Source organism: Glycine soja, chromosome 2, assembly GCF_004193775.1.
Source record: "Glycine soja cultivar W05 chromosome 2, ASM419377v2, whole genome shotgun sequence".
Classification (NCBI taxonomy): Eukaryota; Viridiplantae; Streptophyta; class Magnoliopsida; order Fabales; family Fabaceae; genus Glycine; species Glycine soja.
Window position 1 is genome coordinate 35,077,679 of NC_041003.1, and position 72,089 is coordinate 35,149,767.

The 72,089-nt window shown below is 37.8% G+C and overlaps 2 protein-coding genes across 2 annotated transcripts; both read left to right on the plus strand.

Moving 5' to 3' along the window:
• Positions 1–7,885: 7,885 nt before the first annotated feature.
• LOC114393046 (transcription initiation factor IIB-like) lies at positions 7,886–12,163 on the plus strand. The gene is made up of 7 exons (XM_028354307.1): positions 7,886–8,338; positions 8,629–8,653; positions 10,272–10,401; positions 10,494–10,624; positions 10,752–10,840; positions 11,494–11,570; positions 11,795–12,163. Exons 1-7 carry the CDS (start codon positions 7,980–7,982, stop codon positions 11,926–11,928), a joined length of 945 nt encoding a protein of 314 aa, XP_028210108.1. The 5' UTR covers positions 7,886–7,979; the 3' UTR covers positions 11,929–12,163.
• A 19,052-nt stretch (positions 12,164–31,215) lies between these two features.
• LOC114375550 (uncharacterized mitochondrial protein AtMg00300-like) lies at positions 31,216–31,828 on the plus strand. The gene is made up of 2 exons (XM_028333356.1): positions 31,216–31,219; positions 31,488–31,828. The coding sequence occupies exons 1-2, from the start codon at positions 31,216–31,218 to the stop codon at positions 31,826–31,828; spliced, it is 345 nt and encodes a 114-aa protein (XP_028189157.1).
• The last annotated feature ends 40,261 nt before the right edge of the window (positions 31,829–72,089 follow it).

Sequence of the window (72,089 nt, forward strand, 5' to 3'; positions counted from 1 at the left end):
AGTCTACTTGAAGTTGTTGATGAATTCCTCTTGTATGCATAATGTGTCTTGTTTGCAAGTATGTAGCAATGTTAGGAGGAGCGGTGAATCATGTAGGTTTTGATGATGCCAAAAAGAATTTACTTGATAATGGTTATCATCATCAAAAAGGGGGGGGGAATGTGAATGTATGTATACAGGTTTTTTATGATACCAAAGTATAAGCAAACAAGATTGCTTAAAGAAATATTCAAGGTTAAGCAAACAGAGATTTGCAACAGCTAGTTTTATAATGGCTAGTTTCATAACAACTAGCTTTATACCAGTCAAGTTTCACAAATAAAAAAAATTGAACAAATTAATACTAGATTCCTAGTTTGCGCCTAATTATTTTACAAAAGGCTTGATGGTCTTCAAGTTGAGTTTCAGACATTGTAGATGTGTCCTTCATTAGAATGTCGTAATACTCATTTTCCAATTCATTCTTCCTTAAGGCTGCTAGTTTAGTGTCGAGAACATTTATTTCCCTCGTTGCTTCCTCCACACCAATCAAGTTCACATGATTGGTAGATGTTCCTACTCTTTTCCACATGATTGGACAGACAATTGGAGACGGTGTGTCAGCCTTAGCATCTTCGACCGATGTTCCTGGATTAGATGACAATGAATATGCCCCAAATGCGAAATTTTTTGTCCTTTTAGAGCAATTTTTAGTAAACTGCCCTAACCATTTCAATTGATCTTTCAAAAGTCGCCAAGCATGTTCCAAACCAAAATCGCTTCCTTCGTCTTCCTTCCAAATGACATATGGATTAAGCATGATATCATTATCCATGCAACCACTTTTCTTCAATGATACTGCTTGCTTGTAATGACCCTTGAATTTTTGCACGCCTAGATTAATTTTTTGTCATCATGATTTCATTTGATTCACTTCGCGGAGTTCACCTCGAAATTTGTTGTGATTTTCCTTAACTCTCAACCAAAATGCTTCTTTTCCTTGACCAACACCAATAATTCGATTGGTTGAGATGTTGAGTCATGAACTAATGAGGTGCGTATCTTCTTCTATTGCAAAGACAACTCGAGATTTCCTTTTTGTAGAAGACCCTCCTATTTCCTCAATGATAATCTCTTCTAGCCCAATTTGGGTAGAAAATTGTGAAAATTGTGAACCAACTTCACCATTTGAAACCATGGTAAGATTGTTTGGTGGGATTGAAGGAAATATTTGAGAACTTTGAAAATTTACGGTGGAAGGGTTTGAGTGTTTGACATAAAATAATTTGGTGGTGGTGATGGTAAAAAGGGAGGGGGGAAAAGGATGACGATTTAGTGAATTTTGGCTTGGAGGCATGTGATAATTTTGTAACAAATTTATATAACTTTTCCAATTAAATCCATTTGGATCCATTTCGCACAAATAAAATAACTCAAATTGAGTTTGGAGAATAGAGATTGACAAATGAAAAATGAGAATGAAAATTGGGTGTACAAATTTTATGTGTATTGAACCAATTTATAGAATGTTTATGTGTGTAACAACAAAAAGATTTCCACCCGTTCTTGTGCATGCTTCTTCCTTCCAAACTTTTTTCTCGTTTTGGTACAACAACAATCATTGTGTATACAATAACATTCATTGTGTACACACTGCCTTTTGTGGCTTGCCTACTCCTTTTTTTCCTCCATTTTCATTTCCTCCCTTTAGTCTCTCTCCTCTTCTTTATTTCTTCTCCTCCGTCTCTCCTGTTCAAGGCACGCCTTTTCCTCTTCTTCTTCCTCCACCGCAACCTCCTCCTACGCCTCTTCTTCTTCCTTTTCTTCTTCTTTCTTTTTTCTTCTTCCTCAGTCGTGGCCTCCTTCTTCCTTCTCCTCCACTGCGGACGTGGCCTCCCTCCCCCTCCCCCTTTGCCACGGCCTCCCCCCCCCCTTCCCCTCCGCCGCAAGTCCCCTTCCCCCCTTTCGAAACTCTGCCATGACCTTCTTCCCCCTACGTTGGTATATGTATTTCCTATTTGTTTTTATGGTCTGTTGGTCTCTCCCCCTACTGGTTTCTTCTTCTTTATCATTCCATCTCATATTGTGTTGGTCTCTCTCATGTTTTGCTGTTATGGAGAGAGTAAAAAAATTGTTTTTTTAACAATGTGCAGATCTAAGGGTTCTTGTACAAAAACTCATTCTCCATGTTGAAGATTTGTCTAACTCCTTTATTGGGAGATCTTGAGCTCAAGATCCTTGCTCAAGATCAGATACTAAAGTTGCTCTAACCCTTACATTCACATGGACATAGAAATCAATGACCTTGAATCAATGTATTCCAACATTTCCTCACTACAGTTATAAAGTGGAAGGAGAAAACATGAAGCACTATTTGAAGATAGTGAAAAAATGAAAGAGTGAAGAAAAGTTAGGGGGTGGTTATGATTACCAAGTTTTAGTTTTAGTTGAGGGGTAAAACAATAAAAAGAATGGTTAACCCAAATTTTGTATTCCACATTTATATATGGTTATTGTTATTTTTGGTTAAATAGTAAGACTGTAGGTGTTTATTAGAGATAAATGGTCTAGTAAAGGTGGAGATAAAAAAGTTGTTGAGATAGGTATTCCTTTATTTATTGTTATAGACATCTAACATTATTTCTTAAAAAAATATTTTTTTATTTAAAAGAAAAGTTCAAACATAATAAAAGTATTAATTTGTGGTGCATGCATGCGCTTGCTTGTTTTTTTCTTCTTGCAAAAGTGTATTAAAACTAAGTTATACACTTTGGATTTAATTAAAATCACGAGGCATGCAAAGCACATGCAAGCCTAGAGGTTGTCTATTTCTTGTCCAATTTTCTTCTTCTTGCAAAAGTGTATTAAAACTAAGTTATACACTTTGGATTTAATTAAAATCACGAGGCATGCAAAGCACATGCAAGCCTAGAGGTGGTCTATTTCTTGTCCAAACCCAACTCCAATTGCATTAAAAAATAAAAAAATAAAAACCCAATTGAATGGGAAAAGATAAGAAAAATCCCAATATTAGAAGGCTCTAATTCGTCCAACTTAGCCAACGAAGATAACATGACTTTCCTAACAAGTCAAATGCATAAACCCAACCATCTTTCGTCTTGCTTCTTCTTCCTGTTGTTGTTATTATTATTGTTATAAAAAATAATGTGCTTACGCATACACAAACAAAAAGATAAGAATAAAATGTTTATTATAAAATATGTGTTGTATATATTAAAAACTAAAAAAGTAAAAAACTAATTATTTATGTATTTAACAATTTAATATCTATGTATACTAATAATAAAAAGGAATATCCACAGTTTATTAGACTATTTTATCTTTAAATCATTTCTTTTTTTTTTTTAATTACAGTAACTACTACTCTTGTATTGTCAATTACTTCTTTGCTTGTCATCTTTACTTTTTGGTTTCAATATGTTTTCAATCTTTTTAACTTGAGTAATTATTTTTTTAATCCTTAAAAAAATTCAAATTTTTTAAAAATAAATTTTATTTTCTCTTTATTTATTGTGTTCATGATTTCATAATTTATGATTGTTTAACTGCTAAAATTTATTTTGTAAACAAGTTTTTGGATGATTAAAACTGTCAGAATATGTAGAAGAAAAAACATGATATGAAATTATGATTGTTTTTTATTTATTTTTTATATATACTACGGATTTTAAACTATCAAAATTCAAATTTAAAGAAATTAAATTTAAAAAATTATAACGGTGAAAAATCATCACATGTGACACTATTAACATAATGAAATAGAGAGACTAAAATTAGTTTTTTAAAAATATAAGGAACTAATAAAATAATTTTTTGAAGGACTAAAAATTAATTATCTAAATTTAAAAGATTTAAAATATATTTAAGTTCTTCTTTTAAAAAAATTAATTTAACCTAATAACTTTTTTGTTTTCTCTTCTTTTATTTTATTTTAAAAATATAGAATCTCTTCCCTCGGGTATTTAATAAAGTATATTTTACGTCTGCATATTTTTGAAATAAATAACTGTTATATTTGTTATTGTCTTATTAATAAGCGTTTTTAAAATATCAACTTAAATGATTTAATGATTCTACGTTTCATTGAATATTTTTAATTAATAGAAAAGATATGAATAGGCTAAATTGATTTTAGTAGGCTTTTAAAAGAAAACTTCAATTCTTTTTTGTATTAATTTAATATATTTAATAAAATATATTGAATGCTTTTACATAGAGTGTTTGTGGCTCGGATTAATTTATGTTTTTTTATCAAATTATTATTTGAACCAAACTTATAAAACATATATGATTTAGTTTGGTTTGATTTTTATTTAAAATAAAATTCAAATGAAACCAAATAAATATTTTGTTATTTGATTCGGTTTTATTTTTATGATCTTTACTAAAATATTATTTCATTAAAATTTATATATTTTTTCATCTTTTAAATTAAATTAAATTTAAAAAATTGTTAATAACAATCTACCAAACCTACTAATATATTAAACTTTCTACAATAAAAATTTATTAAATTTTTATCCATTTTAAATCAAACATATATTTAAAAGTCATTTGAAAAATAAAGTGATATATATTGTATATATTTCATATACATAACACTATAAAAATATTATGAAACTCAATTGATATACATATAAAATACATAATATTAAGGTAATATAAGTGTTATGATTTGATTTCATTTTATTAAGCACAAAAATGCAAACTGAATTAAACTGATTAACTTGAGAAAAAAGTCATTCAAATAAATCCAAAAAAATCGATTTAATTTGATTTTCAATTTTTGGAGTGAATTTTGGTTTTTTATTTTTGACCGGTTTAAATTTGAACATTTCTATTTTTACATTATATATCTATAAAATGATTTTTCTAAGTGTATAATATTGTACACGATAAGAGTAATTAATTACTCAAATAAAAATGCTAATAGGATCACATTCTTTTGAACATATCATTTTTGATTGATTAAAATTTATTAAAAATTACAAAATTCAATCGTCTCACATAGTATTTAAAGAATCTCTCTCTTATTTTTACACTTTTCACATAAGAAAGAGTGTGTAAAGAGGAATGTGTTGCTAGCACTTCACATTACTCAATTTTACCTACCTTAGATTAAGACTTATTTATAATGTGAATTTAATTACTATCTTTTTCTTATTTAAATTAATTGTTTCAATCAAAATAATAAATATATCTCATTTATTAAATAGATTCATTTCCTATAATACTTTCCCTAAAAAAATCATTTCTTTTCTAACAAAACAAAGAAAATTTTAATTAATATATATCTAATTTATCAATATCAGTAAAAGTAGTTAATTTTAATAAATATTATCATAAATTTAGATTTTATTTTAAAAATATTCATAAAATTAATTGGTTTAAGTAAAGATTAGATATCATCAACTCGTAATCCAATGAATATATTTTCAACTAATGAAAATGAGTTATATAGTTAATGGCTCATTAAACGTGTACACTTTCATGGAAGATAAATGATACTATCTCATTAATATACTATACAAAACAATAAACCTTGAACAACTTGTTTTTTCTTAATTTGTATGAAAATTTTATGCGTCAGTCATTCTGAAATGATGTAAGTATTATTTATTATTTCAAAAGATATCATCAACTATTAATAATTTTAAAATTTTTAATATTTTAAGTAGTTTTAATAAAATATTTTATTTTATTAAAAAAATTAATGCTTTCTGTTTTTATTAATTTAAGATATTTAATATACTATATTTAATACTTTCACACCGTGTCTTTATAAGCATACAATAAAAAGCTTCATTAGCATTATAATTTTATTAATTAATAAGCATTTTAAAGTATGAATTAAATAACATCTCGTTAAATAATTAAATGAGAGTCTGTTGCTAGTATTTAACTTTTATTATTTTACAAGACACGTATCAAAGTATCAACTATACCAAATATTTGTTAATATTTTCAATGTAATATTTTTTCTAATAAATTACATCTCTCAAAAAATACTTTCTAGTGAGTTATTGTTATTTAAAATTTTTTAACAATAAAAATTATTTTTATATAAATTTTAAAATAATTATTATAAAAGTTAACAAACTTATTATATATAATAAAATTTTTTATTTAATGACAAATGAAAAAAATTACACTGTGAAATATACACGATGGATTTGTTTCTTATGTTAATAAGATAAAATATACATTATGGTAATTTCTTTTAAAAGAAATTTTAATGTTTTTTTATTAATTTAAAGCAATTAATAACAAATGTTAATGTTTATACTAACATATATTATTTTTAATTATTTTCAATATATTATTATTTTTATCAAAACAAATTTTTAATCCTTTCCTTTTTTCTTTTTATTAATTTAAAGTATTTAAGAATTAATGCATTTAATTCTTTGATACTATATATATAAATACACGATGAAAAATTAGTTAATATCATTATACTCTTATTAATAAGCATTCAAAATATTACAGTAATTAAAAATATACTGCATATCTCATTAAATTTTTTTAATGAGTTTATATGCAATGGACTACTAAGGTAAAAAGTTTTATAATATAATTAAGATTTTGTTCGATCCATGATTTTGGTCCCTCTAGAAGTATTTGATCTATGTGTTTTAAACAATTTACTATTTTAATCCTTATTTCAAAATAGAAATAATTTTTAATTTTGTTTATGCTTTATTTCTTTTTTTTTATCTAGTTAAATTTTAGACATAACATATTCATTTAAGGTATCATAAAAAATGATTTAATTAATTATAATATAAGAAATAAAAAGAAATAAAATATAGATAAAATTAAAGATTGGATCAAAATTTATGATATTTTTTAAATAAGAGGATCAAAATTATGAATTTTCTAAAATAGAAGGAGCAAACTCTATTTTGAAATTTGAGGATTAAAATTGCAAATTTTTTAAAAAAGAGTCACTAAATGTTTCTATTTTAAAATAAAATGACTAAAATTACATAATGAGTAAAATATGAGACTAAAATTATATTTAAGCCTACAATTAATTATACAGAAATATACTGCAGGTCTCATTAAATATTTTAATTATATGCAATGGACTAGTAAGGTAAAATGCTTTACAATACAATTAAAACTTAAATATAATTTTGGTTTCTCCAAGAGGTATTTGATCTCTTTGTTTTAAAAAATTCACTATTTTAGTCCTTATTTTAAAATACAAACATTTAGTCTTCATATTTTACAAAATTTTAAATTTTAGTCAATCTTTAATTTTGCTTATCTTTTATTTCTTTTATTTTGATAAAGTTGAATCCTAGACATAACATATTCATTTAGGAAATTATAAAAAATTTTAATTAATTATAATGTAAGAAATAAAACAAATAAAACATAGATAAAATTGAAGATTGAACTAAATTTTTTGATATTTTTAAAATACGAGGATTAAAATTATAAATTTTATAAAATAGAAGGACCAAATTCTATTTTAAAGTATGAAAATTAAAATTGTGATTTTTTTAAAGAGAGAGATTAAATGTTTATTTTAAAATAAAATGAGTAAAATAGCAGACTTAAATTACATTTAAGCCTACAATTAATTATACATTATCTAGAAACCAAATTTTAACATATTATAATAAATGTGAACAATTATACTAATATAAGAGTATATGTTCAATATATTCTAATTAAATTATATTTGTAATTATTATTTTTTAAATAACCATATAGTACAATTTCTTAATACTATTTGTCTGATTTGGATTACATAATCAAATTAAATTAATTAAAAAAATAAAAGTACCAAATTAAATATAAAAAATCAAAAGACTAAATTGAAAAATAAATAAATTAGAGGTCAATAAATTAATTTAACCTATCGGTAGTTTGCTCTCTCTCTCTCTTTCTCTTCTCATTAACACACTACGCGTGCAAAGAACCTCTGCTCTCCTCTTGCTTTTGATAGAGAAGAAAGAAGCGAGAAGATGTCAGACGCGTTCTGCAGCGACTGCAAGAGGCAGACGGAGGTGGTGTTTGACCACTCTGCCGGCGACACGGTGTGCTCGGAGTGCGGCCTCGTACTGGAGTCCCACTCTATCGACGAGACCTCTGAGTGGCGTACCTTCGCCAACGAGTCCGGTGACAACGATCCCAATCGTGTCGGCGGGCCCTCCAACCCCCTCCTCACCGACGGCGGCCTCTCCACCGTCATCGCCAAGCCCAACGGCGGCGGAGGTGGCGGCGAGTTCCTCTCCTCCTCCCTCGGTCGCTGGCAGAACCGCGGCTCCAACCCTGATCGCGCCCTCATCATCGCCTTCAAGACCATCGCCACCATGTCCGACAGGTCCGTTTCTCACCTAGGGTTGCAATCCAGATCGGATTGAGAAAAAGAATTGAAAAGAAAAATTGTGATTAGTGTTTTTGGGGACTGATGTGATGGGTGTGATGACGATGATCGCGTCGGCTTTGCTATGATGTGGACTAACTAATGTGGCTTTGTGAGATAAAATAATAAAAATTGTTGTTTTCAGGTTGATGGTTGAGGGATTAAGTTTTTTTATTTTTTTTGTGAAATGTGATTGTTTGTAATGTTTATGATTGAGGGATTGACTTATGTGGTTGATTGTTTTTCAGGTTGGGACTCGTTGCGACCATCAAGGTATGTCTTGTTCTTGCTCTTATGTCCTGTTCCTGTTTAGGACAGTTTTGTTTTCTTTAGCTTCTCCTTTTGTTTTTGGGTTATTATTACTACTACTACTGGACAAGGTTCTTAAAACTGCGTATATGTTTGTGTCTAATGTGTATAACGATTGTTGAGTGACGTTTGAACCTTGCGTGCAAGGCTTGCTGAAGTTGTGTTATGAGCCATTTGGGTGTGCAGATTGATTACTTAGCGTATTCAATGGGGGTTTAATTTATGGGAGCTTGTGTCTTGTAAGTGTTTGTTGAACTAAAGGTTGTTTTCATAAGATTTGCTGTGAAGTTTAGTGAAATAAGCAGGAAAGAGATAATGGGAGAGTCGTGAAACTGCTTGTATTAGTATCCGCTGCATATGATTGTTGTGATTAGCATTAAGGTTTGGATCTTAAATGGAAAGTTTACTGAAATTGTATTTTATCCAAATGAATCACATGCTGCATTAGTGTGGAGGTTAGAGAGGTCATTTCACAAGTGAGGAACTGTGGCATAAGCTGTGTGGCTGTAAGTTTGAAGGCTATTCTGGTGAAACAATAATTGTTTATAAGAAGACATTTTATGTGTCTGATAACTTGCATGTATCTGTATGCAATGCATATATGATCATTGTTATTGGCTTAGGCCTTAGGATTGCAAGTGTTGAATGCAATGTTTATTGAAACTTTGAAATTGTACCATCTACCTAATTGTATAGATTTTTGTTGAGTTACTTGGTATTGGATTACATTGTTGTTTGGTAAGACATTGTAATGGTACTTATTTTGGTTTGTTTTATTTGGCCTTCTGTAATTCCCTGGAGAAATTCTGATCAGTGTAGTAGAAGGCTATTAGGAAGCATCAAAAGGGTCAGTACCTCTAGCTGGTTTAGTTACTTCCCGTTTTAATGAGGCCGATGCCTTTGGCACTTTGGAAAGACTTTCTTGTCAGACAAAGCATACTTTAATTAGTAGAAAATAAAATACAACTACCTGGGGGAATATAGGGATCAATACCTCCCAAATAAAGTAGTAACTAAAACCCAAATGCATGGTAACTGTAGGGTGTAAGGTCTAATTCTATATTTGAACCTAAATTTTATTTTTCTCTGAATGTTAATCCTGTGTAGTTAAAATACATGGCAAACTGCTTTCTTCTTTGTAGTGCTAACACTTTTTTCCTTAATGAGGTGTGTGCTTTTTGGCACCTCTTGCCTCAAGGCATTAAAACCTTATAGGCCAGGAGCATTTCATGTGCACCTAGTTCATGATGCTTGATCCATGGTTCAACTTGGAGCCCAATATAAGTTTACTTTTGGAAAAATGAGTGGCTTAAAAACTCAAGGTTTTTCCTGAATTTGTGGGCTTGCTGTTTGAAATAAGGATATCTGTAAATCAATTAGTATGGATTTGCAAATTCATGTGGAGAAAGGATTTGATCAGGTTTTGGCAGCCCTCATGTCATGTCAAGCTTCTCAGTTTATAATCCTTCCGTTGTCTCGATTCTTGAGACCTTCATTTTAATTTTTCTTTCTTTATCTTCTACTTTAGTTTTCCTGTAAAAAGAGTATATTCACTTATGTTATTTTTACAATTGCTTTGAAGGATCGGGCAAATGAGATATATAAGAGGGTTGAAGATCAAAAGTCTAGTAGAGGAAGAAATCAAGATGCTTTATTGGCTGCTTGTCTCTACATCGCTTGCCGACAAGAAGACAAACCTCGTACTGTAAAGGGTACTGCTTATGATTCTTTTAACATCTGGATGTTTCCCAATTTATCTTTCTGTATATAAATGAGCTTCCCTGAACCTATGGATTTCAACTAGAAATTTGCTCTGTTGCCAATGGGGCCACAAAGAAGGAAATTGGCCGAGCTAAAGAATACATAGTAAAACAACTGGGTTTGGAGAACGGTAATGCTGTGGAGATGGGTACAATACATGCAGGGGACTTCATGGTGAGTTTTCTTTGTCAACTTCAAGCGTATCTTGTTATTTTGGTCTGCATATTTGTGAAGCCAATTCTTTTAAAGTTTGACTAGATTTCATTAATGTTACTGACAATATTTTGATCTCAAACTTCAGAGGCGATTCTGTTCTAATCTTTGTATGAATAATCAAGCTGTTAAAGCTGCTCAGGAAGCTGTGCATAAATCAGAAGAATTTGATATAAGGTAATAATAAATTGTTCAATGCTGAAGTCTGGTTTGTCATATTGATTACACTTTGATACTAATATAAAGTCTACTTAGTACTTACTGCCAAACTCTTATTAGTTTTGCTGTGAGAAACTTGGTGCCATCAGTTGACACACTAGAGTGTGTTAGTGATACTATGAAATTAGGATATTAGCTTAAACTTAGGGTATCATATATTATCTAAATTACTGATTAGCTATGGAATAAAACTTCCCTGTTTTCCTTGGATAACAAGGTGAAAGGTTAGATTATGGATTAGAAAGCTGCAGGTTTTACATGATGACTGCACTGGGTGAGAACTGAGAAGTGGAAACTGAGGAATAGGTGGCATGTGTGTAAGAAGTGGGAACTCTTAGGATTGCTATGAAAAAATAGCATATGTTTTTGAATCTAGTGGAAACTGAGGAGGATTAGCATTCACCTAAGAAGTCAAGACCGAGGGTTGTATTGTATATACCATGTAGGGCGTGCCAACTTGATTTGAATTTTAATGGCAAAAATAATTGCATTGCCCTCTGCATGTGTAATCCACTCCAAGTTGTTTTAGCTTTCATCATTTTCAGAGAAATATGATATTATGATGATTTTCTGATGATTGATACTAATAACATCTTTCTTTAATTTGTCAGGAGGAGTCCCATTTCAATTGCTGCAGCAGTTATATACATCATAACTCAGCTTTCTGATGATAAGAAACCTCTCAAAGGTTTGTTACACTCCATTCCATCGAGGGTAACCTGGGGTTTGCACAAACACATGTTAATGTTTTTTTTGTCTCTTCAATTTCACAGGTTTTTAAGGAAAAATTTAAAATTTAAAATAAAATTTGAAATAAGCATCTTAATCCAAATTCCCTTGGATACGTCGACTCCGCTAGTTGCTATGCTATTTCATTATTGTGTCTGATTCTGACATTTTGTCTTAATGCAGATATATCACTTGCCACAGGCGTTGCAGAAGGAACGATTAGGAACTCCTACAAGGATCTTTATCCCCATGTTTCCAAAATAATACCAAATTGGTATGCTAAGGAGGAGGATTTAAAGAATCTTTGCAGCCCTTGAATTGTAGAGCAAAATATTACCATCCACATTTAAATAGTTACAAGTTATAATGTCATTAGAGCATTGTGTTTCTAATGTAACTGAACTGCTTATTACAAAGTGCCTTTTTTTTAGTTGTCATTCATTGCCGTCAATCGCACCATTTTTTAAACTCTCCTAATTTGATTACTCGTTGGGAGCAAGGCAACAACATACAAAGTATGAATTTCTCGTTTCTGGTAAAACGTTAGAGTTATTTTTTGCTGTCATCGCTGTTTTTTCTATGGTTCATTGATTGGTTATAGTTCTGTACATTGCATTGCGTACTTAAAAAGTATACGTGGTGAGCCTAATGCAAAACCTTAGAACAGATAATAATAGCACAGAGAATTAAGGAAAACGAGAAATTGGAATTCTGTATTATACTGGAAATCAGAAAATTACAATGGAGAAGGTCTAAATAGAGAGCTAAGCTCCTAAATAGAGCACCCCGTAGGTTCTCTCTATCTCAAGAAAACAGAAAATACAGAATGAATCCCCAAAAGCTATCCATACGGATACTAAATAACAAAGAAGCAAATTGCCCCATTCTCTCCCTCTCTCTCCTCTAACAAACTGCCCATGATTTTCTCTCTCTCTTCTCTAACAAACTGCCCCCTAGCTTATTCCTTTTCTACCCTTCTTTTCTTTCTACGGAAATACACTAAGAATTCCCTTGAGCCTTTCTTCATCTCATAAGCTAGAGGCTCCAAAGGCCCATTGAGAGTTTGGTTCCTATCAACACCCTCTCCTTGAAGTAAAGTCTTGTCCTCAAGACTCAATTTTGGAAATTGGCTCCTCAATGTCAATTTGTCTTCTCAAGTCGCTTCCTCTACGCTTTTCCCCTTCCATTGGACTAGCCATTGGTTGACTTTTTCTCCTCTTTGCATTATACTACGAGTTGCCAACACCAATTCCGGTTCAATTTCTCCTTCACGGTCATCCTCCAATCCACTAGGAAGTGTGATTTCAACTTTGTAATCTCCATGTGCTTTTTTGAGCAATGAGACATGGAAAATCGGGTGTATCTTGGAACTTGTAGGCAATTTCAACTTGTAAGCTACTTCCTCAATCCTCTCAATCACCTCCAAAGGCCCATAGTATCTAGTACTTAATTTCAGACTGATTCTTGCAGCAACAGAATGCTGCCTATGTTGCTTCAATTTGAGGAACACCAAGTCAGCTATCTCAAAATTTCTCTCTTTTCTATACTTATCTGCTTGTGTCTTCATCCTTTCTTGTGCTCTTGCCAAGTGATTCTTCAATTGTCTCAGCTTCATCCCTATCTTGCAATTCCCTTTGAACTACTTCCACCTTCACTTCTCCTTGTATACTCTTTACCATCATTGAAGGCTTTCTTCCATAAACTATCTCAAATGGCAGAGTGCCTATTGAATCTTGATAGGTGGTATTGAACCAATATTCAGCCCACGGAAGCTAAATGACCCATCCTTTTGGTTGATCCGTGATAAAGCACCTCAAGTATGTTTCCAAACACCGATTAGTGACTTTCGGTTGACTGTCGGTTTGGAGATGATAGGTTGTACTCATCTTAAATGTTGTACCTTGTAGTTTGAAGAATTCTTTCCAAAACAAACTCATAAACAACGGATCACGATCACTCACAACAGAATTGGGTATCCCATGAAGCCTAATCACCTTTTTCACAAATATTTTAGCTATGGCACGTGCTCTATGAAGGTGTCTTAATGGAATAAAATGACTATATTTAGACACCCTGTCTACCACGACTAGAATGGTCTCAAACCCTTAGGATCTCGGGAGCCTCGTGATAAAATCTAAAGATATATTTTCCCATACTTGATCCGGTATTGGTAAAGGTTGCAATAAACCTTTAGGGGTTGTTGTTAAGTATTTCTGGTGTTGACAAACATCATAGTTCTGCACAAACCTCATAATATCTCCTTTCATTCCTTTCCAAAATAGATTCGAAGCAAGATGCCTATAAGTACCGAAAAACCCGGAGTGTCCTCCTTGGGGAGTGGCATGAAACTCTTCCATTAACTTAAGAATCCAGCTTGAGGTTTCAGCAACTACTAACCTGTCTTTGAAGAATAACACACCTTGTTTATACTCAAAACTGAGATGCTTCCCTTGACCTTGCTTCAAGTCTTCAATAACCTTCCTCCAAGTGGAACTTTCGTGAACTTCAGTTATTAAATTTTGGCAGTCTAACCACACCGGTATGTATGCTAAGGATTTAAGCTCCATCTCCCCCATGCTTCTTGATAATGCATCCACCTCCTTGTTTTATAAACCCGGTTTGTATACAATCTCGAAATTATACCCCAACAACTTAGCTAGCCAATTTTGTTGGCTTCCCGTGGTGATTCTTTGTTGGAGAAGTTGCTTCAAACTCTTTTGATCAGAATAGACAGTGAATTTCCTTCCTATTAAGTAGGGACACCAATGTTGTATAGCCAACGCCACTACCATTAACTCTTTTTCATAAGCAGATTTGGTGACATTTTTGCTACTTAAGGCCTTGCTAAAGTACGCCACTGGTTTCCTGTTTTGCATCAAAATGGCCCCAATTCCTACACTGGATGCATCACATTCAAGCTCAAATTCTTGTTCAAAATTGGGCATGGTTAGGACAGGGCTGAAGTGATCTTCTTCTTTAGTTCTTCAAAAGCCTTTTGAGCATGGTCATTCCATCCAAAGCCATCCTTTTTTGTCAACTCGGTCAAAGGTCTACCTATCTTTCCATAGTCTTTGATGAATTTTCTATAATAGCCCGTGATACCAAGGAACTCACGTACTCCCTTGACATTAGTGAGGACTGGCCAATCCAGCACGCTCTTCACTTTGTTTGGGCCCACCTTTACCCCTTGCTTTGAAATGACATGTCCTAAGCACTCTATGCTTCATTCCCCAAAATTACACTTCTCCTTGTTGGCATAAAGATGTTGTTTCCTCAAAACTTCCAAGACACCTTTAAATTGCTCCATATGCTCCTCTCATTGCTTGTTATACACCAATATGTCATCAAAGAAAACTAGCACTCCTTGTTAGTGCTTAGCTTTACTGAGCTTTAAAAGATTGGCTAAAATTTTGTTAAAACATAAGCACTTAGACAATGAAGGAAAGCTGGAGTTGCTGCACATGATGTCTAACATTATGTCAAGGAATCAGATCGGGCTGCACAATGCACAAGGCAAAATAAAATGTCAAATGAAGAATTGAAGCTGCAGGATCCACGATGTCGGATACAATGTCTAGGACATCCTGCCCGAAAATACTGGACACATAAATTTGTTATATCTTTAACAGATTGTGCAGGATCCACGATGTCGGATACAATGTCCAGGACATCCGTCCCGAAAATACTGGACACATAAATCTGTTATCTCTTTAACAGATTATTGTGCAGTTAGCAACAGATTAGACGATCTATCTCTAGGAACGAATTAAAAGATAATTAAAGTTCGAATTACAAACTTGAATAGTTCGTTCAGGGATTAAAGATTAAAGATAAAAACTAAAAGATCAAACTTGATCTTTTAGATCTTTAAGTGCAGATTTTTCAGGAGAATGATAGATCTCATCCAGCGCAAGCTGTTGCAGCCCAGATACGCACACTGCTATATAAACATGAAGGCTGCACGGGTTCTGTACCAAGTCCGAGATTGAAGAGTTATTTTGTGAGTTTTGGGACTTGAGTGTTTTGTGAGCCACCTTGATGTTACCTTAACATCAAGTGTTGGACCTGAGTGTGTAGAGTTGATCTCTATTGTTCAGAGAGCAATCTCTGGTGTGTATTTGATTTAATTGTAAACACGGGAGAGTGATTGAGAGGGAGTGAGAGGGGTTCTCATATCTAAGAGTGGCTCTTAGGTAGAGGTTGCACGGGTAGTGGTTAGGTGAGAAGGTTGTAAACAGTGGCTGTTAGATCTTCGAACTAACACTATTTTAGTGGATTTCCTCCCTGGCTTGGTAGCCCCCAGATGTAGGTGACGTTGCACCGAACTGGGTTAACAATTCTCTTGTGTTATTTACTTGTTTAATCTGTTCATACAGTCAAATATAATCTCCATGTTCTGAAGCGTGATGTCGTGACATCTGGTACGACATCTGACCTCTGTATCAGAATTTCAATTGGTATCAGAGCGGGCACTCTAAATCACTGAGTGAGATCTAGGGAGATAAATTCTGATGAACATGGAGAAAGAAGGAGGACCAGTGAACAGACCACCAATTCTGGATGGAACCAACTATGAATACTGGAAAGCAAGGATGGTGGCCTTCCTCAAATCACTGGATAGCAGAACCTGGAAAGCTGTCATCAAAGGCTGGGAACATCCCAAGATGCTGGACACAGAAGGAAAGCCCACTAATGAATTGAAGCCAGAAGAAGACTGGACAAAAGAAGAAGACGAATTGGCACTTGGAAACTCCAAAGCCTTGAATGCTCTATTCAATGGAGTTGACAAGAATATCTTCAGACTGATCAACACATGCACAGTGGCCAAGGATGCATGGGAGATCCTGAAAACCACTCATGAAGGAACCTCCAAAGTGAAGATGTCCAGATTGCAACTATTGGCTACAAAATTCGAAAATCTGAAGATGAAGGAGGAAGAGTATATTCATGACTTCCACATGAACATTCTTGAAATTGCCAATGCCTGCACTGCCTTGGGAGAAAGGATGACAGATGAAAAGCTGGTGAGAAAGATCCTCAGATCTTTGCCTAAGAGATTTGACATGAAAGTCACTGCAATAGAGGAGGCCCAAGACATTTGCAACATGAGAGTAGATGAACTCATTGGTTCCCTTCAAACCTTTGAGCTAGGACTCTCGGATAGGACTGAAAAGAAGAGCAAGAATCTGGCATTCGTGTCCAATGATGAATGAGAAGAAGATGAGTATGACCTGGATACTGATGAAGGTCTGACTAACGCAGTTGTACTCCTTGGAAAACAGTTCAACAAAGTGCTGAACAGAATGGACAGAGGCGGAAACCACATGTCCGGAACATCCCTTTCGACATCAGGAAAGGTAGTGAATACCAGAAAAGGTCAGAGGAAAAGCCCAGTCACAGCAAAGGAGTTCAATGCCATGGGTGTGAAGGCTATGGACACATCAAAACTGAATGTCCCACTCATCTCAAGAAGCAGAGGAAAGGACTTTCTGTATGTCGGTCTGATGATACAGGGAGTGAACAAGAAAGTGATTCTGACAGAGATGTGAATGCACTCACTGGGAGATTTGAATCTGCTGAAGATTCAAGTGATACAGATAGTGAAATCACTTTTGATGAGCTTGTTATATCCTATAGAGAACTATGCATCAAAAGTGAGAAGATTCTTCAGCAAGAAGCACAACTAAAGAAGGTCATTGCAAATCTGGAGACTGAGAAGGAGGCACATGAAGAGGAAATCTCTGAACTTAAAGGAGAAATTGGTTTTCTGAACTCTAAACTGGAAAACATGACAAAATCAATAAAGATGCTGAATAAAGGCTCAGATTTGCTTGATGAGGTGCTACAGCTTGGGAAGAATGTTGGAAACCAGAGAGGACTTGGATTTAATCATAAATCTGCTGGCAGAACAACCATGACAGAATTTGTTCCTGCCAAAAACAGCACTGGAGCCACGATGTCACAACATCGGTCTCGACATCATGGAACGCAGCAGAAAAGGAGCAAAAGAAAGAAGTGGAGGTGTCACTACTGTGGCAAGTATGGTCACATAAAGCCCTTTTGCTATCATTTACATGGCCATCCACATCATGGAACTCAAAGTAGCAGCAGTGGAAGGAAGATGATGTGGGTTCCAAAACACAAGACTGTTAGTCTTGTTGTTCATACTTCACTTAGAGCATCAGCTAAGGAAGATTGGTACCTAGATAGCGGCTGTTCCAGACACATGACAGGAGTTAAAGAATTCCTGGTGAACATTGAACCTTGCTCCACTAGCTATGTGACATTTGGAGATGGCTCTAAAGGAAAGATCACTGGAATGGGAAAGCTAGCCCATGATGGACTTCCTAGTCTGGACAAAGTACTGCTGGTGAAGGGACTGACTGCAAACTTGATCAGCATCAGTCAGTTGTGTGATGAAGGATTCAATGTAAACTTCACAAAGTCAGAATGCTTGGTGACAAATGAGAAGAGTGAAGTTCTAATGAAGGGCAGCAGATCAAAGGACAACTGTTACCTATGGACACCTCAAGAAACCAGTTACTCCTCCACATGTCTATCCTCCAAAGAAGATGAAGTCAAAATATGGCATCAAAGATTTGGACATCTGCACTTAAGAGGCATGAAGAAAATCATTGACAAAGGTGCTGTTAGAGGCATTCCCAATCTGAAAATAGAAGAAGGCAGAATCTGTGGTGAATGTCAGATTGGAAAGCAAGTCAAGATGTCCCACCAGAAGCTTCAACATCAGACCACTTCCAGGGTACTGGAACTACTTCACATGGACTTGATGGGGCCTATGCAAGTTGAAAGCCTTGGAGGAAAGAGGTATGCCTATGTTGTTGTGGATGATTTCTCCAGATTTACCTGGGTCAACTTTATCAGAGAAAAATCAGACACCTTTGAAGTATTCAAAGAGTTGAGTCTAAGACTTCAAAGAGAAAAAGACTGTGTCATCAAGAGAATTAGGAGTGATCATGGCAGAGAGATTGAAAACAACAAGTTTACTGAATTCTGCACATCTGAAGGCATCACTCATGAGTTCTCTGCAGCCATTACACCACAACAAAATGGCATAGTTGAAAGGAAAAACAGGACTTTGCAAGAGGCTGCTAGGGTCATGCTTCATGCCAAAGAACTTCCCTATAATCTCTGGGCTGAAGCCATGAACACAACATGCTACATCCACAACAGAGTCACACTTAGAAGAGGGACTCCAACCACACTGTATGAAATCTGGAAAGGGAGGAAGCCAACTGTCAAGCACTTCCACATCTTTGGAAGTCCATGTTACATTTTGGCAGATAGAGAGCAAAGGAGAAAGATGGATCCCAAGAGTGATGCAGGAATATTCTTGGGATACTCTACAAACAGCAGAGCATATAGAGTATTCAATTCCAGAACCAGAACTGTGATGGAATCCATCAATGTGGTTGTTGATGATCTAACTCCAGCAAGAAAGAAGGATGTCGAAGAAGATGTCAGAACATCGGGAGACGATGTAGCAGATACAGCTAAAAGTGCAGAAAATGCAGAAAACTCTGATTCTGCTACAGATGAACCAAACATCAATAAACCTGACAAGAGTCCCTCCATTAGAATCCAGAAGATGCACCCCAAGGAGCTGATTATAGGAGATCCAAACAGAGGAGTCACTACAAGATCAAGGGAGATTGAGATTGTCTCCAATTCATGTTTTGTCTCCAAAATTGAGCCCAAGAATGTGAAAGAGGCACTGACTGATGAGTTCTGGATCAATGCTATGCAAGAAGAATTGGAGCAATTCAAAAGGAATGAAGTTTGGGAGCTAGTTCCTAGACCCGAGGGAACTAATGTGATTGGCACCAAGTGGATCTTCAAGAACAAAACCAATGAAGAAGGTGTTATAACCAGAAACAAGGCCAGACTTGTTGCTCAAGGCTACACTCAGATTGAAGGTGTAGACTTTGATGAAACTTTCGCTCCTGTTGCTAGACTTGAATCCATCAGATTGTTACTTGGTGTAGCTTGCATCCTCAAATTCAAGCTGTACCAGATGGATGTGAAGAGCGCGTTTCTGAATGGATACCTGAATGAAGAAGCCTATGTGGAGCAGCCAAAGGGATTTGTAGATCCAACTCATCCAGATCATGTATACAGGCTCAAGAAGGCTCTCTATGGATTGAAGCAAGCTCCAAGAGCTTGGTATGAAAGGCTAACAGAGTTCCTTACTCAGCAAGGGTATAGGAAGGGAGGAATTGACAAGACTCTCTTTGTCAAACAAGATGCTGAAAACTTGATGATAGCACAGATATATGTTGATGACATTGTGTTTGGAGGGATGTCGAATGAGATGCTTCGACATTTTGTCCAACAGATGCAATCTGAATTTGAGATGAGTCTTGTTGGAGAGCTGACTTATTTTCTGGGACTCCAAGTGAAGCAGATGGAAGACACCATATTCCTCTCACAAAGCAAGTATGCAAAGAACATTGTCAAGAAGTTTGGAATGGAAAATGCCAGCCACAAAAGAACACCTGCACCTACTCACTTGAAGCTATCAAAGGATGAAGCTGGCACCAGTGTTGATCAAAGTCTGTACAGAAGCATGATTGGGAGCTTACTATATTTAACAGCAAGCAGACCTGACATCACCTATGCAGTAGGTGTTTGTGCAAGATATCAAGCCAATCCTAAGATAAGTCACTTGAATCAAGTAAAGAGAATTCTGAAATATGTAAATGGCACCAGTGACTATGGGATTATGTACTGTCATTGTTCAGATTCAATGCTGGTTGGGTATTGTGATGCTGATTGGGCTGGAAGTGCAGATGACAGAAAAAGCACTTCTGGTGGATGCTTCTATTTGGGCAACAATCTTATTTCATGGTTCAGCAAGAAGCAGAACTGTGTGTCCCTATCTACTGCAGAAGCAGAGTATATTGCAGCAGGAAGCAGCTGTTCACAACTAGTTTGGATGAAGCAGATGCTTAAGGAGTACAATGTCGAACAAGATGTCATGACATTGTACTGTGACAACTTGAGTGCTATTAATATTTCTAAAAATCCTGTTCAACACAGCAGAACCAAGCACATTGACATTAGACATCACTATATTAGAGATCTTGTTGATGATAAAGTGATCACACTGAAGCATGTTGACACTGAGGAACAAATAGCAGATATTTTCACAAAGGCATTGGATGCAAATCAGTTTGAAAAACTGAGGGGCAAGCTGGGCATTTGTCTGCTAGAGGATTTATAGCAATTACTGTTATCTGAACGTGCTCAAACGTTAATAGCGCGTTCTCTACTGGGCCAAAACAAATTCGACCGTTGCTTCACACGTCCCTCTACATTCCTCATTCAAACTCATATTTACGTGGTAATCTCGGTTTCATCAGCATTCCCCAACAGCTCTCAAAAATTCACGAAACCATTCCAAAGACTCTGCTTCTCCATGGCTACCGCACCAAAAGAAACTTCAGCTCCTGGTTCACCCTCTGTACCATCATCTCCATCATCCACCAAAGCACCATCACACCAGGAACGACCTGAATTCACTATCCAACCCATACAAATGATTCCTGGTTCAGCCCCTGTTCCTGAGAAACTGGTCCCTAAAAGACAACAGGGAATGAAGATTTCTGAAAACCCTAGCCTTGCAACAAGTCCTAGGGAAGTAGACACGGAGATGGACAAGAAGATCCGCAGTATTGTGAGTAGCATTCTGAAAAATGCTTCTGTCCCTGATGCTGATACAGATGTTCCAACATCTTCCACCCCAAATGTTTCTGTCCCTGATGCTGATAAAGATGTTCCAACATCTTCCACCCCAAATGATGAAGTCCTCTCTTCATCCAGCAAAGAGAGATCAACAAAGGAAGAGGATCAAGCCACAGAGGAGACCCCTGCACCAAGGGCACCAGAACCTGCTCCAGGTGACCTCATTGACCTAGAAGAAGTAGAATCTGATGAGGAACCCATTGCCAACAAGTTGGCACCTGGCATTGCAGAAAGATTACAAAGCAGAAAGGGAAAAACCCCCATTACTAGGTCTGGACGAATCAAAACTATGGCACAGAAGAAGAGCACACCAATCACTCCTACCACATCCAGATGGAGCAAAGTTGCAATCCCTTCCAAGAAAAGGAAAGAAATTTCCTCATCTGATTCTGATGATGATGTCGAACTAGATGTTCCCGACATCAAGAGGGCCAAGAAATCAGGGAAAAAGGTGCCTGGAAATGTCCCTGATGCACCATTGGACAACATCTCATTCCACTCCATTGGCAATGTTGAAAGGTGGAAATTTGTATATCAACGAAGGCTTGCTTTAGAAAGAGAACTGGGAAGAAATGCCTTGGATTGCAAGGAGATCATGGACCTCATCAAGGCTGCTGGACTGCTGAAAACTGTCACCAAGTTGGGAGATTGCTATGAAAGTCTAGTCAGGGAATTCATTGTCAACATTCCCTCTGACATAACAAACAGAAAGAGTGATGAGTATCAGAAAGTGTTTGTCAGAGGAAAATGTGTTAGATTCTCCCCTGCTGTAATCAACAAATACTTGGGCAGACCAACTGAAGGAGTGGTGGATATTGATGTTTCTGAGCATCAGATTGCCAAGGAAATCACTGCCAAACAAGTCCAGCATTGGCCAAAGAAAGGGAAGCTTTCTGCAGGGAAGCTAAGTGTGAAGTATGCAATCCTGCATAGGATTGGCGCTGCAAACTGGGTACCCACCAATCATACTTCCACTGTTGCCACAGGTTTGGGTAAATTTCTGTATGCTGTTGGAACCAAGTCCAAATTTAATTTTGGAAACTACATTTTTGATCAAACTGTTAAGCATTCAGAATCGTTTGCTGTCAAATTACCCATTGCCTTCCCAACTGTATTGTGTGGCATTATGTTGAGTCAACATCCCAATATTTTAAACAACATTGACTCTGTGATGAAGAGAGAATCGGCTCTGTCCCTGCATTACAAACTGTTTGAGGGGACACATGTCCCAGACATTGTCTCGACATCAGGGAAAGCTGCTGCTTCAGGTGCTGTGTCCAAGGATGCTTTGATTGCTGAACTCAAGGACACATGCAAGGTGCTGGAAGCAACCATCAAAGCCACCACAGAGAAGAAAATGGAGCTGGAACGCCTGATCAAAAGACTCTCAGAAAGTGGCATTGATGATGGTGAAGCAGCTGAGGAAGAAGAAGAAGCAGCTGAGGAAGAAGAAGAAGCAGCTGAGGAAGAGGAAGATGCAGCAGAGGATACAGAATCAGATGATGATGATTCTGAAGCCACCCCATGACCATCAGACCTTTATTTTTGCTTTTTACTCTTACTAGCTATAGGGGCATGTCCCTTTGAACAATTGATTGCTATTGGTCTGTAATATTTGCATGCATTCTACTTTTGTCAAATTCTGTCTAAAAAGGGGGAGTAATAGTATTATGCATGATTTTGAGTAGTAGGATACTATGTATGCAATAGTAGTATTATGCATGATTCATGATTTTGTGTAGTAGGATACGATGTATGCATGATTCATGATTTTGAGGGGGAGTTGTATGTATATGATTTTGAGGGGGAGACTGCTGCTGCTGATGATGACTGATGTAAGCTACTGTAACTACTAGTAGCTGATAGAAGATGCTGCAGTAAGAGCATGGAGACAGGGGGAGCAGAAAGCTGATGTCACGTGAGATGTTTTGACATCCTGGAAACGACTTGCAACTTGCAGAATTTTGTTGTCGCCACTACAGATACCGCTGTGCTTGATTACTCTGATAATGAAAGTTGCTGATCCCACTTGCATAACTGCTCGTACCTGCTCAGGAAGTGTCTAAGTATGTTTTAGACAAAATTTGCCAAAGGGGGAGATTGTTAGTGCTTAGCTTTACTGAGCTTTAAAAGATTGGCTAAAATTTTGTTAAAACATAAGCACTTAGACAATGAAGGAAAGCTGGAGTTGCTGCACATGATGTCTAACATTATGTCAAGGAATCAGATCGGGCTGCACAATGCACAAGGCAAAATAAAATGTCAAATGAAGAATTGAAGCTGCAGGATCCACGATGTCGGATACAATGTCTAGGACATCCTGCCCGAAAATACTGGACACATAAATCTGTTATATCTTTAACAGATTGTGCAGGATCCACGATGTCGGATACAATGTCCAGGACATCCGGCCCGAAAATACTGGACACATAAATCTGTTATCTCTTTAACAGATTATTGTGCAGTTAGCAACAGATTAGACGATCTATCTCTAGGAACGAATTAAAAGATAATTAAAGTTCGAATTACAAACTTGAATAGTTCGTTCAGGGATTAAAGATTAAAGATAAAAACTAAAAGATCAAACTTGATCTTTTAGATCTTTAAGTGCAGATTTTTCAGGAGAATGATAGATCTCATCCAGCGCAAGCTGTTGCAGCCCAGATACGCACACTGCTATATAAACATGAAGGCTGCACGGGTTCTGTACCAAGTCCGAGATTGAAGAGTTATTTTGTGAGTTTTGGGACTTGAGTGTTTTGTGAGCCACCTTGATGTTACCCTAACATCAAGTGTTGGACCTGAGTGTGTAGAGTTGATCTCTATTGTTCAGAGAGCAATCTCTGGTGTGTATTTGATTTAATTGTAAACACGGGAGAGTGATTGAGAGGGAGTGAGAGGGGTTCTCATATCTAAGAGTGGCTCTTAGGTAGAGGTTGCACGGGTAGTGGTTAGGTGAGAAGGTTGTAAACAGTGGCTGTTAGATCTTCGAACTAACACTATTTTAGTGGATTTCCTCCCTGGCTTGGTAGCCCCCAGATGTAGGTGACGTTGCACCGAACTGGGTTAACAATTCTCTTGTGTTATTTACTTGTTTAATCTGTTCATACAGTCAAATATAATCTCCATGTTCTGAAGCGTGATGTCGTGACATCTGGTACGACATCTGACCTCTGTATCAGAATTTCACTCCTCTTCTTAGAAACTTTCTAAAAACCTCATTCATGAGAGATTGGAAGGTAGGGGGAGCATTCATTAGCCAAAAGGGCATAACTAAATACTCATAATGTCCTTCATGTGTCCTAAAAGCAGTTTTGTGAATGTCATCCTTCTTCATTCAAACTTGATGGTATCTGGACCTCAAATCTAACTTGGAGAAATAGGTAGAACCATGTAACTCATCTAATAGTTCTTCAATCATCGGAATTGGGAATTTATCTAGAATTGTGGCCTTGCTTAGAGATCTATAATCCACACACATCTTCCACTTGTTGTTTTTCTTTTTAACTAGAATTATCGGACTTGAATATTCACTTTGACTTGGCCTTACATGACCAATCTCCAGCAACTCTTTCACTTGTCTTTCTATCTCATTCTTTTGATGGTAGGGATATCTATATGGCCTTACATTCATTGGATCATGTCCCGGTTTCAGGTTAATTGCATGCTCCTCACGAACAGGAGGTAATCCCTTCGGTTCCACAAAGACATCATCAAAACTGGTAAGAATATCTCCAAGAGCTCATTGTTGCTCACTGCTCAGCCCATTCTCCTTCTGTTCTTGTCTTTTATCAAGTACCCCACACAGAGTGGCAAACAAAGGCTCCTCTTGATTTACTCCTCTCAAGGTTCTCGTCCCCAGTTCTGTTTCAAACTTCATTATTTGACTATTCCAATCCACCGTCATTACCCCTAGAGTTTTCAGCCAAGACATACCCAGAATAACATCAATATCTTCCAAATTGAACAAAACAACATCGAGTGTGAACTTCCCTGACTTTGTCTTAATTTTAATTTCTTTACACATACCACTAGTTTCAGTTGTGTGACCATCCCCCATCAAAATATTCATTGATTTTGTCTCCTCCCATGTCCAACCTAAAGCTTCAACCAATTTCCTTGAAATGAAATTATGGGTCGCCCCACTGTCAACAAGAAGAAGAATGAGAATTCCACTTATCTTCCCTTGTAGCTTCATGGTGCTATGACTCCTTGTTTTTCCATCATCCATCCCTCGTAGAGATAAAAGGGCTACATTCTCCATCCAAAATCACGTAACCTTCCTCCTGGGCATCCTCGAATGCATCTTCTTCTTCGCATTCGACCCATAACTCATCATCAGCTAAGATGAGACGAAGTTGTTTCATGAGACACTGATGTAATGGACCATAAGGTCCACCACATTTGAAACACATGCCCTTTTTTCGCTTATAAACTAGATCCTGATATGCCAAATGCTTGGCTCCTCTGTCTTATTGTCTTTGTTTATTTTTTTCAACACCATCTCCCCTTGTGTTTGGGCCTAGCCCATCAGTTCCATTTCCTCCAGAATTTCTTGACCCGGTTCGACCCGTTGCCACCAGGTGGTTTCTCTGACCTGATCCGGTCCCAGATCTGGATTCAATAGGTGTGTCTCCACGTCCCACCCATGCTTTATTTTTGCTTGCCATCTCTATTTCAATGACCCTCGTTGTATTCATCAAATGGCTTCTCGTCAACAAATTGGCAGCGTGCAAGCTCTACAAACGAGCTCAAATTTCCTCCTTCAAACCATGTGTGAAGCAAGTGAAATATTGTTCGTCTTGCAATTTGGGAATCTGAGCAATTAAACATTCAAACCGTTGAATGTAGTCATCAACACTCCCAGTCTGCTGCAACGCCGACAATTGCTCATACATTGTTCCCTTCCCTGCATACCTCTGCATTAGTTCATACTTTAATTCTTCCCACATCAGATTCTCGTTCTCAAGCAATAACGAGTTGAAGAAATGAATGGTCCCATTCTCCATGCTAATCTGGGAGAGCCTCACCTTCACCTCGTCACTCGTTTCCTACACCTGGAAATAGATTTTGGCCCTTGAAATCCAGTCGGCGGGATCTTTGCTGGTGAAAGAAGGGAGCTCCACCTTCTTAATCGATTGTTGGAATTCGTCTAGTGCTTCTCCCTCTAAGCTCTTCCAAATCCAACCAGCACTAGTCAGATTTAGCCTTTTTCCATCATGCTCTCTATTTGTTTTGGCCTTGCGACCTCTGCCATGTGATCCTTCTCCCTCTTCTTCATTGTTGACATTCATCATCAAGCTCTTCGTCACCAATTCTAGGAACTTTGATTGGTTCTCCTTTGCTTCTTTTTCTTCTGCTTGTATCGCCTCCATCATCAATTTCATTATCTTCAAATCACCTTTCACATTTTCCACCCTCGCGTCCAAAGCTGATTCTGCCGCTGGTTTTCCTCCTCCTCTACATTTTGTCATTCACCGCCCTTAGAAATTCGGAAAGTCGGACCAATAATGCATGTTGGATCAAGTGGCCTCGGAATAATTAAGAAAGGGGAGTTGAATTAATTATTAATGTGCCTTGACTAATTAAAAAACTTATCCTTCTTAATGTTACTAGATTTAATTAGGCTTTACTACTGAGTTATGTAATTTAAACAAAAGTAAAGCGTAGAAGAAAAGTACACAATGAAAATTAAAGAGTGTAGGGAAGAAGAAGACAAACACAAGAATTTTATACTGGTTCGGCAACAACCCGTGCCTACATCCAGTCCCCAAGCAACCACCGGTTCTTGAGATTTCTTTCAACCTTGTAAAAACCTTTACAAGCAAAGATCCACAAGGGATGTACCCTCCCTTGTTCTCTTTGAACAACCAAGTGGATGTACCCTCCACTTGAACTGATCCACAAGAGATGTACCCTCTTTTGTTTTCAGTACAACAACCCAAGTAGATTTACCCTCTACTTGTACCACAAAGGATGTACCTTTCAATGTGTTAAGACAAATAATTCTCAGGCGGTTAGTCATTTGAATCTTTGTAAGGGGAAACAAAAGATATCTCAGACGATTAGTCCTTTGAAATCTTTTGTTTAAAGGGAAGGGAAGAATCAAAATAATTCTTAGGCGGTTAGTCCTTTGAATTCTCTTGGAAAGAGAGAAGGGAGACACAAAAGAATTCAGGTGGTTAGTCCTTCTATTCTTTTGGCCAAGGGAGAAGTGAATGAAGAAGAAGAGTAGCACAAGTTTTTGAACAATGAACTTTTCTTGAAAGAGAAAGTATTGAACAAAAACTCTTTAGAAAGATGAAGAAAAAATGAATTAGAAAGTTTTGTATTCTCGTGTTTGAAATTCAAGCCATAGTCATATATTTATAGTCATTTGATGACTCAAGTTAAAGTTTGTAAGTCTTGGCAATTTCTTTAAAACTAATCCTTTTAAAAGATTGTGACTCTTTTGAAAACTAGTCACTTTAAAAGTTGTGACTCTTTTGAAAAAATCTCCAGACAACTAGTCACTTTAAGAATTGTGACTTTTGGTAATTTATTTTTCGAAATCAGTCACTGGTAATCGATTATCATCAAGGTGTAATTGATTGCATATCAACAGATGTGACTCTTCATGTTTAAATTTGAAAATCAAAACTTTTAGAAACACTGGTAATCGATTACAAGTATTGTGTAATCGATTACACAAGTTTAAAATGATTTGAAAATGTTTTATCACTAGTTGTGACTCTTGAAATTTGAAATCTAACGTTTTAAAACATTGGTAATCGATTACATTCTCATGGTAATCGATTACAGCTTTGTAAATCAATTTTGAAAACAATGTTGGCTACTGGTAATCGATTACCAGAGAGTAAAACTCTTTGGTAAAAGATTTTGTGAAAAATTCTTGTGCTACTCAATGTTTTGAAAAAACTTTTTAGTACTTATCTTGATTGAGTCTTCTCTTGATTCTTGAATCTTGATCTTGATTGTTCTTGAAACTTGATTCTTGAATCTTGATTCTTGAAACTTGATTCTTGAATCTTTGGAATTTGCTTAACTCTTGATTCTTTGGCATCATCAAAATAATCTTGGAAGTCATTGCTTCCACAATGCAAAACCTCAAAACAGATAATAATAGCATAGAAAATTAAGGAAAAAGAGAAGTTGGAATTTTGTATTATACTGGAAATAAAAAATTTACAAAGAAGAAGGTCTCCCTTGTCCCAGAGCTAAGCTCCTAAATAGAGCACCCCGTAGGTTCTCTCTATCCCAAGAAAACAGAAAATACAAAATGAACCCCAAAAGCCATCCATACGGATACTAAATAATAAAAAAGGAAATTTCCCCTGATTCTCTCCCTCTCTCTCCTCTAACAAACTGCCCCTGATTCTCTCCCACTCTCTCCTCTAACAAACTGTCCCCTAGCTTATTCCTTTTCTACCCCTCTTTTCTTTCTACAGGAATACACTAACAATTCCCTTGAGCCTTTGTTCATCTCATGAGCTAGAGGCTCCAAAGGCCCATTGAGAGTTTGGTTCCTATCGGAGCCTGACTCGGCATCAAAGTCAATTAGGCTTGAAACTTTTTATCGTTTATTTTTGTACCATGCAGATGAACATATTGGAAGATATTACATCGGAATAGGGATGGCAATTCCTTTTGTTTGACACATCAAATTAGGTTGGGTTAAGTCAAGGTAAATTACTTTCAAAAATTTCTAGACATGTACATGTATGGACATTACATATTTCCACTCGATAGCAACACTCTTCTGTTTTCAAAATTGTCATAGTTTTAACTTAGGTGTTGAGCTTTCAATTATAGTTAAAAAATATACCACTGATTGATAATCGGGACTAAGTTAGACAAACTATAATTGAAAGTTCAACACCTTGTTGGGGAAATTTGAGGGGAGTAAACACCGGTGGACTACGAGCCACCACATAAAGGAACTTGACACCACACTTTAACCCAAAACCTTAAGGCTCAAGTTTATGGGTCTTCTCTGTGGAAGCAATGTCTTCCAAGATTATTTTTGATGATGCCAAAGAATCAAGAGTTAAGAAAATTCCAAAGATTCAAGAATCAAGTTTTAAGAATCAAGATTCAAGAATCAAGTTTCAAGAATCAAGAATCAAGAACAATCAAGATCAAGATTCAAGAATCAAGAGAAGACTCAATCAAGATAAGTACTAAAAAAGTTTTTCAAAATATTGAGTAGCACAAGAAGTTTTCACAAAATCATTACCAAAGAGTTTTACTTTCTGGTAATCGATTACCAGAAGGTAGTAATCGATTACCAATAGCCAACATTATTTTTCAAAATTGATTTACAAAGCTGTAATCGATTACCATGAGTATGTAATCAATTACCAATGTTTTAAAATGTTAGATTTCAAATTTTAAGAGTCACAACTTGTGGTTAAACATTTTTAAATCATTTTAAATTTGTGCAATCGATTACACAATACTTGTAATCGATTACCAGAGTTTCTAAATGTTTTGATTTTCAAAATTTAAACATGAAGAGTCACATCTGTTGATGTGTAATCAATTACACCTTAATGGTAATCGATTACTAGTGATTGATTTCGAAAAAGAATTTTTCAAAAGTCACAATTCTTAAAGTGACTTGTTTCTGAAGAATTTTTCAAAAGTCACAACTTTCTAAGTGACTAGTTTTCAAAAGAGTCACAATTTTTAAAAGGTGACTAGTTTTAAAGAAATTACCAAGAGTCACAAACTTTAACTTGAGACATCAAGAGATTATAAATATGTGACCATGACATGAATTTGATAACAATCTTTCAACAAGTTTCATAACAAGTTTTTTTTACAGAACTTTCTGATTCATTTCTCAACTTCTTTTTTAAGAGTTTTTGTTCAATACTTTGTTCAAAAACATGTGCTATTCTTTTTCTTCATTCACTTCTCCCTTTGTCAAAAGAATAGAAGGACTAACCACCTGAATTCTTTTGTGTCTCTTTTCTCCCTTTGCCAAAAGAATAGAAGGACTAACCACCTGAATTCTTTTGTGTCTCCCTTCTCTCTTCCCAAAGATTCAAAGGACTAACCGCCTGAGAATTCTTTTGATTCTTCCCTTCCCCTTAAACAAAAGATTTCAAAGGACTAACCGCCTGAGATATCTTTTGTTTCCCTTTTACAAAGATTCAAAGGACTAACCACCTGAGAATCCTTTGTCCCAACACATTGGAGGGTACATCCTTTGTGGTACAAGCAGAGGGTACATCTACTTGGGGATTGTTATATTGAGAACAAGAGAGGGTACATCTCTTGTGGATCAGTTCAAGTGGAGGGTACATCCACTTGGTTATTCAAAGAGAACAAGGGAGGGTACATCCCTTGTGGATCTTTGGCTTGTAATGGATTTTACAAGGTTGAAAGAAATCTCAAGAATCATTGGTTGCTTGGGGACTAGATGTAGGCACGGGTTGTTTCCGAACCAGTATAAATCCTGTGTTTTTCTTCTTCTTCCCTACACTCTTTAATTTTTGTTGTGTACTTTTAATTGCCGCTTTTAATTTTGGTTAAGTTTATGTTTCTGTTCTTTACCTTCTTAACTTAGTAGTAAAAGCCTAGTTGAATCTAGTAACATTAAGAAGGATAAATTTTTAATTAGTCAAGACATATTAATAATTAATTTAGCCCCCCTTCTTAATTATTCCGAGGCCACTTGATTCAACATTCTCCTCACTTATATGGTGCTTAACTTTTTCACTTCTACTCGATGTGGGACTTCACCTCACACTTGTACTCCAACAATCTCCCCCCTCAAGTGTGAGTCTCTTCAACATCGTAGCCTCCCCCTCGAGCGGATGTCATTATCATCCATGAGTATAGCCATTAGAGCCCACATGCTCTAGCTACTTGCAGTACTTGCACTGCTGCTCCATCTGCGGGACACGCTGTCGAGACTCACCGCTAAGAAGACTTTCGTTATAAGGGATCCCCAAGGTTAAGATCCATCGCCATCATCTTACTCGTCTGAGCCGGTTACCAAGTTGAACCATCGGCTCTAATACCAGTTGTTGGGGAAATTCGAGGGGGATAATCACCAATGTCAGACATATTCTTGCCTTAAAGAGAAATTTAATATCTATAGGGCAGTTGGATGATGAGGGGCATTACACCACTTTTGGAGATGGAGCTTGGAAGGTAAAAAAAGGCAATCTCGTTGTGGCTCGTGGAAAGAAGTCAGAATCTCTTTACATGATTGCAGATGAGGATATAGTAGTAGTTACTGAGGCTGTCAATAATTCAACCCTATGGCATCAAAGACTTGGACACATGAGTGAAAAAGGAATGAAGCTTATGGCAGCAAAGGGTAAGCTATCAAGCCTGAAGCATGTTGATGTTGGTGTTTGTGAAAACTATATCTTTGGAAAGCAGAAAAAGGTTAGCTTCTCAAGGGCAGGGAAGACGCCTAAAGTTGAAAAGCTATAATTGGTGCACACAGATGTTTGGGGGCCAGCCTCAGTGAAATCTGTTGGAAACTCACGCTATTATGTCACCTTTATCGACGAATCTACTAGAAAGGTATGGGTTTATTTTCTTAAAAATAAATCTGATGTGTTTTTTGTGTTTAAAAGGTGGAAAATAGAAGTTGAAAATCAGACAGTTCTAAAGGTTAAAAGTATGAAATCTGACAATGGCAGGGAGTATGATAGTCAAGAGTTTAAGGACTTCTATTCAGAACATGGGATCAGAATAATTAAGACAATACTAGGAACACTTGAGCAAAACGGTGTTGCAGAAAGGATGAATAGAACCTTGAACGAGAGAGCGAGGTGTATGCGGATCCAATCTGGCTTGCCTAAAGCATTTTGGGCAGAAGTAATAAACACAACAACATATCTCATCAATAGAGGACCATCAGTTCCTTTGAATTATCAGCTTCCCGAAGAAGTATGGTCTGGAAAGGAGGTAAAACTTTCATATTTGAGAATTTTTTGTTGTGTTTCATATATACTGCTAGACTCTAATAGTAGAGATAAATTGGATCCGAAGGCAAAAAAGTGTTATTTTATTGGTTATGGATCTGACATGTATGGCTACAGGTTTTGGGATGACCAAAACAAGAAAGTTATCAGAAGCAGGAATGTCACTTTTAATGAGAACTTATTTTATAAGGACAAATTTTATGCAGAATCTACATGTGCAGGTAAACTGTCAGAAATTTCTAAGAAAACAACACTTGAAGAAATTTCAGAAAGTGATGTAGCCAATAGAAACCAAAGTACAAGCGTAGAGGTTGAGTCAGAACCAAAACCATCAACTCCTCTAAGAAAATCTAGCAGAATTTTAGTACCATCAGATAGGTATTCCTCTTCATTGCATTATTTGTTGTTAACTGATGTTGGCGAGCTAGAATGTTTTAGTGAGGCTATGCAGGGGAATGACTCTATTGAGTGGGAGCTAGCAATGAAAGATGAGATGACATCCCTTTAGAAGAATAAGACGTGGTCTTTAATTAAATTGCAAGAAGGAAAGAAAGTTTTACAAAATAAGTGGGTCTATAGGCTAAAGGAAGAATCTGATGGTAAAAGAAGATACAAGATGAGACTTGTGGTGAAAGGGTTTTAGCAGAAACAAAGAATTGATTTCACAGAGATCTTCTCTCCAGTTGTAAAGATGACTACCATCGTGGTGAAAGGGTTTCAGCAGAAACAAGGAATTGATTTCACAGAGATCTTCTCTCCAGTTGTAAAGATGACTACCATTAGAGTTATTCTGAGTATTAGATGTTAAAACTGCATTCTTGCATGGGGATTTAGAGGAAGACATTTATATGACCCAACCAGAAGGTTTTGAAGTGCCAGGCAAGGAGAATCTTGTGTGCAAGTTTCATAAAAGTTTATATGGCTTGAAACAAGCACCGAGGTAGTGGTACAAGAAGTTTAATGAGTTGATGAACCACTCAGGAATCTAGTATGGCAGAAATTAATAGGTTGAAGCAGGAGTTGGATGTTACATGGGACAGCCGTGGACGTAGGTACACACATTGTGTGCCGAACCAAGTTAAAACTTTGTGTCTTCTCTCTCTTCTCCTTATTGCTCTATACTAACATCTGATAGATTTACATTGGTGGATCATGAACCACCACATAAGAGAATTTGATAGCACTTTAAGCCTAAACCTTAAGGCTCAGGTTTATGAGTCTTCTCCTTACGATGTGTGACTTCATCTCATACTTGTACTCCAACACACCTAAATTAGTGTATCAAGTTGGACCAATTAGTTTAATGGGGAATTGGATAGGTTATTAATCCGAATAACTAAAAAAAATCATAGAAGTAAAATAAATTAAGAAATGACCATAATCGGTTCAAGTGTTGCGGTGAATTCCCCAAGTAACAAATGTGAGTAACATGGCGCCATCGCTAAACAAGTTTCACGAGTGATTGATCTTTCTTGGTCTCTTTTATAAACTTATTATCAAAATCAGACTGTTGTAAAATATATTACCGGTATAGGTCTATTTTGACTAAATACTAGGTTAAATTAAAAATTTGAGGAGGTAGCATGTCGGGTCAACTCCACGGACGAAACAACTATTTGTAATAGTTATTTCACCCTAAGCATGCATATTACTGGAGTTTCAGTAACCAAGGGATTTGTTTTAATCGTTAGTATAGAAATAACAAATGCTATTTGCTGGTTCAAGCATTTGCTATTTCTAGTACTTAAAAGAACCAACAATTCCAAATTACTGTTTGCTTTTTTTCCCGTCAAGTGAAATAGCAATTACAAATTGCTGGTTCATAATGCATACGACCAGCGTTGAGATTCATACTTTTAGGCGTAGGAAGTGTTGATGGATTAACTGAATTAACTTGTTTTGGATTTAAATAAACTTATAAAGAAAGTAATTTGAGGAAAGCTCTTGCATAAAGAATGATATATTTATATAAAAAACAAATAAGCTTTTTTGCCCATAAAATATATTGAATTAGTTTATTTTAAATATATTATTAACATAAGTATGACTTTAATTTTAATGGTATTTAACGTATTTCCTATATTAAAAAAATGTCTTATATTTGCCTTTGAAAAAACCCCTTATACTTAATATTAGGATGTACGTTTAAATAGGCTACTTGCCTTAAAACAAAAAGATATCTATATTTCAATAAAAAAAATTAAGGAGGTAGAACATATTTAAAATTGTAAAATTTAAAAATATTAACAATTTCATAAAAATCATGTTATAGGAGACTATTTAAAATTTGATAAAACTGAACTATAAAATAATTTTAGTTAAATCTTAAAAATATTTAGAAAATGAATTGACGTGCTTAATTCAACTTATTTTTTTTAAAAGAAATATCCTGTGTATCTTTATTAATTGCCGAATGTCTATTTGTTTTTATTATAATAGTCCTTGAGGGTAGAATAATCGGATTCCAAAATAATCACGTTTGATTAGAGCTTTGGATTCTTAAAATAAATTGTGGTAAATAAAATTAATTTGGAAAGAAGTAAAGATTTTAATCTTTTCTAACATAAAACGTTGATTCTAAGTTTGAATTCCAAGGCGAGATGATACAATAATTTCATTTTGCTGCTTCTGTCACATGCAACTACGTGTCAACATATATGGAACCAGCAACTACGTCTAGTTGTTCCCAACGCTGTTTCACGTGCAGGGTTCTGTTTATGCATGAACCAACAAATTTTGTCTGCTATATCTTTATACTACTCGACTAGCTACCTGTTTTTTATGTTTCATATTCGCATCAGTTTCTTATGTCATCATGGTGTCTAACAAATGCAACTTTATTGACGAAATTGGTACCGTTTTGAAAACGCGAAATGGAATAACTGGTTTACGTGGATGCCACATCATCTTCATTTTTCTAACAAAAAAATCACGTGTAAACAAAACAACTAATCAAAATTGGTGGTTCACCTGTTTCTTTATCAAAAACATACCTATACCCATAATATGAAACAAATTTATTTTGATAATAAGTTTATAAAAGAGACCCAAAAGGAAGAATGACTCCAAGTAGAGGAAACATATAAAATTTGAAACTTGGATTAAAGGAGAAATTGAAAAAAAAATTGAATTTTTATTTTTAAAAGTTAATTTTCTCTTTCTTAAATAAATCGTTTTTCATAATTTGTAATTTCTCTTTTCTCTCTTCTCTTTCTTCCATCCTAAACATTTCCAAGTAGAGGAAACATACAAAATTTGAAACTTGGATTAAAGGAGAAATTGAAAAAAAAATTGAATTTTTATTTTTAAAAGTTAATTTTCTCTTTCTTAAATAAATCGTTTTTCATAATTTGTAATTTCTCTTTTCTCTTTCTTCCATCCTAAACATTCCATAAATATAAGTACAAAAAAATTTCATGAATCCTCTTTGGTATTGATATATTGCTAATATAGGTGAAAAAGCTCAAATAGAACCACTGATTCCAACTTGTCCAAGCAAGCCACAAAAACGGATCATGGTAAAAACGTGGTGGGAAATGCTATTGCCATTACCAACTTAAGTAAGTTTCCTCTTTTTTCCACTCACCATATCCTTGCACCCTTCAAACTTCCCTTCATCAAAATCCCATGCCACCCCATCTCTATCCTCCAACACTGCCACGCGACCCCCAACCCAACCCCCCCCAAACCAGATCCAAAACCATCATACCCACCTTCCCCTACGACTTCGCAACCCGCACCTAGTCTAGATCCAAAGTAGATCTAAGTCGCACCCGCACCCCGTTGCATCACGCCACCAGCATAGATCCAGAAATGTTGTGCCACACCAACATTGTCCTCCCTGTCGAGATCCGTGCCACCCCTTCAAGATCTTAATGTTTGTGTTGTTGTCCATTGTTGTGTTGTCATCTGCAGGTGTAAGGGAAAAGGAATGGGAAGGGAAGAGTCTAGGATTTTTGGCCAAAACAGAATTACATATCCGTTTTGTAAAAAAATAAAAAAAAACAATAGAAATATGATTCCATTTGTTACATAGTATAACAACATAATAGTATTTCCATTGTGCGCACGGGGTAAAAAAATTAATGCTACGGAAAGGATTCTCTTGTACACTATCACACCCTAATTTCGTTCAGGGACTATCATTCATGGATTTGTGAATCATGAAGGTTTTGATGATGCTAGAAAGAATTTACTTGATAATGGTTGTTATCATCAAAAAGGGGGAGAATGTAAATGTATGAATACAAGTTTTGATGATGCCAAAGTATAATCAAACAAGATTGCTTCAAGAAACATTCAAGGTTAAGCAAATAGAGGTTGCTTCAAGATTAATTCAAGGTCAAGCAAACAAGATTAAGAAAAAGATAAGGCCTCAGTTTATTTGTTAAAAGAATCTCACTGGTTGATCAATTTTGGCCTCAAGAAAATTATTTTCATCAACTCAAGGCACTGGTAATCGATTACCAGGCGTTGTAATCGATTACCAGAAACAGATTGCAAATGGACTTTTCAGAAAGGGTTTTGAAATTTGAATTTTGAATCTTGTAATCGATTACCGGGTGTTTGTAATTCATTACTAGTAACGAACCTTCAGAAAACACTTTGAAAAGTCATGACCCTTCAAAATATTATTGTGTAATCGATTACCAGAATCCTATAATCAATTACTAGTGAGAAAATTTCAGAAAAACTTTTTGAAAAGACACATCTCTTCAAACCATTTTGAAAAGGCACAATGGGTGATGTAAGCTCCATTGGAGCTTGTAGGCCTAGGATCTTCTTCATCAATGGATTCCTTTGCTTCTTGGAAGATGAATGGCAGCGGAATGGAGAAGGAAGAGAGAGATGAGACACCACTTCAAGGAGAAGATGAGTCTAGAAGAAGCTCATCACCATAGGAGGCCATGGATAAGAGCTTGGAGGAAGAAGGAGATGAATGAAGGGAGAGGAAGAGAGGAGCACGAAATTTCGTGCTCTAAAAGAGCTCTGAAATTTGAAGTTTAATATTCAAATGATCAAAGTTTAAAAAAATGCACACACATGACCCCTATTTATAGCCTAAGTGTCACACACAATTGGAGGGAAATTTGAATTTCAATTCAAATTTCACTTGAATTTGAAATTGAATTTGTGGAGCCAAAATTTCACAAATTATGATTAGTGAATTTTAGTTATGGTTCAGCCCACTAATCCAATATCAATTCCAAGATTTTCCACTAAGTGTGCTTAGGTGTCATGAGGCATGTAAAGCATGAAGGACATGCACAAAGTGTGACTATATGATGTGACAATGGGGTGTAGTAAGCAAATGCTCACCTCCCCCTCTAAAATTTAATTGGATTGGGCTTCTCCCAATTCAATTAAATTTATTTCTAACCACGCACATCAAATATTCACTTAATGCATGTGAAATTACAAAACTACCCCCAATACAAAAAACTAGTCTAGGTGCCCTAAAATACAAGGGCTGAAAAATCCTACATTTCTAGGGTACCTTACCTATATTATGGAGCCCTAAATACAAGGCCCAAAAATAATGAAACCTTAATCTAATATGTACAAAGATAAGCGGGCTCATACTTAGCCCATGGGCCCGAAATCTACCCTAAGGCTCATGAGAACCCTAGGGCCTTCTCTTGCATCTTTGGCCCAATTTTCTTGGGAGTCTTCTATCCAATGCCCTTGGGGGGGGGTAGGATTGCATCAATGGGCCTATATATATGTGTGTTTGACTTCAAAAAGAAAAAAAAAGAGAGAGAGATGTTCTAAGAGAACTTAATTGTCAAATCTTCTCTAAACAACTATTGGCCAAACACTTGCAAATCTATTGAAAGTTCTTCTAAGAACTTCAACTTGTATCATCTACTCTAAAGGAAAGAAATCTTTCTGTTCAGCTCATAAACTTAGTTGTAATCAAGAGACTGGTTGTCTCTTGGATTGTGAGAATATTGAACACAAGGGTGAGGGATCTCAAGGTGTGTTCAAAGTTTGTAAAGGATTTACAGAGATAGTGGAAAATCTCAAGTGGGTTGTTTGAGGACTGGATGTAGGCACGGGAAGTGGCCGAACCAGCATAAAACGAGTTTGCAATTCTCTCTTCTCTTATCTCAGTTATTTTATTGCAATTTAGTGTGTCTTGCTTAGTTAAAAGAACATTATTAAATTGATTGCTTCTTCTTCTACATTTTGAGCCTATCATATATTATTTAAAAGAGGGGATTAAAAAACTTGTTAGTCATAAATTTGTAAGACTTAATTTTCCCCCTCTTAAGTTATTGAGGCCACATGAGACCTTCAGTGTTAAGAGAAATTGGAGAGAAATCAAAGAGAAGAAGAAGAAAAAAGAGAAAAATGAGGCTGAGGCACTACCGAATTGCAATCATAATCGACTTCTACATCGTTCTTCATTCGGTGTTCTTCGTTCGTCATCCTGTTAGTATTTATTTTAAGGATTTGGATACGGTCTATACACTCTTAGGAATCCTCTTTGTTGCTTTGTGCATCTTCATCTCATTCTTCTATCATCAGTAATCTCATTTTCTTCTTGTAAAATAAATTTCAATCGATCATTTGCGCTGTAAATCATCTTTTTAAAGAGATTGAAAGTTAATGAACAAAACCAAGATAAAATCAACATATAACTGATTTTTTTTCTCCATCAAAGTAAATTGAGATCGTTCAAGGTCCAACACCTTAACGACCTTTTTGTTCTTGTTAGTTAAAATGAATCTTTCAAAAGCCTAAAATCAACTCAACACATAAAGAACTACGTAGGTCTGAATTTCTCATCGCACCTGAGGATACGTAGGAGCAAGGGCAACACCCTTGTCGACCCCAAAAAATAAAGAAACATAAAAAGGGAAAATAAATAATATTGAAGTCACATTTTTCACACTCGATTAAAGACTGTCGTCCCTTGTGATGGACGCGTGGGGTGCTAATACCTTCCCCGCGCGTAAACAACTCCCAAACCCTTTTCTTTGAAATCCGCAAACCTCTTTTTGATTTTTCTAATGTTTTCCTCAAATAAATGTTGGTGGTGACTCCCGCACGTTCTCCTTTTTGGAAGACACACTTTTTTATCTTGCCTCACCCTCTCGCCGAAGGGTAGTTGCGACAATTGACGACTCCACTGGGGACTTTTTGTTAGAGATTTAAGCCATTTAATCATTGTGCAATGTTTATCGTCACCTTTTCTTTATTTAGTTTCCCTTTTCTCTTTTATGTTCTTGTTTTGTCCATACTTATATAACTCTTTTTCTATGCTTTTGTGTTTGGTGTGTGGCTGTCTGTGGAAGCAATGACTTCCAAGATTATTTTGATGATGCCAAAGAATCAAGAGTTAAGCAATTTCCAAAGAATCAAGCTTCAAGAATCAAGTCTCAAAGAATCAAGATTCAAGAACAATTAAGTTTCAAGATTCAAGAACAATCAAGATCAAGATTCAAGACTCAAGAATCAAGATTCAAGAGAAGTTGATTTCAAGATTCAAGACTCAAGAATCAAGAGAAGTTGATTTCAAGATTCAAGAGAAGAAATCGAGAAGCAACACTCAAGACTTCACAAGGGAAGTATTTTTCAAAAATCCAAAAATATCAAAATTTTGTTTTACAAAAGAATTTTCTAAAAAATTTTCTAAGTTACCAGAGTATTTACTCTCTGGTAATCGATTACCAGTTTCATGTAATCGATTACCAGTGACCAAATTTGATTTCAAAATGTTTTTAACTGATTTGTAACATTCCAAAATATTTTTCAAATGGTGTAATCGATTACACTATATTGGTAATCGATTACCAGTGTATCTGAACATTGGAATTCAAATCCGATTGTGAAGAGTCACAACTTATCATAAAATGCATTATGCAATAGATTACATGATTATGGTAATCGATTACCAGTGATAAATTTTGAATAAAAGGTCAAAAGTTGTAACTCTTGACATGATTTTCTCAAGGTTATAACTCTTCCAATGGTTTTCTTGACCAGACATGAAGAGTTTATAAAAGTAAGACCTTGACTTGCATTCAAAAGAACTTTTACAACTCTTTAACAATTTTTGAGAACTTCTAAGAATTCCTTTCTACCCATCTCTCTTCTTGTTCTTCCTTTACCAAAAATATTTATAAGTTTTGTTTTTCCAAACCTTGTTTTTCTACAAGTGAAAATTCTACAGAAAACAAACGTGTGCTATCTTTTCTTCTCTTCTCCTTTTGCTAAAAGAATAGAAGGACTAACCGCCTGAATTCTTTTGTGTCTCCCTTCTCCCTTTCCAAGAGAATTCAAAGGACTAACCGCCTGAGAATTATTTTGATTCTTCCCTTCCCCTTTAACAAAAGATTTCAAAGGACTAACCGCCTGAGAATCCTTTGTCTTAACACATTGGAGGGTACATCCTTTATGGCACAAGTAGAGGGTACATCTACTTGAGTTGTTATACTGAGAACAAGAGAGGGTAAATCTCTTGTGGATCAATTCAAGTGGAGGGTACATCCACTTGGTTTTTCAAAGAGAACAAGGGAGGGTACATCCCTTGTGGATCTTTGGCTTGTAAAGGATTTTACAAGGTTGAAAGAAATCTCAAGAACCGTTGGTTGCTTGGGGACTAGATGTAGGCACGGGTTGTTGCCGAACCAGTATAAAATTCTTGTGTTTGTCTTCTTCTTCCCTACACTTTTTAATTTCCGCTGTGTACTTTTACTTGCTACTTTTACTTTTGGTTCAGTTTCTGTTTCTGTTCTTTACTTTCTTAACTTAGTAGTAAAAGCCTAGTTGAATCTAGTAACATTAAGAAGGATAAATTTTTAATTAGTCAAGACACGTTAATAATTAATTCAACCCCCCTTCTTAATTATTCCGAGGACAAGTGGTATCAGAGCAGGTTTCTTGAGAAAAGTTTCACAACTTCCAGATTCATGGCCTCCTCAAATTTTCTGTTTCCGGAAGGAAACTACATCCATAGGATACCTATCTTTAATTGTGAGGGTTACCACTATTGGAAAACCCGTATGCAAATTTTCATTCAAGCCATAGGCTACAACATTTGTGAAGCAATAGAGTTAGGACCTTTCATCCCTACCATAGTAAATGAAAGTACTAGTGAAACCAATGTGAGTGCTTTAGAAAAACCTAGAGATCAATGGTCTGAGGAAGATAGGAGAAAAATTCAATACAATCTTAAAGCAAAAAATATCATCACTTCTGCCCTAGGAATAGATGAATATTTTAGAGTGTAAAATTGTTCAAATGCCAAGGAGATGTGGGATACACTACAACTTACTCATGAAGGCACCACTGATGTGAAAAGATCTAGAGTCAACACCCTTACACATGAATATGAATTATTTAGGATGAACCCGAATGAGAACATCCAAAGTATGCATAAAAGATTCACACACATAGTCAATCATCTTGCCTCCTTAGGAAAAACCTTCCCTAATGAAGATTTAATTAATAAAGTTTTAAGATGCTTAAGTAGGGAATGGCAGCCCAAGGTAACTGCCATTTCTGAAAGTAAAGATCTTTGCTCTATGTCTCTTGCCACTTTGTTTAGCAAATTGCAGGAACATGAAATAGAACTTCAACGTCTCAACCAAAATAAAGAGACCGACAAAAGGAAAAGAAGCATAGCACTCAAAGCCTCCTCTTTAATGTAAGAAGAAGAAGAAGAATCTGATGAAGAAGAGGACTTCTCACTCTTTGTGAAGAAGTTTCATAAATTCGTCAAAAATAGAAGAATGGAGAGAAGCCATAACTTCAACAATGGGAAGAGATCTCAAGAAGTTTATCCTACACTTAAATGTTATAAGTGTAATCAACCCGGTCACATAAAGGCAAACTGCCCCTCAAATGAGTCATGGCACGAGAAGAATGAGAAGAAAAGCTATAAAGAAAGAAGATCCAAGAAGGCATATATTGCTTGGGATGATAATGACTCATCCGATGGTTCAGAGAAGGAGATCAACCTTCTATCCAAGGACTATGAAAGTGATGAGAACATCTCTCAAGAAGTTTAAGTAAGAAAAACAAAAGGCTAACTTCCATCTTTAAAGATCTAGGCACTTAAATCATGAAAAAGGTAACATCAAAACCATTAACTTTTAAATTAAGTTGATTGAAATTTTTTCTTTCATTTAACTTGTTTATATGATGACTAACAAAATTTTATTTGTTTGTCTTGTTTGATTGCTATAATGAGTTTGTGCTAATATGTTTGATTGAGTTATTTTTTCTTTTCTCAAAACATAAAGTCTATTCTTTTGAAAACATTAAGTGTCAATAGTATACTGAGATACTCAGAGTAGTTCAAGCATAAGCCCAGCTTGTTGAGCTAAGCGCCACTTAGGTTCTATTTCTTTTCCTTTGTAATAAGGCTAAGTGCGCCTATGCGCTAAGCCAGAGTGTCTTTTTGTTGAGGCTGAGCTAAGCGCCAACTCCAGTCCTCTACTGTTTCTAAAATTGTAGACTCAGGCTAAGCGCAATTGTGCGCTAAGCCTATTCTGCAGAAAAAAATATTTTTTGTGTCTTCGAGCTAAGCGCCAGCTTGCTGCGCTTAGCGCTTGAGTTAATTTCATAAGGCACACTAAGCTCAGCATGTTGCGCTAAGCGCCTAGCTCTATTTTCAGTTTTAATTTTTCTGTTTTCTTGAGAATAAACTTGTACTAATCTCTTGTGTTTTGTCTTATATTTTGCAGATGACTTCTAGGAAAAGAAAGGAACCCTCTACACCTACCCAAGCCAGATTTGATAGATCCATATTCACTTCTCAAGAGGCTTGGGAGAGATACACTGACATTGTGGTGCCTCGTAAGCTTTTATTAGAGAGGAATGTGGTAGATTACTATTTAGAGTTTGATAAGTTCAAGGAGGAACTCGAGAGACGCCATTGGGATGAGGAGTTGACTGACTTTGTGGACGACAATATTGATGTTTCCATTGTAAAATAATTCTATGCAAACCTCTATGACCCCGAGGGGATTTGAGCTTAACGCTGATGGGCAACCTTTGAAGATTCTGAGGAAGAACATGACCACTCTTGCTCAGATTTGGAGCGTTCTTTCCTTTTCTAACCTCATTCCCACTTCTCACACTTCTAATGTCACCCTAGACAGAGCCAAACTCATTTATGGCATCATCATGAAGATGGATATGAATATGGGTTACCTCATCTCCCACCAGATCTCCCTCATAGCACAGCATGACACATCCAGACTAGGATTCCCTGCCTTGATCACAACTTTATGTAAGGCTAGGGGAATCCAGTCAGATTCAAGATCCCTGGAGAGCCTGAGTCTTGCCATTAATTTGGCATATATTAAGAATAACTGTTGGAATCTTGATGATCCAACAGTAACTTTCAGAGGACCCAGCAAGGCTAGGGGTAAGAGATCTGAGGCCCCTTCCACTTTAGCACCAGAGACACCAACTCCTTCTTCTTTCATAGCTCCATTACCACCCACTCATATTCCAGTTATTCCTCCTACACCCACACAGATACCACTTCCAGCTCCTTTATCTGCAGGTCCATCAGATTTTATTTTTACACCACAGATGCTGCACTCCATGCTCCATAGCATCCACAGGGGACAATTCATTATCATGCAGAGCCTTCAGGGCTTAGGCTTGCCCTCCATTATGAGCATGGAAGAGTTTGATGCTCAAGTGGCCTGGCCAAGAGACCAACCCTCTTCTTCTAGAGGGGGTGGAGCATCTGCAGCCCAGTAGCCTGATATTGAGGAGCCACCAGCACCAGCACCAGCAGTAGCAGAGGAGGAGACTACTCCTGAGGAGACCCATCCATCTACACCAATTACGAAGCCAGAGCAGCCTATCTAGGATTCATCAGCAACTCCAACACTGGATTTGAATGAAGACCAGCCACAAGAGGAGTAGGACGTTTAAATTTTTGCACTCTAAACACTTTAGTTTATTTTCAATTATTTTATGATTTTTGTCATTTAAATTTCAGCTTTTATGTGTTAGTTCTTTAAATTTCAGCATTTAAATTCAGTAGTGTAGTTGTTTGTTTGCTTGTACAAAAAGTTGGATTGAATAGTGAATTGGTTGAACTTTGTATGCAGTGGCTTGTTTGGTATAAAATGAGTGTTTAAAAATTATTTAATTGAGAAAATGTATAAATTGAATGGATTGGGATGATTAGATGATTGTTTTGATCAAGTTTGCAGTCATTAGAAGAGAATGAGCATGTGATTGGAAGTATGTATGAAAATGTTAGTTGGTTGTCAGATTGATTGTGAAGGAATGCATTAACTGATGCAAGCTCCATTGGAGCTTGTAGGCCTAGGATCTTCTTCATCAATGGATTCCTTTGCTTCTTGGAAGATAAATGGCAGCGGAATGGAGAAGGAAGAGAGAGAGGAGACGCCACTTCAAGGAGAAGATGAGTCTAGAAGAAGCTCACCACCATAGGAGGCCATGGATAAGAGCTTGGAGGAAGAAGGAGATGAATGAAGGGAGAGGGAGAGAAGAGCACGAAATTTTGTGCTCAAAAGGAGCTCTGAAATCTGAAGTTAATATTCAAATGATCAAAGTTGAAAAAAATGCACACACATGACCTCTATTTATAGCCTAAGTGTCACACAAAATTGGAGGGAAATTCAAATTTCACTTGAATTTGAAATTGAATTTGTGGAGCCAAACTTTGGAGCCAAAATTTCACTAATTATGATTAGTGAATTTTAGTTATGGTTCAGCCCACTAATCCAAGATCAATTCCAAGATTCTCCACTAAGTGTGCTTAGGTGTCATGAGGCATGAAAAGCATGAAGGACATGCACAAAGTGTGACTATATGATGTGGCAATGGGGTGTAGTAAGCAAATGCTCACCTCGCCCTCTAAAATTTAATTGGATTGGGCTTCTACCAATTCAATTAAATTTATTTCCAACCACACACATCAAATATCCACTTAGTGCATGCGAAATTACAAAACTACCCCTAATACAAAAACTAGTCTAGGTGCCCTAAAATACAAGGGCTGAAAAATCCTATATTTCTAGGGTACCCTACCTACATTATGGAGCCCTAAATACAAGGCCCAAAAATAATGAAACCTTAATCTAATATTTACAAAGATAAGCGGGCTCATACTTAGCCCATGGGCCCGAAATCTACCCTGAAATTCTGATACTGGGGACAGATGTCGTACCGGATGTCACGACATCACGCTTCAGAACATGTAGATTATATTTGGGAGTATGAACAGATTAAACAAGTAAATAACACAAGAGAATTGTTAACCCAGTTCGGTGCAACCTCACCTACATCTGGGGGCTACCAAGCCAGGGAGGAAATCCACTAAAATAGTGTTAGTTCAAGGTCTAACAGCCACTGTTTACAACCTTCTCACCTAACCACTACCCGTGCGACCTCTACCTAAGAGCCACTCTTAGATATGAGAACCCCTCTCACTCCCTCTCAATCACACTCCCGTGTTTACAATCAAATCAAAAACACACCAGAGATTGCTCTCTGAACAAAAGAGATCAACTCTATACACTAGAGATCAACTCTACACACAAGAGATCAACTCTACACACTTAGGTCCAACACTTGATGTTAGGGTACCATCAAGGTGGCTCACAAAACACTCAAGTCCCAAAACTCACAAAATAACTCTTCAATCCCGGACTTGGTACAGAACTCGTGCAGCCTTCATGTTTATATAGCTGTGTGCGTATCTGGGCTGCAACTCCTTGTGCTGGATGAGATCTATCATTTTCCTGAAAATCTGCACTTAAAGATCTAAAAGATACAGTTTGATCTTTTAGTTTTTATCTTTAATCTTTAATCCCTGAACGAACTCTTCTAGTTTGAAATTCGAACTTTAATTATCTTTTAATTCGTTCCTAAAGATAGATCATCTAATCTCTTGCTAACTGCACAATAATCTGTTAAAGATATAACAGATTTATATGTCCAGTATTTTCGGGCCAGATGTCCTGGACATCGTATCCGACATCGTGGATCCTGCAGCTTCAATGCTTTTAGCAACTCCAGTATTTTCGGGCAGGATGTCCTGGACATTGTATCCGACATTGTGGATCCTGCAGCTTCAATGCTTTTAGCAATTCCAGTATTTTCAGGCAGGATGTCCTGGACATTGTATCCGACATCGTGAATCCTGCAGCTTCAATTCTTCATTTGACATTTCATCTTGCCTTGTGCATTGTGCAGCCCGATCTTATTCTTTGACATAACGTTGGACATCATGTGCAGCAACTCCAGCTTTCCTTCATTGTCTAAGTGCTTATGTTTTAACAAAATCTTAGCCAATCTTTTAAAACTCAGTAGAGCTAAGCACTAACAATCTCCCCCTTTGGCAAATTTTGTCTAAAACATACTTAGACACTTCCTGAGCAGGTACGAGCAGTTATGCAAGTGGGATCAGCAACTTTCATTATCAGAGTAATCAAGCACAGCGGAATCTGTAGTTTAGACAAGTTGCAAGTCGTTTCCAGGATGTCAAGACATCTCACGTGACATCAGCTTTCTGTTCCTGCTCCCCCTGTCTCCATGCTTACTGCAGCATCTTCTATCAGCTACTAGTCTTTTCCAGGATGTCGAGACATCTCATGTGACATCAGCTTTTTGCTCCCCCTGTCTTCATGCTCTTACTGCAGCATCTTCTATCAGCTACTAGTCTTTTCCAGGATGTCGAGACATCTCATGTGACATCAGCTTTTTGCTCCCCCTGTCTTCATGCTCTTACTGCAACATCTTCTATCAGCTACTAGTAGCTTACATCAATCATCATCAGCAGCAGTCTCCCCCTCAAAATCATGAATCATGCATACATCGAATCCTACTTCTCAAAATCATACATCATGCATAATACTACTATTGCATACATATTAATACCATTACTCCCAAATCATGCATAACTATTACTCCCCCTTTTTAGACAGAATTTGACAAAAGTAGAATGCATGAGCTTAAGGTGCAAATATTACAGACCAATAGTAACCATTGTTCAAAGGGACATGCCCCTTTAGCTAATAAAAGTAAAAGCAAAAAACATAAAGGTCTGATGATCATGGGGTGGCTTCAGAATCATCATCATCATCTGAATCTGTATCCTCTGCTGCATCTTCCTCTGCCTCAGCTGCTTCTTCTTCTTCCTCAGCTGCTTCACCATCATCAATGCCACTTTCTGAGAGTCTTCTGATCATCCGTTCCAGCTCCATTTTCTTCTCTGTGTTGGCTTTGATGGTTGCTTCCAGCACCTTGCATGTGTCCTTGAGTTCAGCAATCAAGGCATCCTTGGACACAGCACCTGAAGCAGCAGCTTTCCCTGATGTCGAGACAATGTCTGGGACATGTGTCCCCTCAAACAGTTTGTAATGCAGGGATAGAGGAGATTCTCTCTTCATCACAGAGTCAGTGTAGTTTAAAATATTGGGATGTTGACTCAACATAATGCCACATAATACAGTTGGGAAGGCAATGGGTAATTTGACAGCAAATGATTCTGAATGCTTAACAGTTTGATCAAAAATATAGTTTCCAAAATTAAATTTGGACTTGGTTCCAACAGCATACAGAAATTTACCCAAACCTGTGGCAACAGTGGAAGTATGATTGGTGGGTACCCAGTTTGCAGCTCCAATCCTGTGCAGGATTGCATATTTCACACTTAGCTTCCCTGCAGACAGCTTCCCTTTCTTTGGCCAATGCTGGACTTGTTTGGCAGTGATTTCCTTGGCAATTTGATGCTCAGAGACAGTAATATCCACCACTCCATCTGTTGGTCTGCCCAGGTATTTGTTGATTACAGCAGGGGAGAATCTAACACACTTTCCTCTGACAAATACCTTTTGATACTCATCACTCTTTCTGTTTGTTATGTCTGAGGGAATGTTGACAATGAATTCCCTTACTAGACTTTCATAGCAATCTCCCAACTTGGTGACAGTCTTCAGCAGTCCAGCAGCCGTGATGAGGTCCATGATCTCCTTGCAATCCAAGGCAGCTCTTCCTAGTTCTCTTTCCAAGGCAAGTCTGCGTTGATACACGAATTTCCACCTTTCAACATTGCCAATGGAGTGGAAAGAGATGTTGTCCAATGGTGCATCAGGAACATTTCCAGGCACCTTTCTCCCAGATTTCTTGGCCCTCTTTGATGTCGAGACATCTAGTTCGACATCATCATCAGAATCGGATGAGGAAATTTCTTTCCTCTTCTTGGAGGGGATTGCAACTTTGCTCCTTCTGGATTTGGTAGGAGTGATTGGAGTGCTCTTCTTCTGGGCCATAGTTTTGATTCGTCCAGACCTCTTAATGGGGGTTTTCCCTTTTCTGCTTTGTAATCGTTCTGCAATGCCAGGTGCCAATTTGTTGGCGATGGGTTCCTCATCAGATTCTACCTCTTCTAGGTCAATGAGGTCACCTGGAGCAGGTTCTGGTGCCCGTGGTGCAGGACTCTCCTCTGCGGCTTGATCATCTTTCTCTGTTGATCTCTCTTTGCTGGAGGAAGAGAGGACTTCAGCATTTGGGGCGGAAGATGTTGGAACATCTTTCTCAACATCAGGCACAGAAGCATTTGGGGTGGAAGATGTTGGAGCATCTTCATCAGCATTAGGAACAGAGGCATTTTTTAGAATGTTACTCACAATACTGCGGATCTTCTTATCCATCTCTGTGTCCACTTCCCTAGGACTTGTTGCAAGGCTAGGGTTTTCAGAAATCTTCACACCCTGTTGTCGTTTGGGAACCAGTTTTTCAGGAACAGGGGCTTGACCAGGAATCATCTGTATGGGTTGGATATGGAATTCAGGTTGTTCCTGGATTGATGGCGCTTTGGTGGATGATGGAGATGATGGTACAGCGGGTGAACCAGGAGCTGAAGTTTCTTTTGGTGAGGTAGCCATGGAAATGCAGAGCCTTTGGAATGATTTCGTAAATTTCTGAGAGCTGTTGGGGAATGATGAAAACGAGAGTTCCACGAAAATATAAGTTTGAATGAGGAATGTAGAGGGACGTGTGAAGCAACGGTCGAATTTGTTTTGGCTTAGTAGTGAACGTGCTATTAATGTTAAGTGAGACGTTTGAGCACGTTCAGATAGCAGTAGCTGCTATAATTCCTCTAGCAGACAAATGCCCAGCTTGCCCCTCAGTTTTTCAAACTGATTTGCATTCAATGCCTTTGTGAAAATATCTGCTATTTGTTCCTCAGTGTCAACATGCTCCAGTGTGATAACTTTATCATCAACAAGCTCTCTGATATAGTGATGTCTAATGTCAATGTGCTTGGTTCTGCTGTGTTGCACAGGATTTTTAGAAATATTAATAGCACTCAAGTTGTCACAGTATAATGTCATGACATCTTGTTCGACATTGTACTCCTTGAGCATCTGCTTCATCCAAACTAGTTGTGAACAGCTGCTTCCTGCTGCAATATACTCTGCTTCTGCGGTAGATAGGGACACACAGTTCTGCTTCTTGCTGAACCATGAAATAAGGTTGGTTCCCAAATAGAAACATCCACCAGAAGTGCTTTTTCTGTCATCTACACTTCCAGCCCAATCAGCATCACAATACCCAACCAGCATTGAATCTGAACAATGACAGTACATAATCCCATAGTCACTGGTGCCATTTACATATTTCAGAATTCTCTTTACTTGAGTCAAGTGACTTATCTTAGGATTGGCTTGATATCTTGCACAAACACCTACTGCATAGGTGATGTCGGGTCTGCTAGCTGTTAAATATAGTAAGCTCCCAATCATGCTTCTGTACAGACTTTGATCAACACTGGTGCCAGCTTCATCTTTTGACAGCTTCAAGTGAGTAGGTGCAGGTGTTCTTTTATGGCTGGCATTCTCCATCCCAAACTTCTTGACAATGTTCTTTGCATACTTGCTTTGTGAGAGGAATATGGAGTCTTCCATCTGCTTCACTTGAAGTCCCAGAAAATAAGTCAGCTCTCCAACAAGACTCATCTCAAATTCAGATTGCATCTGTTGAACAAAATGTCGAAGCATCTCATTCGACATCCCTCCAAACACAATGTCATCAACATATATCTGTGCTATCATCAAGTTTTCAGCATCTTGCTTGACAAAGAGAGTCTTGTCAATTCCTCCCTTCCTATACCCTTGCTGAGTAAGGAACTCTGTTAGCCTTTCATACCAAGCTCTTGGAGCTTGCTTCAATCCATAGAGAGCCTTCTTGAGCCTGTATACATGATCTGGATGAGTTGGATCTACAAATCCCTTTGGCTGCTCCACGTAGGCTTCTTCATTCAGGTATCCATTCAGAAACGCGCTCTTCACATCCATTTGGTACAGCTTGAATTTGAGGATGCAAGCTACACCAAGTAACAATCTGATGGACTCAAGTCTAGCAACTGGGGCAAACGTTTCATCAAAGTCTACACCTTCAATCTGAGTGTAGCCTTGAGCAACAAGTCTGGCCTTGTTTCTGGTTATAACACCTTCTTCATTGGTTTTGTTCTTGAAGATCCACTTGGTGCCAATCACATTAGTTCCCTCGGGTCTCGGAACTAGCTCCCAGACTTCATTCCTTTTGAATTGCTCCAATTCTTCTTGCATAGCATTGATCCAGAACTCATCAGTCAGTGCCTCTTTCACATTCTTGGGCTCAATTTTGGAGACAAAACATGAGTTGGAGACAATCTCAATCTCCCTTGATCTTGTAGTGACTCCTCTGTTTGGATCTCCTATAATCAGCTCCTTGGGGTGCATCTTCTGGATTCTAATGGAAGGTCTCTTGTCAGGTTGGTTGAAGTTTGATTCATCTGTAGCAGAATCAGAGTTTTCTGCATTTTCTGCACTTTTAGCTGTATCTGCTACATTGTCTCCCGATGTTCTGACATCTTCTTCGACATCCTTCTTTCTTGCTGGAGTTAGATCATCAACAACCACATTGATGGATTCCATCACAGTTCTGGTTCTGGAATTGAATACTCTATATGCTCTGCTGTTTGTAGAGTATCCCAGGAATATTCCTGCATCACTCTTGGGATCCATCTTTCTCCTTTGCTCTCTATCTGCCAAAATGTAACATGGACTTCCAAAGATGTGGAAGTGCTTGACAGTTGGCTTCCTCCCTTTCCAGATTTCATACAGTGTGGTTGGAGTCCCTCTTCTCAGTGTGACTCTGTTGTGGATGTAGCATGCTGTGTTCATGGCTTCAGCCCAGAGATTATAGGGAAGTTCTTTGGCATGAAGCATGACCCTAGCAGCCTCTTGCAAAGTCCTGTTTTTCCTCTCAACTATGCCATTCTGTTGTGGTGTAATGGCTGCAGAGAACTCATGAGTGATGCCTTCAGATGTGCAGAATTCAGTAAACCTGCTGTTTTCAAACTCTCTGCCATGGTCACTCCTGATTCTCTTGATGACACAGTCTTTTTCTCTTTGAAGCCTTAGACTCAACTCCTTGAATACTTCAAAGGTGTCTGATTTTTCTCTGATAAAGTTGACCCAGGTAAATCTGGAGAAATCATCCACAACAACATAGGCATACCTCTTTCCTCCAAGGCTTTCAACTTGCATAGGCCCCATCAAGTCCATGTGAAGTAGTTCCAGCACCCTGGAAGTGGTCTAATGTTGAAGCTTCTGGTGGGACATCTTGACTTGCTTTCCAATCTGACATTCACCACAAATTCTGCCTTCTTCTATTTTCAGATTGGGAATGCCTCTAACAGCACCTTTGTCAATGATTTTCTTCATGCCTCTTAAGTGCAGATGTCCAAATCTTTGATGCCATATTCTGACTTCATCTTCTTTGGAGGATAGACATGTGGAGGAGTAACTGGTTTCTTGAGGTGTCCATAGGTAACAGTTGTCCTTTGATCTACTGCCCTTCATTAGAACTTCACTCTTCTCATTTGTCACCAAGCATTCTGACTTTGTGAAGTTTACATTGAATCCTTCATCACACAACTGACTGATGCTGATCAGGTTTGCAGTCAGTCCCTTCACCAGCAGTACTTTGTTCAGACTAGGAAGTCCATCATGAACTAGCTTTCCCATTCCAATGATCTTTCCTTTAGAGCCATCTCCAAATGTCACATAGCTAGTGGAGTAGGGCTCAATGTTCACCAGGAATTCTTTAACTCCTGTCATGTGTCTGGAACAGCCGCTATCTAGGTACCAATCTTCCTTAGCTGATGCTCTAAGTGAAGTATGAACAACAAGACTGACAATCTTGTGTTTTGGAACCCACATCATCTTCTTTCTGCTGTTGCTACTTTGAGTTCCATGATGTGGATGGCCATGTAGATGATAGCAAAAGGGCTTTATGTGACCATACTTGCCACAGTAGTGACACCTCCACTTCTTTCTTTTACTTCTTTTACTCTTTTTCTGCTGCGTTCCATGATGTCGAGACCGATGTTGTGACATCGTGGCTCCAGTGCTGTTTTTGGCAGGAACAAATTCTGTCATGGTTATTCTGCCAGCAGATTTAAACCCAAGTCCTCTCTGGTTTCCAACATTCTTCCCAAGCTGTAGCACTTCATCAAGCATATCTGAGCCTTTATTCAGCATCTTTATTGATTTTGTCATGTTTTCCAGTTTAGAGTTCAGAAAACCAACTTCTCCTTTAAGCTCAGAGATCTCCTCTTCATGTGCCTCCTTCTCAGCCTCCAGATCTGCAATGACCTTCTTCAGTTGTGCTTCTTGCTGAAGGATCTTCTCACTTTTGATGCATAGTTTTCTATAGGATATAGCAAGCTCATCAAAAGTGATTTCACTATCTGTATCACTTGAATCTTCAGCAGATTCAAATCTCCCAGTGAGTGCATTTACATCTCTGTCAGAATCACTTTCTTGTTCACTCTCTGTATCATCAGACCGACATACAGAAAGTCCTTTCCTCTGCTTCTTGAGATGAGTGGGACATTCAGCTATGATGTGTCCATAGCCTTCACACCCATGGCATTGAATTCCTTTGCTGTGACTGGGCTTTTCATCTGATCTTTTCTGGTATTTACTACCTTTCCTGATGTCGAAAGGGATGTTCTGGACATGTGGTTTCTGCCTCCTGTCCATTCTGTTCAGCACTTTGTTGAACTGCTTTCCAAGGAGCACAACTGCCTTAGTCAGACCTTCATCAGTATCCAGGTCATACTCATCTTCTTCTCCTTCATCATTGGACACGAACGCCAAGTTCTTGCTCTTCTTTTCAGCCCTATCCGAGAGTCCTAGCTCAAAGGTTTGAAGGGAACCAATGAGTTCATCTACTCTCATGTTGCAAATGTCTTGGGCCTCCTCTATTGCAGTGACTTTCATGTCAAATCTCTTAGGCAAAGATCTGAGGATCTTTCTCACCAGCTTTTCGTCTGTCATCTTTTCTCCCAAGGCAGTGCAAGCATTGGCAATTTCAAGTATGTTCATGTGGAAGTCATGAATACACTCTTCCTCCTTCATCTTCAGATTTTCGAATTTTGTAGCCAATAGTTGCAATCTGGACATCTTCACTTTGGAGGTTCCTTCATGAGTGGTTTTCAGGATCTCCCATGCATCCTTGGCCACTGTGCATGTGTTGATCAGTCTGAAGATATTCTTGTCAACTCCATTGAATAGAGCATTCAAAGCTTTGGAGTTTCCAAGTGCCAATTCGTCTTCTTCTTTAGTCCAGTCTTCTTCTGGCTTCAATTCATCAGTGGGCTTTCCTTCTGTGTCCAGCATCTTGGGATGTTCCCAGCCTTTGATGACAGCTTTCCAGGTTCTGCTATCCAGTGATTTGAGGAAGGCCACCATCCTTGCTTTCCAGTATTCATAGTTGGTTCCATCCAGAATAGGTGGTCTGTTCACTGGTCCTCCTTCTTTCTCCATGTTCATCAGAATTTATCTCCCTAGATCTCACTCAGTGATTTCGAGTGCCTGCTCTGATACCAATTGAAATTCTGATACTGGGGACAGATGTCGTACCGGATGTCACGACATCACGCTTCAGAACATGTAGATTATATTTGGGAGTATGAACAGATTAAACAAGTAAATAACACAAGAGAATTGTTAACCCAGTTCGGTGCAACCTCACCTACATCTGGGGGCTACCAAGCCAGGGAGGAAATCCACTAAAATAGTGTTAGTTCAAGGTCTAACAGCCACTGTTTACAACCTTCTCACCTAACCACTACCCGTGCGACCTCTACCTAAGAGCCACTCTTAGATATGAGAACCCCTCTCACTCCCTCTCAATCACACTCCCGTGTTTACAATCAAATCAAAAACACACCAGAGATTGCTCTCTGAACAAAAGAGATCAACTCTATACACTAGAGATCAACTCTACACACAAGAGATCAACTCTACACACTTAGGTCCAACACTTGATGTTAGGGTACCATCAAGGTGGCTCACAAAACACTCAAGTCCCAAAACTCACAAAATAACTCTTCAATCCCGGACTTGGTACAGAACTCGTGCAGCCTTCATGTTTATATAGCTGTGTGCGTATCTGGGCTGCAACTCCTTGTGCTGGATGAGATCTATCATTTTCCTAAAAATCTGCACTTAAAGATCTAAAAGATACAGTTTGATCTTTTAGTTTTTATCTTTAATCTTTAATCCCTGAACGAACTCTTCTAGTTTGAAATTCGAACTTTAATTATCTTTTAATTCGTTCCTAAAGATAGATCATCTAATCTCTTGCTAACTGCACAATAATCTGTTAAAGATATAACAGATTTATATGTCCAGTATTTTCGGGCCAGATGTCCTGGACATCGTATCCGACATCGTGGATCCTGCAGCTTCAATGCTTTTAGCAACTCCAGTATTTTCGGGCAGGATGTCCTGGACATTGTATCCGACATCGTGGATCCTGCAGCTTCAATGCTTTTAGCAATTCCAGTATTTTCAGGCAGGATGTCCTGGACATTGTATCCGACATCGTGAATCCTGCAGCTTCAATTCTTCATTTGACATTTCATCTTGCCTTGTGCATTGTGCAGCCCGATCTTATTCTTTGACATAACGTTGGACATCATGTGCAGCAACTCCAGCTTTCCTTCATTGTCTAAGTGCTTATGTTTTAACAAAATCTTAGCCAATCTTTTAAAACTCAGTAGAGCTAAGCACTAACATACCCTAAGGCTCATAAGAACCCTAGGGCCTTCTCTTGCATCTCTGGCCCAATCTACTTGGAGTTTTTCTATCCAATGCCCTTGCGGAGTAGGATTGCATCATTCCCTCCCCCTTGAAAAGGATTTGACCTCAAATCCTGAGGTTCTTGATACTCTGGGCTCCTTCCCTTAACACCTGTAAAAAGAACAAAAACATATGTATTAGTGGTGTTTAGTATGTTGAAGTAAGGTAAGGTCTGAAAACTCATTTCCGGGGCATCTTCCCATGAAGGAACATGGTTCCTCACCAACTCAATGAGTGGTGCTACAAGTATAGAAAAATATGGGGCAAACCTTTTGTAAAAGTTTGTTAAGTCTTGGAAGCCCCAAATTTTTCTTACACTTGGTGGAGCGGGCCACTCAGGAATGACCTTTATTCTCTTAGGGTTCATGGGAACCCTTTGATCACAATTTAAAAAATTAAGAAAAGTAAAGCAATAGAACATACCTTTTTCTGTATTTTCATGTTGATTATTCCTACCAAAAAGTATGACAAACCTAAGGTGTCCCATATGTGTGCCTAAGTTTGTATTGAAACTAAAAATAAGAACAAACCTACCTAATGAGTCCCTATGTACACAAATCATGAAGATGTTGGATGCATGAGTAATTTTACAAAAGAGTGTTGCACCACCCAAAGCATTCATCACACCACCTATTTTAGGGATTTGGTGCCTAATAATACCTATTTTGGGCACCAACAAAGCACAAGGATTTAATCTCTTGCGAACCAAACCCTCATCCAACAACTCCTTTACTTGAGGAATAAACTCAAGCCTAAGAGATGTGGCAATGCTAACAAGTGTCTTTTTACAAAGGAGAAAATGTGGAGGTTGTCTAAGAAGGGAAATTTCTTTAATATTTGTCTTTATTTCAAAATGTCTTTCCTTCTTAGCTAACCTCTTGGAGGAGACACTTACCTCCTTACACTCCTCCTTAACCATTAAAGTTTGTCCTTCTTCTTGGGGGTAGATCTCTTCACTAGATTCTTCCCCTTTTGCTTCTTCACTTTTACTAGAGGAAGGTGAAGTAGTAGCCTCATCTTGGCTACTATAAATGTCTTGGCCCCTCATAATCATGGTTTTCTTGGTGGGGCATTGAGAAGTAATGTGTCCTCTTCCAAGACATTTAAAGCACTTCATGGAGCTAGTCTTCTCTTGCATACTAGCCTTAAGGGGTTGCTTTTCTATTGTCTTCCCCTTATCATCTTTGGGCTTAGAAGGTCTCACCCCTAAGATTCCTTGACCTTGGTCTTTCTTTGGATAAGAGTGAGAGCCATAAGATTTTGAAGTAGACTTCCTTTTAAGTTGTTGCTCTACCCTTATTTCCCAATCTAAATTGGCCTCTACATTGTCCTTCCCATGGAAGTATGGGAGTTTAATGTTAACCTCTTGAGGCTTTCTTTCATTTTCTCTCCTATGGGAGTGAGGTCTAAGATGTGACCTATGCCTTCCTTCATAATAGTCACGAAGTTCTTCACTTAGGCTCTTGCAAGAGTTATGACTACTATAGGAGACATGTTTTTCTCTTTTCATTTCTTTCATTATTTTTCTTCTTTCTTCCTCTCTTATTTTCTTTCTTTCATCTTGACTTATTTCTTCCACTCTTTTTTTACCTTTTTCTTTTCTCTCTTGTTTTTCTTTCCACAACTTAAGGGATCTCAACTCATCTAATATCTTATACAAGGGGTCCTTAGGAGTAGAACCCTCACCATTAACACTAGATGAAGAATGAAGACTCATGTTGGTTCCTAAGTTATGGTTCTTTCTTGTTGGGGGTTTGAAAACAAAAGGTAAAATAAACTATGGTTGAAACTAGCCAAAATAAACACTAAAAGAGGTGTGAAAGATAAGGTAAAAACTAATTAGTAAAAGGCAAGCTATCTAGGCAGTTTGACAATGGAGGGTAAAGGAAATAAGCTATGAAAATAAGCAAGAAATTAAAGTGCAAGAAATGCAAACTAGGCGGATCCTAAGAGTGTTTGGATGACCTCATTTAAGGTTCCCAACAAAACACTCACTATCCTAAGGGGAAATTGCCTAAAATTATTACACACAAATGGAAGTAGGGTGACCTAGCGGAGGCTCCCAACTTACTTCCAATGAAAGGCCTTTTTGTTACAAAATTTGAAAGCAAAGCAAATTGCCAATTACAAAATTACAAAGAAAAAAGTCCTCAATTGTGGTGGCTATTCTCTCTTTAGTGTTTCACTCAATTTGGAGTGCTTCTTAGTCCAATAGCTCTTAAGGTGGTTGGCCCCTTGCTTCTTGACTCAAATTCTTCAAGATATGGCACCAATCCTCCTTTCCAATTCCCTATATGGCAACTCACAAGCAAGGAAACAAAGAGACAAGCAATAACCAAAGACAAAAAAAAAATGAAATGAAAGCTAAACCAATAGAGTTTTAACAAGACAAATTTCCAAGGATTATTCAACAATTAAAGCAATGAAAAGCACAAAAAGCAAGCTAGGACTCAAAGAGAAACCTAGAATGGCTCTAGAGTAGAGTAGAAAAACTCTAAAAAAAAAGACTCAAGAAACCTCTAGTTTTGGCACTTGTTTTCACAATAATGTTCAATTGAAATTTCAGAACTAGGATTGGTATAAAATATGCACCAATTATAGAACAAATTTTGAGCCAAAACAACAAGCACACTTTCCTTTCACTTTCCTTTTTTTTTTTCCTGGACACTGATTTTTCTGCCAACTTGTGAGATTTTTATTATTTTTTTCTTTAATCCAAATCGCTTGATTCTTTTTTTATAATTTTGGTCCAGATGTCTAGAAAATTCAGTAAAAGTTTCAGCTCAAAAAACGTAGTTACCAATTCCCAGTAATTTATACAAGTTCGTATGTTCAAGCTGCCAGCACCAGCGATTTCAGCCTAGAAATCAAGAGTAGTGTTTATGTTGCTTAAGGCTTGGATAGTTACAATTTGTGTTTGCTTATGCTCAATTATCTTGAATAACACAATTAAAGAGAGCTTAAGACTTATTTTGATTCACAAATCCAGCCAGAACTCAGCACCACAACTCAACTTCATCATAGGCATCATGTAGGAAACTTAGAAAGCAAAAAAAAAAAGTTCAAGAACAAGACTACTTCTAGGAATTGATTTAGAACATGTTATGAACTAAATAACATGCATGAATTAGACTCAAAATTCAAAAGATAGGCTAAGAATGACAAGAATACATGAACAAATGTATCTATAATTCAATCAACAAAATAAAATTCAACACAAACTTAGAACATAATGTGACAATTACTATGACTAAACATGACTCTAAGACAACATGGATTAAGTGATTTACACTTAGATTTTTGTGTTTTTTTTTTCTAATCAATATTTTGGAACAAAATTTAGATCTAAAGGTTCAGAACAAGAATATTATGAATGAAAATTGATAGAACCTAAAATCAACACAAAAACAAGATTCAAGAGTAGATCTACAAAATTTGAACCATAGAAATGCAAGAACAAGTGTAGATCTAAGATTTAATCGGTTTATTTTTTTTTTAATCTACTCTAAACAGCACCAAACCACAATACAATGGAGGATATACATGGAGAATAAGATGAAGAACAAGGAATTAAAGAGAATTCACCGAACAAAAAGATAGAGGAAGCAAAAGAACATCACCTAGATGAAGATGCTCTTGATACCACATGATGCAAGCTCCATTGGAGCTTGTAGGCCTAGGATCTTCTTCATCAATGGATTCCTTTGCTTCTTGGAAGATAAATGGCAGCGGAATGGAGAAGGAAGAGAGAGAGGAGACGCCACTTCAAGGAGAAGATGAGTCTAGAAGAAGCTCACCACCATAGGAGGCCATGGATAAGAGCTTGGAGGAAGAAGGAGATGAATGAAGGGAGAGGGAGAGAAGAGCACGAAATTTTGTGCTCAAAAGGAGCTCTGAAATCTGAAGTTAATATTCAAATGATCAAAGTTGAAAAAAATGCACACACATGACCTCTATTTATAGCCTAAGTGTCACACAAAATTGGAGGGAAATTCAAATTTCACTTGAATTTGAAATTGAATTTGTGGAGCCAAACTTTGGAGCCAAAATTTCACTAATTATGATTAGTGAATTTTAGTTATGGTTCAGCCCACTAATCCAAGATCAATTCCAAGATTCTCCACTAAGTGTGCTTAGGTGTCATGAGGCATGAAAAGCATGAAGGACATGCACAAAGTGTGACTATATGATGTGGCAATGGGGTGTAGTAAGCAAATGCTCACCTCCCCCTCTAAAATTTAATTGGATTGGGCTTCTACCAATTCAATTAAATTTATTTCCAACCACACACATCAAATATCCACTTAGTGCATGTGAAATTACAAAACTACCCCTAATACAAAAACTAGTCTAGGTGCCCTAAAATACAAGGGCTGAAAAATCCTATATTTCTAGGGTACCCTACCTACATTATGGAGCCCTAAATACAAGGCCCAAAAATAATGAAACCTTAATCTAATATTTACAAAGATAAGCGGGCTCGTACTTAGCCCATGGGCCCGAAATCTACCCTAAGGCTCATAAGAACCCTAGGGCCTTCTCTTGCATCTCTGGCCCAATCTACTTGGAGTTTTTCTATCCAATGCCCTTGCGGAGTAGGATTGCATCATTAACCGTATCCCGACGAGAGTGTCATCCTTAAATTTTGAGAGAAACGACAATCATTTAGTACTGATTTTTGCGTGAATCTCTGAAGTATGTTTGATTATGAATAGCCACTTAGCCAAAAAGATGACCATATGTTGAATGCATTATCCCTTGCACCCAGTTTGCGCTGAATGAATTGATTATGAGATGAAATGCAAAGGTTGGAACTTGTGTTGGTTGTTTATGATGGAATAAGCCTAAACACTTGAGCTTGAGTGAAACAATGACTATGAGGTTTTGGTTCATGATCCTTCCTTGATTTTTGTCATGCTTACTAGCTTATTTCAGCTGTGACTCTAATGTGTATGCTCTTATCTTTGAAAAGCTGCATGCTTGTGAGAAGTGATTGATTTAAGCATTCCATGATATTCAGTTCATATGGTTGAATTCCTTTATGAATCTGACACCATTTTCTTTTGATTGACCACTGTCTTTGTCACTGAGGACAAGTGAGTTGTTCTTTCTTTGCTTGAGGACAAGCAAAACTGTAAATTCGGGGGAGCTTGTTAGTCGCCTTATACGACTAACTTTTGTATAGAAATCATTTTCCAAAACTTGTATAGTTCCCCAATTTATGGTTATTTTTTAGTGATTTTTGTAAATAAATTTTGTTTTATGGATAAAGCTGTCTCTAGAATATGTCCATTGGATTTAATGATGAAATATGTGCAATTTCAGGTGAAAAAGAGGCTAAGTCATGAAGTGCCAAAAGTGATAGTTGAGCTTAGCTCATCAGTGGGCTAAGCGCGCATCCACCGCTAAGCGCACAGAGGTGCGCTAAGCTCCATAGGGTTACGCTTAGCGGCACCATGAAATTAAGAAAATTCACTAAGTATGGGGGCTTAGCGAGCAAGGCTCGCTTAGCCCAATGGCTGCCGCAATGAAATAGGCTTAGCCTAGATAGGCTCGGCTTAGCGCGTGGCTTTCAACAAAAAAATTGGACTAAGTTACCTGGGCTTAGCGATTCAGCCTCGCTTAGCCACAGGTATCTCAACTGGAGGATGAGTGTTCATCCTCACAAGATGAACTTGCTTAGCACGGTAGGTGCACTTTGCGAGTTCGTCTGGAAACACATATATTCAATGAATATTGATGAACTCGCTTAGTGCAACTTGCTTGCTTAGCGAGTTCATCATGTTTTCAAGAAAAAAACGCAAAAAACACAGTTATTTCTTCCATTTTTGAGCCTCTAAAAGGCATATCAAACATGCAAACTAGTCAAAACTATCTACACTCTATCTACATAACACAATCATTCACAAAATCCTAATTTTTAACTAATCTAATATCATTAAAACCCTAAAAATTAAAAGCTACATCTATGGTTTTCTAACCTAAGGTTTAACAAAATAAAAGAGAAAGAAACGAAATGGGGAACTTACTTGGATTATTGTGTGCTGAAGATGCGTAAAAGATGCAAAAAGAAAGCAAGAATGCAGGTAGCACAGATTCGGGCGAGAGAGAAAATGCAAGGATTGCTCTGAGAAATTTGGGCAAATGTGAGGGTAACTGATGTTACACACACTTAAGCAATTTTTTACCTTCTCGCTTAGCGAACCACAACACTAAGCGAGCCAGAGAGACGTTTGGTTTCTCAAAGCGGGTCGCTTAGCGGAACTTCACGCTTAGCCCAAGTTTGAAATTCAAAATCTATTTTTTTAAAGCTGGGCTTAATGCACAGAAGTGGCGCTTAGCGAATTCTGCAGGTCATAAAACCTGCAACTCTCGCTGAGCCGGGATCTGGGCTGGCTTAGCTAAAATGATGCATCTTGAATACAGAGGGCATGCGCTTAGCGGTTGATGGATCGCTTAGTGCTGCTATGGCCGCAAGGATTTGGGCTTAGCTGGCATGAGTAACGCTTTGCTCAATGAAACCTAATTTAGGCCGCTTCGAAATGGGCTTAGCGACGACGTTTCGCGCTTAGCCAGTGAATACGATGTGCTTAGCGAGCAGGCCAACGCTTAGCCCAATTTAGATAGAATTGAAATGGGCTTAGCTCTGCCTTGACCAGCTTAGTGGACTAAATCAGCTTGAGATGCAAGGGTTGAGCGCCAAGCACTAGAGACTCTCGGCTTAGCGCATGACCAAAGATGCGCTTAGCGCGAGGCTTGTGCTTAGCGAAAGGATTGTTTTTTCAGAGAGAAAAAATATTTCTGAGTTATTTTTCAGTCCCTTCCTCAAGAAATTGAAACACTTATATCTATCCTTCAAAATAAGCTGATATAACCCAATGTAATGATTATGAAGCAAGTTCCACATTATTCCCTACATAAAAGAAAAGAAATGCAGAAATTAGAACTGGGTTGCCTCCTAGGAAGTGCTTCTTTAACGTCATTAACTTGACGCTTTTACCTCAATGGGTGATCACGTTTTGGTTCGTACTTCCAGGACCTCCTTACCCACTTTCATTACCTATAAGCAAACATTTTGTTCTGGAGCAAGTTTGTCTTTAAAAAATAAATCAAAATCAATTTTCTGATCTTCAAAGCCCAGCTCCAGCTTCTTTCTCCCCATATCAACTATGCAACTTGCAGTTAACATGAATGGCCTTCCCAATATTACAGGAATGTCATTATCTTCACATATATCCATTACTACAAACTCTGTCGGGAAGATAAAATGTTTTACTCTAACCAACACATATTCAATTACTCCATATGGTTTGGTAAAGGAGTGGTCAGCAAGTTGTAAAGTCATGCTAGTGGGCATGATCTCCAACTCTCCCAACCTTCTGCACATGGAGAGTGGCATTAAGTTAATACTGGCTCCCAGATCAATAAGAGCCTTTCCCACAGTGACTTCTCCAATTGAACAAGGAATGGTTACACTCCCAGGGTCTTTATGCTTGGGTGGAAGGATCTTTTGAATCACAACACTACAATTTTCTTCCACAACAATGTTTTCCTGGTGAATATACTTGTGTTTTCTTCTACTCCTCTCTTCATTCTTATTTTTTCATCCTTTTCTTTTTCTTTTTCTTTTTCTACTTATTTTTCTTTTTCTTGGTCATTTAATTTCTTTTTCTTGACCATTACTTGTTTTTCCTTTTCCTGATTGTTTTCACCTCTCACATCATCTTTCTTTTTCATCAGTACCTTTCTTTTCAGCAGCTTTCTTCTTGGATACAACACTATCCTCATCCTCCGCCTCCACAAACCTCTTACTCCTTGTCATCACAACTTTACATTCCTCCTTGGGATTCTTTTCTATATTCGCCATGAACCTGTTGGATGACTTGTTAGCTATCTGCTTGGGTAGTTGTCCCACCTGGACCTCAAGGTTTTTCAGTGCTGACTCAGTGCTTTTTTTGATTTGACATTGTTACCTGCATAAACTGAGTCAAAGTCTCCTCCAGCTTAGTAGTCCTCTGAAAGATGTTAGGCCCTTGTTGAATTGGCCTGTTGGAAGGTCTGTTAGTCAGTGAAAACGACTAACTTTTGTGTATAAAACTTGTGTAAATTGTATCAAACTCTTCCAATTTATGGTTATTTTGTAGTGTTATAAGTATTTTCTATTAATTATAGGTAATAAATATTTAGTATTTCCATTTTGTGTGTTTAATAATCATTTTCTCTCAATTTCAGGTTAATTAGGCAAGCTTTGGAAAGTGCTATTTTTCACCTTCTCGCTAAGCCAATCTGCTGGCTTAGCGAGCGTTTGCTAAGTGCAACACTCATGGGCTAAGCACGAGGAAGACTCTAGAAGAAGATGAAATGTACAGGTTCACTAAGCACACCGCTTTAATTCGTCCGCTAAGCGAGAAAGGCACGCGCTAAGCCAAAATTCACTAATGTGTCCTAAGCGGTCCATAAGTGCGCTAAGCGCACGAGCACGAGCAAGGCCACCTATTTAAGCCTGAAATCAGATTTTGTGAAGGGATTTTGGACTTGGATTTAGAGCTTTGCATGTCTAGGGTTTCTAGAGAGAGAAAGGTCCAAGTTCTAGAGAGTTTTGAGAGATTTTGTTGTGTGAAGATCTGCAGAGACCAGAGCTTGAAGCATGAGCTGGTTTGAAAGCTTGAGATGAGTTGCTGAGTGATTGTGGGATCCTAGAGGTGAAGGAGACATCCTCACCACTTGTATTTTTGCAATCTTTCATCTTGTTCTTCTCTTTGTTGTAAAGAAGGATTCCTGGTATGGAAAGCTAAATCCTCTGTTGGATCTTCCCTATAGGTACCTAATGTAAATATATTTCTATCTATTTAATGATGTTTTGTGTGTTCTTTGTGCTATCTGCTTTTCATTCCAGTATGCCTTTACCTTGATCACGTAAATACATTCTTTGTTAGGGTCATTAAACAGTGGAAACTGGTCTGACTCTAAAGTCCTTGATAGTATAGGGCTAAGTTGTCATACTATCACGAGGAATCGGGGTGCGATAACTTAGTTGTGTATGTGTGTCTTAATGCGGTCCTGGTTGAGTTTAGTTTTATAAGAGGAATCTGCGGACAATGCTTGATCAGGATTAGGCTAAATTGTCATGAGGAATTAGGGTTTAGTATCTCAGGAGACACCCTAAGAACACATGAGCATTGTTAGATAGAGAATATCTTTTTAGCATTAGGCACATATTAGGAAGGCCAACGTGTTCTCTACTTGTTTTTACACATAATTTCTCTCGCGTGATTTTCTTTCTTTTTGCACAGATAGTTTATACAACAGTTCATATTCCCACTTACCTTTACACACCAGATACCTATTTGCTGAAATAGCTTACCAAATAACACAAGTTCCCCGAGTGTTCAATACTCGGTTCTTACTGTTTTATACTACTTGTGCGATCCGGTGTAACACCCTGATATATATCTATATATTATTAGTAATTATGAAACACTGCCTTTGAGAATTGACATATGAAACATTGCCTTTGAGGATCGAGGATAGGCAAATGTCGCAACCTACCCTTTTGCGGGCAAGCGAGGCGAGGCTCACGGGTGCGTCTTCCATAAGAGGAAAATGCGCGGAGTCGCCACCAACGTTTATTGAAAGGAAAACGTTAGAAAAACCAAAGGAAACTGGTCATGAAGAATATTCCAGATTCGGGAGTTGTATTTACGTTTGAGGAAGGTATTGGCACCTCTCACGTTTGTCCCAAAGGACAACAGCCTTAAATTAGAATTGTGTGAAATTATGTATCTAGACTTTTTATTTCTTTTTTATTTTTGAGGTCGACAAAAGTAGGGCTCTTGCTCCTACATACCCTCCATCGAAGAGCAAATCAGACCTACGTAGTTTTTTCAAAATGGGAGAGTCAAGTGATTCTTTTTTACTTGGAAGGTGGTCATTTAAGGCATTGGACCTTAAAATGATCCATTTTTACTTGGTGAGAAAAGCTGAGGTGTTGGACCTTAAAACATTATTTCAGTGATTTTTGCGGACAAAGCTTGATTTTGTGAGTTGATTTTAGCCTTAGTTTCACTTTAGTTATTAGTCAATTCAATTAAGAAAGAGAAATCCCAAAGAGAAACGTCCGATTGATTTTTTTGTTTTATTTTACTAAAAGATATTTTTTTATTTTTTTATTATTATTTTACCTCTTTTTTGGTTTCCAACGTGGTTACGGCATGACCGAACGGTCGGATTTCATTTTAACAGAAATTAACGGATATTACAATTCAAATGATCGGTGGAAATTTATTTTATTTTTTGATTAGGCGAGAAAATGACTTAAGTAAATGACTAAAGCACGTCAAAAGGGGATACGGAAAGTAAATGAAATGAAAATACAAGTACGTGAGACAAGCGGGGACCACCAAGGGTACATAGAATGAATTGAAAAAGCTCGATTTCGGGAACTTACCGGTTGAAGACTGAAGAACACGAAGAACGAACGAAAGACGGCGAAAAATCTTCACGGATTTGCTTATGGAAACGTCTCGGACGAGTTACGAAAGTGCCTCGGCTTGGATTTTCTTCACGGAAACGATTTTTTTTCCATTAATTTCAATTGATCCCAAGATACCAGGAGGGCTGAACGTTTTTCTCCTTCACGCCTCCCCCTATTTATAGGAAAATGAGTGAGGAGCTTGCCACCTAGCTCGCCTGGGCGAGCTAGGTTGCTTCCTCTAGAAGCAACCGCCTTCTGAAGGAACATCCTAGAAGGCCAAAGTGGGCCTGGTTGCTATTTGCACCCCCCTGTTTACTAAATACACCCCTGCCTTTTTTTTTTTTGCTGATTCTTTTTCTTTAACGTTACGAAAATTTATGAATTCTGTAACGATACTTGTTTTCCTTCCGTAATGTTACGAAACCTTACGGATTACGTAATCATCCCTTTTTTGGCTTTCGAAATGTTACGGAACCTCACGGATTGCGTAACAATGCTTCCTTTTAATTTCCGACATGTTACGGAACCTCACAGATTGTGTAACAATGCTTCCTTTTGATTTCTGGAATGTTACAGAACTTCACATATTGTGCAACAATGGGTGCCAAGTACCTCTAAGCGGTCAAGCAAAGGTTGTATGCCATCAAACAATGGTCCCCGGATGAAGTTAGGGTATGACAGTTGCCCCTCTTTACTTACCTTTTATCGGAGGGTAGTGTTTTTGGAGAGGAAACTGGGTGTTTCGGTCTTTTCCTCTTTGTTTATGTGGGGCGGGACATCGCCAGTCGGGAGCGACCTTGAATGGCAATCCCAAAGGAAGAACCACTTTAAAAATGGGTTTTCCCTTTGCCGGTGGTTATTTACCTCGCTGAAAATTTATCTGGTCTGAATATCTTCTGTTCTCTTTCTTGCTTTCCTTTATTGATCGGGAATTATTCTGTTTTCATTCGATCTTTTCCTTTTTACTTTCTTCCGACCTTGAATGGCAATCCCAAAGGAAGAACCACTTTAAAAATGGGTTTTCCCTTTGCCGGTGGTTATTTACCTCGCTGAAAATTTATCTGGTCCGAAGATCTTCTGTTCTCTTTCTTGCTTTCCTTTATTGATCGGAAGTTATTCTGTTTTCCTTCGATCTTTTCCTTTTTACTTTCTTCCGATCTTTGATCGGGAATCCTTCTTTTCCTTTTCTTTTCTTTCTTTTCATTTCTTCCTTTTCTTTCTTTTCATTTTTTTCCGATCTTTGATTGGGAATTCGGATTTTAGCATTCATTATTCGCTCTCCCTTGATGAGATTCTGCTGTCCTTTTCTTCAGGGGAAAGGATGAGGATTCTCTTCACAGGCCAAGGTTCAAAGTAGCTTAAGGTTGTGTCTCAACATGGTATTTTCATCGTGCGTGCCCGACTTTGATTTTTGGGGCAAAACATATTCATGTGTCAGGGTGTCGGTTTTGGGTTAAACTTCCATATCATCTCCACGAGGCACGCGTAACAACGATGATTTGGAAATAACGTGCAAAATTAGTCATGCATACAGTTAGGTGGGTACTCAAGCATCTAGTTTATGGCATTGTGATACTAAGGCTTAGGATTTATGCAAGTAAATCCAACATTTCCAAATTATGTTCTTTCATTGGTTCAACGAATCCATCCATTCTTATCTCGGTTATTTTGGAAAATAAACTCTTAGTGTCAGTTTCTTGTTTCCAAAAGATATGTTTGCTCTCTATGAATGATTTGTGCTTCCTATGACCATAACATGCCGACCTTCGAGGTCTTTCTTTCTCTTTTCTTTTTGTTTCATTTTTCTTATGCATGTTTGCAAACAACTATACATCCATCGCTATCTATGAGAAAAGCTTTTTCTCTGTACACCTACATTCCTATACACGAAAAACTTTTTCTGTATACACACGTATTATTAAAAAAAACTCTTTCTCTTTATATCAACATGGTCTATATAAAACCTCTATTCCATTTTAAAGATTTCTTTTTCCTTTTTCAACATACACTCGTTGTGTATACAAATTTTTTTCTTTATATACACTCATTGCTCACACACAATAAACACATTATTTATACACACAAAATCCTTTCATACACTTTTTATATACAAAAACTCTTCTTTTCTTTATATACATATATGACATTTTGTTCACAATGCCTCTTTCTTTTTCTATTCATGGTGTTATCATGATGTTTGCTCGTTTTATTTTAGGACGACCTTCCTAAAAGATAACCACACGCTTCCGGAATTTCAACAAACATTATCGACAATAACCAAGTAAGCACTAACGTAACAGTCCAAACAAAATTTTATCACAAAACAAATGACAATAAAAACAATAAAAACAATAAAAACAAACGTTAGTCTCTCAAGTCATAGAAATAAAATAACATGTGAATAATAAAGGATGAAACATAAAAAGAATATGAATCTGGGGATCCCATGGTCATGTGGCTCCGCTCCCTCCCAAGAAATCGAACAAATCCGTCATCTCCTCATCCATGCGGGCCTCCTCTGCATTGCCGATAGCCTTTGCAGGTGCCTCCCTTGCCTGGGCCTCGGGCCAATCTCCGGGCCATGCGACCTCAGCCCTAAACTGATCTGGAGTAGGGCACCCAAAAGGAATGAAACTCTGGCCCTGCTGACTGAGGCTGAGCTGGTAGAGACACTCATGTATCTGCACCTGCCCCCGGTGGTTGGCTGCCTGCTGGCGAACCAAGTGTTGTAGATATCGCTCCATGTCTAATGACCCAGCAGGATTAGCCTGATGAGGTGGTGGCGGCGCGTCTGCGGCCTGTGGTGCATCACCCTGCGCCTGCCTAGGTGTGCAATACTTCTCAATGAAGGCCCGAGTGATCGGCGGTCGAATCACCTTACTAGGTGTAACGGGAACCCCGAATGACTGACAGAGGCTTGTGATCAACGCTGGAAACCTCAGGGACCTGTTAGACTTATCCGGGTCTAGAGGGTGCCTGGTGGGTGGCATACCTGCAAATAAATAGATGGCGTCAGCAATCAATCGAGCCATATGGATGCTCATCCTTGTCAGGATGGCATGCACCAGCTAACACTTCGGCAGAGGAAGGTCGGAGTTATGATCACTAGGCAAGATATTGCCGAGCAGCAATGTCATCCACATCTAGGTCAAGGTGGTCATGCTGGTGCGCATGATCCGCACCCGCCTTCCTGCAGCGGTTCGAGCGAAATCCTAACCCGGTATGCATAAAAGCTGAGCAATGGCCTCTTCGTCGAACCCATTGGGCCCTGTTCCTCCTCTGACTAAACTCGCACTCCTGGCCTTCCTCTAACACTAGCAGGTCGCCCAGGAACTGGCTGAGGGAATCTACGTCAAAGGGAATCCACTGACCCTTCACCCATGATCGCATGTCCCGCACTCCCTCTTCTGTGGGCCAAGCATTAGCATAAAACTCCAGGACTATATCTAGATCAAACTTAGCCATGGGAGTGACTAGCGATGTCCAATGTCGGCGAGCTATTTCTTCCTGAAAATCCGTGTACTCATTGTCCCTGAGCTGGGCGCGTCTCTCTCTGTGGAACGACCATCCTTTGATGGCCTCGAAACGCTGCTGGTGCTCGGCGCTCCTGAAACGGTGGCTATCAAACTCGGGGGTGGCACTGGTCCCTTCCGCCGCGGCGTCCCTCCTAGATCTTTTCGCGGAAAGCTTTTTTGGAGCCATTTCCTGCGAGGACAAACATTTGGAAAGTTAGTCTACAAGAAAATACCAATCATTACGAACAAGAGCCAAACAACACATATATGGCACGAGTGCCAACATGCGTTTTACAAAATAATCACATTGGGGCATGTGCTATTTTATGACACATATCTATATACATGCATTTACACACGCACACACATAAATTTGTTTTTTGTGAAAGGTAATTTTATGACACACATCCATGTATGTTTTTGACAAGCATTTTCATGCTACATCCCACATATATGCACATTTTTGAAAGGCTCCTTATGTTACCTACTCACAAATATAGATATTTTGAAAGGCATTTTTACGCTACCTTCACAAAATCATGCGAAAATGCCATTGAGGCATTTCACCGAACACTTAGTGGCCGCATGTTTAAGCATGAAAATCAAGGGAATGGGGGCAATGTGGCATGCCCCATTATCTCAGAATGCACCATAGGCCTAGGGCCATCCCCTACAACCCCTTAGTTCATCAAAAACCAGCAACAATCCAAGGGTAAATCCCCCACATTTTTGAGCAAATACATGCAACTTAGAGCACCAAAATACATCAATGGAAAGCTAGAGAGCCCAAGAATGAGGTACTTACTTGTTGGAGATGAATAATAGAGCAAAATGGAATCAAAAACGCGAAAAATGGTGACCTAAGGGCTGCAAAATCCGTGAATCCCGTGAGCTCTTGCTTTTTTGAATGAGGGGGAAGAGTTTTTGGTGCAGAAACCTTCCCCCTCCCCCTTTTTAACCCATTTCGTGCAGGGGTTGCTCGCCCAGGCGAGCTAACCTGCATTTTTTTTTGGGAGGAAATAAGTAAGGCTTCTATGGGTCGGCGTTCTCTTACTCGAACCCTCTCAGTGTATATTAGGCATCCAATGTTTACTTTAAAGACATAACAATAATAATTACTGGGAATTTAAAGGATATTGGGTTGCCTTGCAGCGGTACTTTCCGTTTGTCCAGAGCTAGGCAAGGGACGACGATCCATCGGTCATTACCCTAGTCTCTACTTGCGTCCGTCCCTCAGTACCTGAAAGTAGGAAACGACATTGCGCGGCAAACTGTGGTTGCATTACCGTTTTACCTTGATTGGTTTCTGCCTTTAGCTTTGTCTCGACATCTGACCGTTGCCTAAGACGATTCAGCCCCTGTTATCACAAAATATGATTGCGTATGCGTATGCATGAGTGTTTTCAAATGCAATAATCTTCTTAGTGAAAGCTACTTAGGTTCAGTGTTAATTAAGCGCTTGGGGCACCCCATGAACTGAGCGAAAGGGCTCAGGTTATCACAAACTACACATGGTTTAAAACCAAAGTGAGGACTGAAGCCTCAAACCCATGTTCTCTTCTTTTAAAGAACTGTGACGAGAAAATTACAGCGGACAGGAATCCTTGGAGGAAACCAAGAAGAACACACAAAAATAAAAGAACATGCAGCAATTTCCTCAATTGCCCCATATCTTAAGCGTAATATCGCTTGACAACATCGGAGTTCACGGGCGAGGGTAGCTCCTCGCCATCCATGTTGGTGAGCACCAGAGCCCCTCCAGAAAAAGCCCTTTTTCACAACGAAAGGCCCTTCATAGTTCAGGGCCCACTTCCCTCGATTATCTTTAACAGCGTGGGATATCTTTTTCAGCACAAGGTCCCCCTCGTTGAACTTGCGCGGGCGCACTTTCTTGTCGAACGCGTTCTTTATCCTTTGTTGATACAGGCGCCCATGGCTCATGGTCGTCAAATGCTTACCTTCAATAAGGTTGAGTTGGTCGTAGCGTGTTTGAGCACACTCTGATTCTTCTAGGCCCGATTCCGCTAGTATCTTCTGGGAAGGGACCTCTACCTCAAATGGGAGTACCGCTTCCATCCCATAAACCAAGGAGTACGGCGTTGCCCCAGTAGAAGTTCGTATTGAGGTTCGATATTCATGCAGGACAGAAGGCAACATCTCATGCCAATCTTTGTATGACACTGTCATCTTCTATATAATCTTCTTAATATTTTTATTTGCAGCCTCCACAGCCCCATTCATCTTCGGCCGATAGGGGGTGGAGTTATGATGCTGGATCTTGAAATCCTTGCACATTTCCTGCATCATTTTGTTATTCAGATTGGTGCCATTGTCAGTAATGATTTTCCTAGGGAGTCTGTATCGACAAATCAGTTCCCTCTTTATGAATCTGACCACCACACTCCTCGTGACATTGGTATAGGAAGCCGCTTCGACCCATTTGGTGAAATAATCTATCGCCACGAGAATGAAGCGATGACCGTTCGAAGCTTTGGGTTCGATGGCCCCTATGACATCTATCCCCCACATGGAAAAAGGCCAAGGAGCGGACATGACGTTCAGAAGATGTGGCAGAACATTGACATTGTCTGCGTACACTTGACATTTATGGCATTTCTTTACATGGGT

Excerpts from the sequence above, each read along its gene's own strand:
- LOC114393046 (XM_028354307.1), top strand. The coding sequence starts at position 7,980 with ATGTCAGACGCGTTCTGCAGCGACTGCAAGAGGCAGACGGAGGTGGTG. Across the intron at positions 8,654-10,271 it reads GACTCGTTGCGACCATCAAG|GATCGGGCAAATGAGATATA; the intron begins GTATGTCTTGTT and ends ATTGCTTTGAAG. Across the intron at positions 10,841-11,493 it reads TCAGAAGAATTTGATATAAG|GAGGAGTCCCATTTCAATTG; the intron begins GTAATAATAAAT and ends TTAATTTGTCAG.